Source organism: Gnatocerus cornutus, chromosome 6 (genome assembly GCF_029298725.1).
Source record: "Gnatocerus cornutus isolate USDA-ARS CGAHR chromosome 6, icGnaCorn1.1, whole genome shotgun sequence".
NCBI lineage: Eukaryota > Metazoa > Arthropoda > Insecta > Coleoptera > Tenebrionidae > Gnatocerus > Gnatocerus cornutus.
Genome location: NC_142238.1, coordinates 10784607 through 10855975, shown reverse-complemented (window position 1 = coordinate 10855975; position 71369 = coordinate 10784607). Strand labels below are relative to the sequence as shown.

The 71369-nt window shown below is 37.0% G+C and overlaps 1 protein-coding gene across 1 annotated transcript; it reads right to left on the bottom strand.

Annotated features, from left to right (window-relative positions):
* Positions 1 to 12150: 12150 nt before the first annotated feature.
* heca (hdc homolog, cell cycle regulator) lies at positions 12151 to 61290 on the bottom strand. The gene is made up of 5 exons (XM_088038368.1): positions 60599 to 61290; positions 46234 to 46330; positions 13452 to 13640; positions 13213 to 13398; positions 12151 to 12957 (listed from the first exon to the last, which is right to left on the bottom strand). Exons 1-5 carry the CDS (start codon positions 61288 to 61290, stop codon positions 12784 to 12786), a joined length of 1338 nt encoding a protein of 445 aa, XP_087894494.1. The 3' UTR covers positions 12151 to 12783.
* Positions 61291 to 71369: the final 10079 nt, after the last annotated feature.

Genomic DNA, 71369 nt, shown 5'->3' with positions numbered 1-71369 from the left:
TTGACACCGGAGTGCGAGCTTTTAATATTCATACCCTACCTAATTGACTCGGTCGGTAATAGCGTTATTCTGATTACGTCCTGGCTTTAAAAATTTCAAGACCGAATAAAACTTTTAATCAAATCGGGACAGATGAGTTGAGTGTGCAGGTTGTATTCATCTTACAGCGAGGACTATTAAAGGCGGAATTAAGAAAAGGGTCCTTAACAATGTTATCCTTCTACTGAAAGTAAACAAGTAAAGAATCTTATTCAATTAGGTTCGACACAAGCTCCTGAAAAAAACTTGGGAATACAACGGAAAGTACCTAAATATGTCGTCTGGTGAAAGAGTTTGCGCTGCACACATGCTGTTACACACGAATCTCTTGTAATCTTTATGGAATAAGAATGTAACCTGAGGCCAATCCCCATACGACTCGGAACTTTTAAGAAGCTTCCCTTCTCCCTCGCCAAGTTTCTCTTAGTAGACAAAATGATAAACTGGATCCTTAGAAAGAGTAAAACTTTATCTTCGTCTAATAAATTAAACAAACGTTACTTTAATTCTCGTAACAGAGTTTCAATATCTTTTGTAAAAAACTTAATAAAAGACTCGTTCCAATATGGTCAAAGCGAGGTAAACTATGTAGACACAAGAACCCTTCAGACCAAACTCGGACATTTGTTTTGTTTTATCACGTCCTAGCATTTGAAGAAGAAATATTTTCCGGCGTCCCAATACGAATCTCTTTGTTAGTGACGTCCGCTGTTGAGAATTCAAATATCTTTGTTTTAAATTTCGAAGACGACTTTTCGAATATGTGGCCATGTTCCACTTTACGCATGAAGGGACCAGTGAGGGTGACGTCTAAATACGCTGAATACCAAGTGGCTCCACGATAAACCTTTTTCAGATTCACACACACGTCCTCGAGTTTGAGAGACAGAAAGAAGTTCGTTGAAAGAAGTGTTTTTTTTAAGAAACCAAACTTCTTAAATTGTATTATGTGTCTTTTTATTTTTGTCCAACGCTGTACGGAACTCACAATTAACCGAAGAGCGGTATTAATAAACGCAAAATTTTCGTAGGAAATCAGATGGAAATGAGGTACAAATTAAATTAATTCTGTTTGTGAGAGCGTTTTTCGAGATTCGCTGGGAAACGATATTTCAAACATGTCGGGCGTCGTCAGCACTACAAACGGCGGAGTTTATCCCGGCCTTATTAAGCACTGTTTGCTTTTACTCAAGATTAAAAATGATTTGCATTATGATTTACTTTGTCCCACTTCGCCACCCCTAAAAAACACAAAGAAACTGGTGAAATATAAGAGTCTTATTCGAATTAGAATTAAAATTAATTCATCCTCGCTCCCCGTATTGGAGGAAACAACGAAATTTTCCTGTGTGTGTGTGTTTTTAATTTAGTCTTCCAGTAGAGGTATAATCATTTAAATTAAAAGCTACGTCAAAAGAATTTTTATAATGCCGGGTTTAATAACGCCGCTCGGCTAATCTCAGATGTGTATATTCAAATATTTGCTCGGCTATTCATGGCAACTTTTTCTGGTTTTGACAAAGAAAAAAATAATTATATTCGTATTTCTCCAATTAAGAAGTTGGAATTATTATGAGTTTAGAACAAAGCTTTACCAGGATATCATTCTGTGGCAGCTGTGATAGCACAATTGGGGTTGATATTAAACGATGTCCACTATCTACACCCCAAGGCACTTGTTCTTTATACGTGGTTGAGGTTTATGTTAGCAATATGGCTCGTTATATGAATACTAACAGCGCACTAAAATGATTACATTCAGTGCGGAGACTGCAGCAAAATTCAACCATTATCGTATCTACACATTTTGACGCTGAAATTACACTTTTTCATAAGATCCGTCTGGAAGCATGAAAATAAATCGACATGGAAATGATTTTACGAGCACAAACTATCTATTGTGATGAACTGAAATGGTCAAACTTTGTCGGTTATTCGAGTGACCAGAGCGACGACCACCCATTGCGTTCATATTCAAAGTTCCAGTTGATACGACGGGAGAGTGGAAGCTAAAAGATTACCTTTGTGTATGAATAGTAGTTGTTGTGTAACGATAACAGTTGTTGGAACCCCTAAGGAGAGGCCGGCCAATTTCCGTCTGGTTTCTAACAGTACTGATAGCTCGAAACGCTTATGTTTGTGCATCCCGTAAAATTGATACAAAGATATATGATTAGTTTCAGATTCCGTCCGAAGATTCCGTTTGAAAGGGTACAAACTCACTAAATATAAATCGTTTTTATTGCCGATAAAATCAAAATAATCTAGGTGGAACGGTCAAAAATAACGAATAGTCCATTTCTTTTTATCGTTAAGAAGTCTCCAATTTTTAAATTTACGGATGTTATTTTTCCGAACGCGTTATTAAAATCAAGTTTTCACAGTTTACAGTTCTGTAGCAGCACCGGAGGAAATGAGCGGTCTCCAGAAACTGCGTCAGACGTTCCGGATGCATTTCGGCGTTGTTTCCGGGTTGCAGATCCTTAGGGTCATCCCTGCATAATCCTTAAAATTCAAAATGAAAGTTCTCTTTATAGAGTGATTCAAATGAGGAAGCGAGACCAGGTAATTAGATTTCAAGCGTCCACACGGACTTTGATCCATAATCGAGTGAACGTCGTGTGGACCAGAGTCACTTCCCTTCACCAATTGAATTTGTCACTTCCGTTCACCATTTTCTGTTTTCAGTGTCTACTCTAGACTAACATCTAAAAACGATCTTGTTTTTCAAAAGTTCGAATGTTTCCTTAAATATTTTCAACAGGAAGTGACATCTAGGAGCAACCAGCTTCCGTCAGCTCTGCTTTGTTGGCTTCCGGTGTAGACACCAACTTTGTTTCAGGCCCAAAAAGGGTGAAATACTGAGTTTTTGACAAGGGTGCTTAATTTATTCTCTTTCATTTAAAAACATATCGTCTCGATTCCTTTTTAAAAATTTATAGCCGCTTTTAAATCTTCGGTAAAAATCTTTTTTAACTCCGTGCATATTTTATGTTTAATCTGCAAACAGAGCTTTGTCGCTATTCGAAATTCCCTATTTTGATAGGGGACGCGACTCATTTAAAAGTTGATCAAGAGAATATTTGCACAAAGGGTCGCTAACATTTTTTACCTCCGGAATGTTAATTTCGGCGATATTTTTAAAGAGACTTTTTTATTGTATCATGTATTGGATGGTGTAAATTTGGCGACCGCGAGGAGCTCCCTTGTTTATGAGGGCTTAAGTATGTATGACGTCGTTAGAGGGGGTTCAGTGTGATAGCAACTATTTCGTTTTACAGTTATGGCTGACCACCACTGGACTCGCAAACATTTCCAACCCCTCCGCTTCAAAGCTTTATAGTCGCTTTAATTGTTATAGGATGCTACAGGTTGTCCCGGAGGACTTTAGGGGTTTCTTCTGACCCCTGTTTCTTAATTAAAGCACCCAATGTTGTCAAGGCTACTTCTGATTAGTTGACTTCGCTATCAGGTTACCTCTATTTTTCGGATTAGGATCTGGAAGAAGAGGCAACATTCGATGTTTAGAGACAAAAGTTAAACCAAAAATTTCCGATATTATTCTTAGCAAAATTATAATTAGCAAGAAATTCTAGAAAATGATAAATAAATCATATTTATGAAAAAAGAATTTTATTTCCTGTAATGCTTCCAATTTAAAGTTATTCAATTTAAAGCATTCTTTCTTCCCCTTTCTCTACACAACTCGTAAATTTTCTCCAATGGTTTTTAAGATACAGAAAATGCCATCAATATTTCTAAACTATTTGCTCATATCTCTCCTTGTCGACCGACGGCGCAAATGAATTATTTTAAAGGCTTAAAGACAGATGTTCCTCGTTTGAGCGCCTTGCCATCTGGTCTTCGTTCCAATCTCAACAAATTAAAAAAATAAAAACACGTATCTTGTACTAAATCAGCACCTAATGAACAGTCAAAATTAGTGCAAATTGTTATCTCAGAAAATCCACCTTTGCTTCCATAGCCAATCGAAAATCCGATTGTCGGAGCATAGCCATTGGGGTAATTGGAGATGTACAAAGGGTGTGGTCCCTTTAGTGTTAAGTGAGGGTGAATGTTTTCTCCACTCCAGCTGTTAGTGTTTCAAACTCGTTTATTTAAAGGACTCAATTTAGTTTTCCGAATTCGGAGCCTTGACGTAGTATAACGAATATTTATGTCTGGAGTTGGTGGTCACACTATCGTATGTATCTTCTATAAGCTAACTGGGCTTCTGATTTCGATGAATTCGTTGTACCTAATTGAAATCCGGTGGGTTCCGTTGTCAAGTTAGTTTACACGAGCTAGTGATATATCGTCAATGGGTCGGAATTACTCTAATACGTCTGCTTGATGAAAATATGTGGTGTTGTTAGCACGTCCTGTCTAATTTACTGTATGCATCAGATATGGTGAGTGCTAATTGAAAACTGGTGGCAGAACGACATGATAAAACCTGTGTTGAAATTTGAAATTAATATTGAAATCACGTGCTGGTAAATATTCCGCTATAAAAACGAAGAGACTTTTGCTGAAAACCTAACATTGTTTAATAAAGACAAAGTTCTCATCCCGTTTTGAGTACATTCTTGGGTCACGAATTATGTATTTGTGCTTTCCATTTTGAATATGAAACTTCAAGGAATGTCTGACACGTCCGCTGGCCATTGCGTTTCACGTAAATTATGTTTATTGTGTTTAAGTTAATTGGATCTCGACCGCCTCCGCCCACATTGTTTATTATTCATAAAGCAAGAGATATGGAAAGACGATCTCTTAATGTCGCGGTCAGCGCCGAGCCCCAATGCTAATAAGCGTGGTATCGGGTGACAACCTCTTTCCCCATTATCTAAACAAGACAGCATCCTCTAGGGTAATCACGTCAAAACCACATCTCTATGCCCAATCTTTTAATTCCGCGCAAAAGGGTTGACAACATCCACCCCTGCAATCCGCTTAAGGACCGAAAAATGAATCCTCATTTCGATTTTAAGTAGCTGCTATAATTCTGTCGGGGATGATCTCTGAAGATCTCAAAAGGCACGAGTTACGCTAGCTTGATTACACATGTCCGATGAATACCAACAAGACGAGGGACTGCGAGGCTTCATCAGTGCAACTCCCCGGCCTTCGGATTGGATTTCGAAGGCGGAGGCTTTATAATTGCAACGGAACTAAATACGATATTGGGGACACCAGGGCACATGTTCCGCTCTTCGTGCTTTCCGGCCTAAATTAACTTTTACTTCAAGGGATGCGCATTTGATTAAAATCATTTCTTGATGCATTATTCCGTTTACCTATATCAAAAAGTTCCGAGACGTCGAGGCGCTCTACATAAGAAGAACAACTTTGAATCGGATTATGGTGCACTAAACTCGATGATATGATGTGAGTTATTGGGGAAGTACGTGAGTGCCAATATGATTTCGCCGAACTTCTTTGTTCTGAATGACAATTTCGCCCAACTTATGGCATATTTCATTTTTAAGTTTATGGACATGAAATATTTATTTTTACCGCCAAACAGAAAACATTAAAAGAATGAACAAAAGACGATACAGTACAATTACAATAACCAATCTTACAATTTTATAAAAAATAAAACACATTTTAATAAATTATTCTTGCGCGTTCAAAATGGTGGAGGCGCCGGGACAAAATTACATTTTATTTTTAAATAAACAAAGCTTAAATAAAATAAAAATAATATTTTTATAATAACCATTTCGGTAAAATAATAACAATAATAATAATAATAAAAGTGACGATAATGGCTGTTTGAAAAATAAAATAACAATAGTCTCTGCAATGTTTGGTGTTAGAACGCTCCCGCAGGCTAAAGTTAATAAATTTCAAATAATTTGTTCGATCGTTAGTAATACCATCAAACAGCTCCAATATAACGTGCAGTTTTTGGTTCTTTGTGGCAGAAATAAATGTAATGTGTCAGTTTACAATTCAAGCCATCGAAACAAATCGAAAACAGCAATCATTCGCGTTGTATCTCATCGGTTTTAAATTTAATCCAAACACAAATATTCATAAATTTGAAATTGTTAACGGATGTGGGGATTAAAACCCAGACGAACCAATCCAGACAAAAATTAATTAAAACACGTAGAAATGAGAGTCGTCTGACGAGTCTGTGTGCGGAATACAAAATATTTGTTAACCTTAGGTGGTGTTCGTCGTATACATTTCACTAACTTTATGAATCCATTTTTGCTCAAAGGAAGCAATGCAACGACGCCAAGTATTGAATTTTATTTTTACTTTGCGCCACGACTACCGTGCACAAGAGTTAATTTAACTTATAATGTAGTGCTAGAAATTTTAAAATATTAAAAATAAATATGAACGTCGCTTCGTCTACGTGAAACTTGCAAAAAATACGTGATGTACATATTTTAAATACTTCTGCAGTTTCGTTTTAATTAAATAAATATGAAAAAAACAAAAAAGTTTCTAGGCGCAGCGCCTTCCCCCGGAATTGTTGTGTAATGAAATTGTAGACCGATTTAATTAAAACTAGTAGAGAACCACGTAATTTTGGCCAAAGTTACCCGCTTCAGAATCGTTTCAGCGAGCTGATGTCATGTGAACCAAATCGAGTTATTCGAAAGTAACTTATGCATTGTTTAGTAATTTAGCTCGACACCGCAGCTTTACAACCAGGCGTTAAGGCTTGCCCATCCAAACCGCAGACTTGAACTTGGGAATGCCGGACTGCCTGTTATATTAGCTATCCACAATAAGAAGCTTCAAACAGATAACCGAGCGACCAACCAGAGAATATCTAATATTGTTTGATTCAATGGTTGGCAAGTTGATTTTAGCTCTGCACGTTCAATTTAAAATATTTATGTATGGAGAGGAGACGGAGTCACTTTACTTTTTAATGGAAAAGATAATATTAGTTCAACTAAATTCAACAAGCTGCTTACGTACTGAAAATCCCATCTAAAAATATGTATGTATGTAGACGAGTTGTGTTACACGTTTCGAAAATCTTTATCGTCATCAATCTTCAAGACTTATATTGCACACATCATGTTATAGCGAATTTGGCCTTTCGTGTGTCCAGAATGGCGATAAGAATCTGTTAAGTTATTCAAAGATGGGGAGCGCTCCTGACAGATTGGAAACCCTGTCGTGTCCTGCATACGAAAATTGGCAATACTAACAAGCTTGACGGACATACCTTTGGCATACGAGATTTACAAGATTCACAGATTTAAAGAACTTCTGCTGTTAAAAGTTTAAATTGTGTGGTCGGTACTTGAATGTAAGAGTTGGTTTTCTAAAATATCCAGTTCAAAAAATGCATAACGCCTTTACATACTTGAGCTGGAGATTTACATTCAATGGTAACTGCCTACGGAAAATTAGAACACTCAGACGGTACGTGCGCTTCTTGAAACTACTTTAAATGGATTTCGATGTTAGAACAATGAAGTGCTATTACATTATTATGACTCAGAACGGTTACAATTTGTCTCCAAATGAACTAGAAATGTAATTTGCTGACATTTCGATGAGTTTACATACAATGAATATCAAATAGACCTGGAATTAAGACATAAAATTAGAATTATGTAGACAAGATATCAATAAAACCACTCCCCCACAAACTAATCACAATTCGGTTCTGCTCGGGATTTGCTACTTTTTTTTTCGATTCCATCTGGTTTACACCTAATCGTACACTTTCACATTCAGACGTTGCAATTTGCCTTTAGGAACGAAATTATTACCCTGAATGAAATTTACAACTTTCGAATATCCTGCGTGTGCAATTCTGATAACGAACCGTTCCCCCTTTATCGAATTACAAACGCTCTGTTAAACATTCGATAATTATAAGCGTTGCAATTTCACAATACGCACAATAAATCCGGACAAGGTGTGCACGTCTGGATTTCTGAATTGATCACATTGAATAGAATTAATTTCACGACTCGTGGCACTAAGAAAGTGAATATGCCAGCGGCGCTTTGATTTAACCAAGTTAATTAGTTGACCACAGAACAGAAGTTGTCGAGCTTCGCTTCGAGTCAAAACTGAATGCTTAACTAACACTTGACGGTCTTCGAAAACCGATTTACACTTTTTGGACGGTGGAAACTGTTTATCCCTGCTGTCCTGCTTGATCATTTAAATTGTCGTCTGTTTTTAGATCTTTCCTGAATTTCTTAAAGGAAGCTTGGGGATTGTGATCTCGTGACTTGACGTTTAAGTGGAGGTCGATAGGAACCTTGATGACAAATGAGGACGGTCCTATATGCAGAGTGGCCACAAGAAACACGAAGAGCATAATAAATAGTGCCATCACTGGTTTTATCGCAAGCGTCCAACTTCCAGTACAGACAGAGCACGAAATTGCTGATAAGTTAAAGACGTTTCATACATCAACGTTGATAGAAACATTGCAAGTAACGGGGTTTTAAAAAGAGGTCATGGATATTTAACGCCTCCAAGACTGGCTTCTAGTATGTTAAATCTCTGATATTGTCTCTGACATGAAAAGAGACTTTAAGGTGAAAATGCGAGGAATGTGCTTTCCCAGGAAAACACTGAGATTTAAGAATATAAAAAAGAACAAATGAAAATAAAATATATTGTCCACAGTTTACGATAATGCCAGGCATCTCGACCTTTCAAGAATACTTCTACGAGAAAAATTATCTAAAAAATACACATTTAAAAAACTTTGGAAAATGGGAGGCACTTAAATAATCTGACAGATTATTTAAAAAATCTAATGTAATCCAACTGAACCCCAGTTCCTGAGAAAGGATCTGGAAAACCCAACAAAAAGGATTTAACGGATTTCAAGAATCTTGAATATCTGAATAAAGTAAAGAAGCCGAAATACGTACAAAAAAAAAACATTCAAGAAATATACAAAAAAATCCAAAGAATTAGGATAAGAATTAAAAATAGAAATTTGTAAAATAAGATAAAAAAAAAAGAAATTCTTTATACCGGCTATGTAATATTCTAAAAGATTGTAGAATCGAAAAAAAAACAACGTGAATTTTTTCTTTTTCTGATTATTTCCAACAAATTAAAAAAATGTTGGCCCAGCGCATCCACCATTTTTACAAGGTTTTTTTTTTTTTTTTTAAAATATGGTCTCTTGTTTTAAATTAGAAGGTAAATAAAAAGCATTCTTAGACAATGGTTATATTTATTACGTCTTAAAAATTTGTAATCCCATTGTATTACATATAAAAAGCCGTCAAAAGCTCGATCATTTTTATGTCATATATTATATTGATATCAAATTTTTCACGCATATAAAAAACATCTCGATTCATGCTCGGAAATTCAAAGTCAGTCTTGCGAACAAAATTTTGCGTTTCCAAAAAACAAACTTAACTAAATTTTATGAACGTAAAGGTTCACTCTAAAGCTTGAAACATCCGCCAACCTCACAATGACTCTCCGAGCAACAATTTGTTGTTAGCCTAATGTTACAAATAGATAATTTACAATATACTGAAAGATCCTGACAATTTGCATGCTTCTCCAGCGACATAGGTACTCTAGTAGTGTGAATAAATACATACTCATTTTTATTGTGTGTAATTTAGTGATATAGACGTGACGTTGGCGTTTACGCAACGTTCTTTATTTGGCATTGAATTCCTCTCAGGTATGGCACATTTTGCTATTTCTATCCGTAAACGTTTCGTAAACGCTGCACATGACATCCACAAAACGTAACCTTTCCCTTGCGCCGAAGGCCGAATCCCGAGAGACTCGAAATCCGACCGCGGCTTAAAAAATTATATAATAAAACCTCTGCTGATATTGCTCATGCTAAACTCTGAAGAATACATCATTAATAATAATAATAATAATAATAAAACGGTGTGGGCGGAGGCAGCAGCATTTGTACTCATTCAGTAATCACCGGTTGATTTGTAACTGTCTCGGGCTCTTAAACCCTTCGATAACAATTGGCTGGCGTCGCGCTCTGCTAAAGTAGTGCCGGCCCTATCTAAAGCACAAGAGGCGGCAATGCAGAGCGCTCGCGTTACCCTGCCGCCCCCACCTGCCCCTACTACAGTACGCTATAAACATACATAAACTACCTTCTCAACTCTCAACACTTCCCAATAGTAATAATATGTGTAATTGAAAACAGCGAGGGAGCATCCTAGCGGCTACTCTATACCGACCGCCACCGGAGGAGGCGGCCCTCACACAACTACAACACCGAAACATGGTTACCATTTGTTAATATGTTGTGTGGATTACCAAATTTGTACTTTAATAGGAGAAAGGAGGCCACTCCATAAACGAGCACGTTTTTCTGACTGTCTTGATCCTGCTGATAACTGTCTAAATGGTACTATTAACTTGTGGTAAAAATCTGACTTTGGGAGAAGTTCAGACGGATAATCCTTCATGGAGAGGCCCAAAACGCAAAAGCAAGGAAAGACCACTCAACCATGAAAAACAATAGTTAAAACTACAATCTAACCTTAATCCTCTACCACAAGATGCAAAATGTACGTATAAAACATAGAATGTTTCGTTTATTTTTTTTTAGAAATTTTTGTCGTTTTTATATACAAATTTTATCACTTCGAATCGATTGTTACATCGTTCGTAATCACACGGAACCGGTTACATTTCTAGTGCCGACATCTCAAAAAATAATATACTTTCGGTTCCACTTATTTCTAAAACAGCCGATCGTATAAAAATATATCATCACAAAATATTCAGTTTTGTGTAGAAAATCACAAACTTACGATTATTAGTACGCCAATTGGTGAAATAACCGAGTCATCCGTCAAGGAGTAACTTTCGGTTGTAAAGATGCGCTTGAAACCCAAAAAAGTCAGTTCGAAAGCGCAAAAAATTGTTTGTTCATGGTTGGTGGATTATGGATTAAAGACAGCTAGCTAAAGCAGCGAAAACACACACGGATACATGTCATTATCTACTTGCAGCCAAGCTACGCTAAAATACACTATATAGTGGTGCTCTACGGTACGACCCTTACCCTGATTGCGCCTTCGTGTTATATTGTGCATGGACAGCCTTATCGGAGTGAAACGCACGGCTCGGCGGATCTTAACACTTGACACGAGAGGGCGCTAAAACGATCTTGAGGGTGCCGAGCCGCGCGAGATAGAGGACGCCGGACCGCCACCGACTTAGTGTCAAGATTAGGAGAAACAAAGGACGAATGGTCGAGCTCTGGCAGCCACCGATTGGTCCTCGCACCAGCTGGGGGTGCCCGCGCCTCTTCAACGACTACACCTACTTATTAATTCGTATTTTATTGTAAAAAACGACTACGAACTAGACTTACGATTAATCGACATATAATACCAATTTGAAAAACTTAATGGATTTTCGAATTCGAACACGTTATTTACAGTTTTTTTTTAATCCAAAAAACGACAACATTTAAGGTTCTCACACGTAGAAATTAGACCGTTTGTTAGGCCTCGATAACAACAAGCGGGTGACGTTTTCCAGGTGCTACTTCATGACGGTGGACCTTTTGATTCTGCACGGTCATGCTGTGATCGATATTGCAACACCACATGAAGCACTATTTGGAAAACTGGGAAATCTTAAGGGCTAGCTTAGAGTTAGGGGGCATGCAGTTTTACCACTACGCTAAGGGACTACTGCTACGCTCGCTACGGTACAAAAGCTCGCTCGCACTCGCGCAACATATCTAGTCGGTCGATGTGTAGTTTCAAAACAACATAAGCTTTGGCTAAACGGAGATAGGAATTATTTTTACCCTCAACAATCGATTATATTGTAATCATTTATATAAAATTTGCAAAAGTAACGAACGGTTTGTACTTGAAGCAATTTCCTAGATTCCGCCATCTTCATCATAATCACCATCATCAAGTTTAAGAGGTATTTGCGGATAATCTGAGCGGCTGAGTTCTTTGTACGTCCGTTTCTGGAAGGCTACGGGTGCAGCAGCGGGATGAAGTGGCAGTGTGCTACTCGCAGGGAGACCGACTGTCCCTGAACCCATCACAACAACGACGATAACGGGACACGCGAGCGAGACCCATTGGTCCCGCACCTTTCACACCTATCACTAATTATTGGGACACAGCAATTATATCATTTTTATTACTATAGTATTATGTATTACAGTTATTAAGTAATAAAGCAATCGTTATGATCCGTAAACGCAATCAACACAGTTGCCTTACAAAACGCTAACCTATGCTTCAATTGAATAAAAAAAACAAACAAACAAAATTAGCAATAATAACCAAAAAGAAAAACTTAAATGGGATTACATCCGAAACTCACTCAGTTCAACAAGACCTGCTTTAGCGTCAACTGAATTCGAGCTAGAAAATTAAGATAACTATCATCACAATGTCATTCCTTTGATAAAGAGACTTAAGTTGAATAGAAATTCACTAAAACCTAACAAACATATAATTAATAATAAACTAATAACATAACGGTTTTATATGCGACATATGTCTGGGGGCTGTTTCCAGTAGCCCGTCTTCTAAAAACGTCCCCCAAAAATAAATGCAATATAAAATGCAACAACATAACAAAGAAAACTAAGGCCGTCTACCGCGCTCTGGTGAGCTGCAGACGGCAAAACTCGTCAAGACGCAAACCGGCCAGTTCACGCCACAACAACCCTAAGTCCAAATCCATAAGATCCGGTGGAGGTGTCGGCGGAGTCGGTGGCGCCTTCGCGAGCGAGGCGGGGGCCGTGGGCTATGGCCACAGTTGCAGCGATCGTATAGGCTGACGGGTGTAGCAATACGCCAAAGGTTTCACAAAGTGTGTGTCGAATGTATGGCAATGAGGACACGGCACTATGTGGCTATAGTCGCTGAAGAAGTTGAGACGTTGGGCGGGGTGTAGGACCGGCTTGTAACACGCGTTGCACTGTAACAATTTAATTTTCATTACACGACGTTACAAGCACATTTGTTAACGATCAGCGTGTATAGCGGTCATACATGATGACATCGATTCATCTTCTTTATAAGTGCAGTTCTTCAGATTATCTCAAAACTAATATAAACACCGAGTCATTGCAACAAATCTTCATTCGAATAGTAAATGTAATTTATTTAATCTGAAGAGCTTATCTCACGAGGCTCAAACAATTGTTGGATGACTTTCTAAAAATGAAATTACCTTGATGCGTTCGGTGCAGCACGGCATGGCAGCGAATATGTCGTAAGAGTACATAGTACCCAAAACCAGAGAAGATCCGTCCCATCTCTGGTTGCAGAACCTGCAGATTATCGCACGTCCACTGACGCCTTCGAGGCAGGCCATGCACACAACAGTCAAGAATTGGGTGCGTCCTTCTACTTTCACCTGCAACGGCCGATTTAATATTTGTTCATAAATATGGTTAGAAGAGATCTTACTTCAATGCAGCCTTTGGCGTGTTGTCGTGGACTTAGGAAGAACGTACCATCCACTAGAGGATACCTATCGAAAACGGGCATCCTCTCTTCGCAGAGGACACAGTGCACTTTGGAACGACCCTGAGATGCAAGAGTTGATAAGATGAAACAGCGAGTGTCATCATTTCCGTGGTTGCCCTCGTCTTCCGTCTGAAAGAAAACACTGAGTTTAGATATAGAAACGCAAATTGGGGCTTTTGATCATATTCAGTTCGAGAACGTGGTAGGATAATATCCGGACGAGGGTTTATTAAGGTGGTGAGACCGGACGCAATAACCGCAGTCGACAAACAGCGTAGTCCTCGGGCGTCCTGCAAAGTACAAGCGGGACGGTTTTGCTTGTACAAGATTTTAATAAGACCAACAGTTGGAGCGTATATAAGCTGCGACTCTGATATTTCAGCTAAGCAACATTTTTAATTAAAGAAAAGTCAGAAATAAGACAAGATGTTATTGTAACATGGATAAGCAAAGAAGACGTTTAACCTTAATGTAACTTTAATATTTTGCGTCATATTTCAGCTTTATCCAAGCACAGGTTTTTCATTCGAGCCAAAGTGGATTCCTGAGAAGCTTCTAAAGACAATCTACAGCAGTCATCTTAGATGAGGGTAATACCGTTTTAAAGCTGCAGCGGACACTCTAATCTGACAATAAAAAAATTGAAAGCAAGATCTCTCCGCAACGAAAGTACAAGCTATTTTAAACATCCCGGTTTTGGATTTTTAGGGAACCGGGATCTACAAATGAGATTAATGTTCGTCGTTGGCGTGAGCAGTGAGGACTTTTCCAAAACCATTAAATCTTTCTACATGAGGAAGTTCCGTTTTGTCACACACGTTATTCAGTCAATTTCCTAGTGTTCCACTATGGTCATCGCGGTTCTTGCTGTGCAAATGTAATGAAGTTTGTCGTCGAGTTGGGAGTTTATAACGAGCTTCACGGTCGCATAAACCGCACTTTCACAACTTTATACACTGGACAGTCAAAAACAGGGAGCGGTTGGTCCCTTGAAAATTCGCGCGACGGCTAAATTGTTCCAATAAACTTTATCGACGACGCAAATTGGACTGCAAAAAATCGCACGAATAGATTTCAATTTATTTACCAAGGAAGCAACTAGCTGTTCATTTTATTCCACATTCTCTCTCGATCAGACCTGACTTGTTTTTGAAACATTCCAACATCCTTAGGCTATTAGTAGATGGTTACCACTGCTTGGTTTTTGAATCGACGCTATAGAGCTCTCAATCAAATTAATTGTTTGACCCATGTAAAACGGTCATTATTGAATCCCCTGCCATTCGAAGGTATGCCTAATATGTCCTTGTTATTATCTTGTCCTAATTGAGCAAATCCAGTCCGTGTATTACGGTACATAATTGAAACTGTCCACCAAGATATATCGCACACGTTCATCGTAAAAAACGCAATATGTTAAATCAAATTTATCTGCCACAATAAATCTAGTCACGGAAGCCATCGTCTTGGCACAAATCAAACGAATCGAGTCGCTAAAGCCAGTTCTTTATGCAGTTGCGATCCAGAAACACTGGTCGCAATTATAGAAACTTTAATTTACAACTAGCTACGAATATGGCAAGTGAAATCTGTGCAGTTTGTTCCAGATAAGACATCTGCGATCATTGCGTCTTTAAATAGATGTCCATCAATATGAGATTCCGGAGCGCTGCTTAATGATTCGCTTCACGATGTTAAAATTGGGGCGTTTTGATCAAACGGGTAACTTTCTTTTTGCAACAAGATCTTCTTGTGTGGGTAGCCATCTCTCAACTTTTGTCATAACATTTCATTACCAACCTATTTTGAAATCAAGTTGTTTCGATGACAAAGTCCTAAATCAACGTCGTCTCTTCCAAACTACAAGATCCGTCGAAATTAATCGTGGACAGTCAATTTATTACAGTACTGCTTGGTTGTCTTTTTCCCCGATTCTTCCTTGGAATTTTCTTAACAAATACCGGTTTATAAAAGATGGAATGTCGTCAAACATGTGATGTTTTATCGGAAAAACACTTAAAACGGAAGTTTGTCTATGCAGGAAACTGATAATTGCAAGCATTAGGGTTAAATAATCACAACATTTTTCAAGTGATTAGGTAGTCACAGGTTCGTTAACCGCCGGAGTTTATGGGGATGTATTGTTCTTCTGACGACGTGATATGGTCGTCGCATTGACGTCGAGGTGATTAATTATATACTTTGAGCGCATGCAACGCCATGACCTGCCATGAACTGCAATAGGACAACGACTGTACTCTGATGCTAATAACAAACACAAGGACATCTAATTTTAAATGCATTGGACGCCTACTTTTATGCACCAGCAAATGCAGCAGCCACAGTTTTAAATGTTAAGCGGTGCTTCAGCCACGTAATGACTCTCCGCCGCGGTTTAAATGTTATCAAATTACCGCTGTACCTTTCCTGAAGTTTCGGGCTGTACGTACACTCAATTTATTAAGGCCCGGAACAGCATTAAAGCATTCTGTACTGTACTTGAGTTTCAACAGAGGTGTCAATAGTTTTAACGGTTCTTCTTGCAACATGCAATTGAGAAAAACGTACTTGGATCAGTTTGTTCGGTGGTTTAATCTCTGACAAATAATGCAGCATGCTTCCAAAAACATTTAGTAATTTCCACTTTCCACACACCGCTGATTGACGTGAATCAATACTGTGATTACGATTGTCAAGAGAGGGAAACAGATGGGGTCAAACTATCGAAAAAAGTGGAGTTAGGGGCATTAAAAGCGAAGTTTTGTTGACATCAACCACTTCCATCAAGGAAACATATAACAGTCGTGTCGTCCAGACCGAGCTGATGAAAGAAAAAGTGTTCAACAACAGGAAACCAGTGAACGGAAGAATGATTGACAATGGCGACTCTTTTCTTTCACATTTCACGATTTGTCATTTGCCACCAAATTGAATCGAAAAGGGAAACAATTCCTTCACAATCAATAACCAAATAGATGATGATCGCAAAAAACAATCAATCGACCAATTAAGCAACTTTTTCCCGAAGAGCACTTTGCCATTCATTAGGAAACTTTTAGATATTAATTGGACGTCGATTTTATCAAACGGGAGTTCGCCGATTTACAAATCTCTCCTTAACTTTTTTAGTTGTAATTAATTTCAATCTAAAAGTTCCTGACGGTTGGGAGGTGGGCGACTGCTATGTTAATCTCCGACGGGGTAATTTCGCACGAAGCTCTCAGAACGAAACCGTGAAATTATGAAAAACTACACGATCAAAGCTTCCGTGAAATAAAATACATTATAACAAAAATAATTTTCCGTGTCGGCGATAAGAAGAGAAAATCCGAAAATCTAAAGCGGAAAGATCTGATTTCGGCTTAATTTCGAGAGGTGGTGACTTGCGAACAACTAGATTAAACTAAGCTGCTTAAAAAATAATGCAGGGAGGACCTTGTAGAAAAGATTTGCTCTAGAAAATTCCGTTTTTCATCATGCTGCTTGTTAATCTATAAATTAAACAGACGGGATGTCGACTTCGAGCTTTGTGACGAAGAATTGAATAGCGTGAGTTGCTTGCAGTGTCAGACGACCTAATCGATTTAGGATCGTGGATTGCCAATTACCTGTACTGTCACTGAGCAGACAGAACCAGAGACTACACTCTTCATCGTGACACCAACTGACTGTTGCACTCAACCCTTTTGTCTCGACGCAAACCACGAACCAAATCCATCAAGTTCGTCAACATGGTGCGAAGCAAATGCGTCTATTCTTAACCAAACATTAGCATGCGAAATTTGAAGGAGAATCGAACAGTTTATGCTTTTGGTAATAAAAATGGCAATAAATTTTAATTAATTTGTTCGAATCGCCCATTGGAACAAGCTAGACGTAAAGTTGCGTGGATCTAAATTTAAAATCACCAGCACAACAATGGAGGAAACAAACAGAATAAAGTGGAGTGGCCGCATAAAACTTAGACTCTCAGTTTTATGCGAATGTTTAACATTTCACCGGTAGTTTGGTCGAGAATTACTTTTTGAAACTGCCACACTAGAAGGGATATATTGAAATTCGGTCGTTTCAAGGCTTATGTCGTAAAGCATGCGATATAAGCGTTCCCGTCGTTATAAGGCTGTTTCGATTCGGCACCGTAAACTTTTCTCACACCAAACTCACTTTTTACCCGATTAATTCCCATGTTGGGTGTTCTTTGCTCGTAAAGGAGACACGGATGGGCGTAAATTGTCGTCGGCGCCGAGAAGTGCTCTCAGTGTAAGGACCAGGTGTAACGGAAATAAAACACCGCGAAGACCATGAAAAATGTATTTGGACAGAGCGTCTTTATAGGCAAAACGGAGCTGCGAATAAAATCCGATAATAAAGCTCGAGAGAATTGCGAAAGATGATTGTGAAGTTTCACGAGTTCCGAGATGAACAATTTGGATGCTCATTAAAAACAAGAGATGATCAATGCTGCCAATTAACAAATCTTATGTAACCAAACAAAACCAAGAAAGTCCATTAGTGCGTTATTTACTTATTCGCTCGTTTTTCTTTGAGATCAAAACGTGTCAGAATGATTGGTTGATGTTTGTCTAGTGGTTCATTTTTTTGGAGGAAAGTAGCTACGGTCGAAGTCCTCTTGAATTTTCCTGAATAGACGTACATTTCATTTCTTGCCATTAACCCCTAGATGTAGGAATTTCCAATGTCTGTATTTCTATATCCGGACTCAATTCCTCCCTTATCCTTCGATAACGCCCGATATTTCTAGAGGTGTAATTTACTCAATATCAGACAAAATTAGGAAGCAGATTTTACGAGTTTTTCAATCAGAAAAGTTTTACGTTCTGTAATATCCGACAGAAGATGAGTTTTACTTTGCATGTTTTATTTATATTTATCTTTGATGTTGACTTTGATATAGCGGAAAACTACTCACGTCTTCAATTATGGTCATAATTATAAACGTTTTGTTTTTCTCAATAAAAGTTTACGAGGGAAACGCAGGTATTGAAACTCTGAAAAATAACCATCAGACTGTCGTTAAGTTCCGTGATATTAAGAAAGTGGATGGAGCTTCGAGTGTAATTATAATTTAAATGCATTCACAGTATAACGTGCCAAAGTTACATCCAGATTATGTCTACTTTGGAGATCGGCCAAAATTCCTTGTGTTGACAATGCAATTGGTGCTGCTTCAATGACCTTCGCGTGCACAGAATAGTTAAACATTATGACGATGCTGGAAGGAGCTGTTAAGATTTGATTAAAAGAAATGATAGTTTCATCGAATGAATCCTGTAAATCTGACAGTAGAAATGAGATAATTATTCAAAAGAACACACAATTCGCATTTTCACCTGCAAGCTTATTCAGTGAAAGCGAAATATTTAATTAGTACTGATATTTATATTCATTCATTTGTTATTTTTGCCACAACTCTGTATACCTTTGATCTCGAATCCGATAACTGCTTCTGAAAACTGCTGAAAGCAGTAGACATAACAATTGTGAACAGTGCACAAATAATGTGCCAACCCCATACATCACACGACGCTCTTTTAGATAAAAAGCGTCTGCTTGCAAGCCCGAAGCTATAAGCTTTCGCCTTCCCCTGTAATAGGAGCAAATCGTGTCTATTTCCCTGGAATCTTTGGTATTAATTTTTCGATTTGCAATCGTTCCGGAGACCGCAAGCCCCGTCTATTGTTCCGGCCCGCAGCAATAAGCAAACAAACGTCGCGGGTTGGTTTTTTACATCTGTAAAAAACCAACAAAAAGTTTAATATCGCGAAATGAAATAACGCTTGCGTGGACACGCAATGAACGAGATCACGTTTTGACGGATGAACAGTTTCGATTAAAAGAGGTCTGGATTTATAAGAACGTCGCCAAATATTGTAGCACTGGTCTTCCGTAAGCTGGATTGATGTCCGCATTTCGGTTCAGGGTTAGGTCGAAGTTTAAACAAAGTGTGATATACGATTTCTTTACAGAAAAGCTAAGAAGGACACAGGTGACTTCGCAGAAAATCTCATGAGATATTGAACTTGAAGTTGAAAACTTAATCATATCTCAAAGGAAATTGCTTCGATTCGCTCTTCTCTAAAACTCGCTTTATTATAAATGCATATCGATTTGAAAGACTCGTTTATCCGGACTCGTGGTAAAGATTAAATTCATTCTGCAGTCACGTTGCAAGGTTTTTATGCATTTTGTTCATTAATCATGTTGGAACTTTTGGAAAGTGGTCCATCTTGATTGATGGCGTGTCTGTCATCGAGTTGCAACAAAACTTTTGTTATTTTTGACCTGTAATTTAGGTTTCTCTCAAGATAGTTGGGTTAAACTTAACCTGGGTGTGCAATGCCGTTGCCAACTACACCGTCAAAAGAGACAAATTGGGAAGATTACATCTAAGTCTATTACATAAGAGACACTAAGAGCAATTTGTCGCAACTGTGTGGTTCATTAACTCTAGTTCTTTGTAGCTAGTGATAGCTAGTCCTTTTATTTCAGAGATACGCAATTGTTGAGGAATTGGGCAACATGACTACACCAGTTTCAAATCGATCTCTTCCTGTAAAGAAATCAATAAACTAATAAGAAGCTCTCAGGTCATTAAATTTGATACGACTTTATCTACAGCTCAATAAATATCATCAGATAATTTCGAATTTAGAAATCTTTGCTTTAACAGAAAGACTATTGACTGTTTTCGTGGTAAAAATTGTAATTAGATGTAACAAAGCGCCTCGTTCCTCACTCAGTATTTACTTTCAACGTCCGCCGTTGAAATTATAGAAACAGTGCATTACTCGTTAAGACTGTTCTATTGATTTAAGAACAATCATTTCCATTTCTTGTCCTGTGCATTTCTAAGAATAATTAGTGTGTTTCAAGTGATATTTCACAGCTTTCGGTGGTTATGAATAAAATTAGTGCCCGCAAAGACTGTAATTGTGGTATGGTGAACGAACTCCGAATAATTCTTGTAGGAAGGGAACAACGTTGGAAGTTATTATTATCTTGTACACGCCATTTCACTCATTTAAATAATCACACTTCCTGAAAAACTTACGTGGGATAGAGAGGGCGTGTCTGTAATTTGGTTTTAAGACGACAGTAAAAGTGCCGAATCATGAATATTATTTATTGTTAATTTAAGACACTTAAGCAACTGCCTTCACCATCAATTTAACGATCAATGAAATTCGATTACGATATTCCCGGAATTGGTGTCGGTTTGTTTGAAAAGCTCCAATGCATATACAATTTTGGCAACACCCAATATAATTTCAGTATTTCATCACAGCTGCAGTATTGCATCGGCACATAACCGCGGTCGTCGAACCTTGTTCCATTGCCAACTTCACGCAGTTTCGAGGAGTATGTTACAATGGGATGATCCCACAGGAGAACGCTCATTTCTTGACCCATTTTTTACGCACATCTGTGCCCGCCAACAGATGTTCTCGCGCCGCAACATAAATTCAGAGTATTTTTTTCAAATTCCGATTTGCAACGTTGCTGTTGAATCCCGATGGGTTCGATTGAACTTGATTAGTTAATAAAGCAAGAACAGAAGTGCGAACCGCCTTATCGCAGGACAACAAGCTGGACCTGAGCTAATCTCAATTGTGTTTGGCCACTGAGCAGTCCGAGGATTTGCGATTTGAATCCCGGACCGAGAAAAGGGTCTCTTTGCTGCATAGATATCAAGCTTGGTTGCACACAACGGTTCAGTCTCTCAAATATTTGCATGTTTGTTGCGGGAACGAAGCGAACGTTCCTTCCTCTTTAAATTTATCGAACGGGCCCTGTGCGCCGAGAGGACACCTAACACAAATAAATTTACACCTGAGCTTTTTTAGACCTTTCAGACAACATCATCAATTGGTTCCTGTTTAAATATTTCCAGTTCTGTTTGGAAGATCGTTCTTCACTTCTTGTAAAGTGGAAGTTTCCATGCAATTTATCAAAATAGAAATGGCATGCCAACAATACTTGCATAATTGGAATTATCAGGTCAAAAAACACAGATACACTTCTTTATCGGAATCAAAATATTATGGATTTGTGATGTAAATTATTACACAGCAAAATGATAACGGAACGAAACTATGTATTTTACTTCAAAGAATGTAATCTCTCGATGGCTTTCTAAAAATACTCCTTGTCTGTTGGAAGTCAAATAAAACAAGTCGTATTTTTACTTGGGTTAGTATTGCAACTGCATGTTATATCAAAGTGACTTCAAGTTTTCCATTACATATAAAAACATATAAAACATAAATCCCAAAAGCTAAACATAAATACACAAGCGGATATCTGTCGACAGACATTAAAACGAGAAAAGCAAAAGAAAAAAAAGAGCCAGATGTGTAAATCAAATATTACAACGGCTTTGTTTAAAAGTTCGACGAACCAAAAGAATACTCCAGACGTGGCAAAGGAAAAAAAGGTACAGATCCTGCATGCACGTATATCTAATTATTCCCAATAATTATCACAAGAGGGTAATTCTAAAATAGAGAAGTACCATCTTGTTTATAAGTAACTTTGCCTTTGATGTAATTAAGTCTGCACATAGCTACGCATAGAGGAAATTGAGTTAATTTATTTGATACATACATAATTAAAGTTACGACGCTGAATTATTAATAGACATCTTTCTAAAATGAGCGAGCGTTTCAATTTGCGAAAAATAGGTACATAATTTATTCCCAGAAAACAATTAAAAGGACAACTAATCACAATCCGCTTCGCTAGACAAACAAGCTCTAAAAAAGAAAAGCTAGACTTTGGGTCGTTGGCGTTTAGGAAAAAAATCCGGAGCCCCTAATCGCCTAAGTGTCTTATTTGCCGCTTTGTGAATAATGAACCATTTCCTCCGAGCCATCGCTTGAGCTTTGAGTTAAGTAAATCAGGACGAATTTGTCACAATCCGACTAAAAGCGAAGTTTCGGACAGGGAACGGCCATCATCAATCATGATGTTGGTGGCATCTTCGGAATATATTCATACCACTGTACGCTAATTTATACACTGCGTGTGATGGAAAAGTATACCATTAAATTCCCACTTTTATTTGTTCATTTTTTGACAATTTCGTGGACGCTTTTAGAGCGACGTGAATAAAAAAGATTGATACTGTTTTCGGTAAGGAACACCCACCATCATTGTGGCGACTATAATTCATTTCCTTCATTTTTTTTTCAAGAGTCGGCATCCCACCATTCATTGTAAATTCACAATTTGGTGATTACGCCACCGCGCCTCTTCCTCATTCTTCTCCTTCACACTTCATTTGAAGATGGGGCCACGTCTAAAATTCAAACATAGAAGTAATGGCGCGTGTTTGGCGGCAACATCTTCTTTCATCGCTACGTTGTCTGCGACATATTGCGTTATTAAATGTGCACCGTTGACGTTGATGGCCTCGTACATCTCGTCATTCAGATGTCTCTCGCAGCCTTTTCTCGACAGAATTCAACCCCCGATGAATTAGTGGTTAGCTTTTAATTTAAAAATGACGAATAGTGGGTAGTGTACCCTCTTGCCGCAGCTGTCATTAGTATTCTTTTTATTAACGGGGAACTGTTATTTAATAATTCAAAATGTAGTTAATTTACAAATAATTGGACGAATTATAGTGCTTTGTGCAGTCTGGACATATCGATTACAGCCACATTGTTTGAATAGAATAATAAATTTTTCAGGAGTGCGGCTGACGTCGTGTGACTGTTTTATTTTCGTCACTCGCTAAACTCCTGAAAAATTAACAGGATCCTGTCTGCTTATTTGCGCCGAATAGCAAACAACTCTCATAAAAATTTTCGGGAAGCGTTAATGTCCGCATCTTCCGAAAAAAATTGGCATTGCATAATTTTTTCATCTGGCACCATTGCATGTCGCTGAAAATCCCACGGACAATGATCGTATTCATTAAATCTGGCGCACCTTTTCATGTTACATCTGTGTAACAATAAGACAGAATTTCAAAGTAGGACGCAGACGGTGGAAAGTAGACGCAATGCATAATTGATGCAGAACCGACTGCATTATTGTTTGTATCGTGAATAGTACATTATCGAATCAATTTTCTCATTTATAACTGTTGTAACGATGTCGTACGACAAATCTGTAATAATTTGAGGCTTTGGTGGTGCGAATGACTTGGATGATGAATTTTTTTAGTCTTACCGGAAAAAAAGAAAACAAATCTGGTAAATTAAATGAAGTTAATGTTGGACGGTGTGCTAGCTTAATATGTAGGTACGCAGGTGGGTTATTACACCGGTGGCTCGTAAAGTTATTTAAAGGTACTTTGTACAACAGTCGGGCTAAAAGATTGCAGAAGACTGCTAGCAAATTAAAAGGTGTTTGTCGTTATTTAGGTTTTATTTTACGGGGGAAAGAATTCATAAGCATAATAAAGCAAGTCTGAAGTTTGTAAACCGTTTAACATGAACTGATACGAAATCGTTAAATATTCACATTTATGGCAAATTCTCCGGATAACTTTGACGTTGCTTGAACAATACATAATTAAACTTTTCACAAATTTCAGATAAAACACTAGCAATAAACAACAATTATCGAAACCGGAAAATTCTTAAGTATCGAGTTAAATACATAACACATAATTGTTCAGGTGTTATTGTTCAGTTCAAATCCCTGACCTACTTTTATTTCAGCCTCTCGTTCGTACCTTTGGAACTTAAAAATGCGAAAAAAACATGGTACCTGAACTGAGATAAATAAGTTATTTTGGTGAATCAGTTCCTAAAAACGTTTGTGACGTCTAAAAATAATTTTGAATATCTCTTTGACGTTAGTGGAGCAGACACCGCTAGGTGTTCACTTTTTAAAAAGAGACCTAGTCAAAACACAACAATAATTTAAATACTACACTAACAACACTTTCATAGATTTTTCCTTTAACCAAATTTACTGACGAAATAAAAACTTGTTTACCACAGCCAAACACAAAAATATAGCGATCAGAAAACAATAAAACTGGGACCAAAAATAAATATTTTCAGAAGCCATCGTCTCCAACTGAACAAAACAACTATTGCATGTGAAAATCGTGTCTGCACACTTCTTTTATTCTATGGATAATTAGATGATTGTAATGATAACCTTAACAGAAGAAGCAATAAGCACGTCTACGTTGCTATGAGTTCATTTTAGACTTATCACGTTATCAGATTATAAAATAGACGTGTTATTTGATGACGGCGAGACGAGCTTATTAGGACTCATATTACATTACATTTACCTGAGAGTGCTTCCATATTCGAGAAGCTCAGTAAAGCGAATCATTTTTTACAATAAAATACTGAATTAATATTTGATCAAACAGACAGAAATACGTCGGATGTGAGCGTCGGTACGAATTGTTTCTTCAACGTGTCTGGAGAGTGTTATGAAAGTCAGGCGAGTAAATTAGTAAACGCTTCATGCCTTACTACTGATTATACTGCCAATCACCGAGCATAATCGGGGGATGTTATCTATTAATAAACTTGTTAGACACTCTGCATATTAAAACGTCTACGTGGAATGTTAAATACTTGGCTACAATAGACGTTATAATTCTTTCCTCTTATAGCTCCACATCAATTCTCAGGCCCAAATTTACGAACAGAAATGAGTCGTGCTCTAAACCTGAACGTCGCTCTTTAAGTTCTCTCTACCTGTGCTATTTACCGGTGAAATAAAATCCCTTCATTACATTTACTTTTCCAATAAACTGACATGTAAAACACTGGAAATACAGAGCTTATAGCACTCGGATTGCTACATTGTGCTTTTATCATACAATAGTCTGACAGACACAAAGGTTATATTTCATCGAAAAGCTCTACATAATATGCTTTTACATTTCTCTTTCAAAAATCCTCCAGAGATGCAACAACGATGCGTGTTTAAATTATGCGTGAACCTGAGCTCGTATTTTGGCGTCGGGATGCCTGCTATCTTGTCACGGTCTGGCGGATACAATGTGACGCCAGCGGCGTCAGCGTCGCCGCAAACCTGACCCGTCTTATCGCAGGTATTGTTGTTCTAAACGTCAGTTGCGACAGCTCTGCCAGCAAATCCAGCGTTAGCGAATGCAAACACTTAAAATAGACTATTAACAAGGCAAAATTAATGCTCTGATTACAAAAATAGCACAATTTTATAATTTTAGCTCCGTTTATTTACTAGTTTTAGATCTATATTCACGGGAGTCTTGGCAACGTGGCTACGTAAACATTTTAATCATTTCTTCTCCGGTTTTACAACAGGAGCATTGAAAGTTGTGCAGTTTTGAACTTGGTTCCTTGAAACATTGTTTCATGACAAAATTTTGGGAAAAACGGAAGTTCCTCCCCCACCCCCCAAGTGACTAAGTACTTGTTTTAATTGGTACGTTTTCCTTTGGCGGCGCACCCGTGCGCCGCCACCATACACGCCACAATTCGCAGTAAGCAGACATTCACAACTCCGTGAAAGCCGCCGCACTATTGTTGGTTTGTTGACGCGCACATTTCCGGCGGCAGACAACGCGTAAATTGAAAAGAACGTTCGTTCATGTTACAAGAAAATTGGTGCATTTTCGCTGATATGTATTTATCTTATTATTCGGTGCAAGAAGCTATTGTCCGCCTAGAAGGAACGTCATGCAGTATAAAAGTATAATTGAACAGTCGCCTCTATGTAAATTAAATCGAATCGAACTTCAACCACCTCCATTTAGCATGTAAAGCCCGTAATTGGAAACTGCCAAGATACTAAATATGTGGAGGATAAGTTGCAAACATCGGTCGCTGGATAACGCGCCTGGGGGCGGCGCAACTTCTCAAACTAATTAACAAACTGATTGATACTTACCCACGTTCAAGGATCGCCATAGGATAAGCAAGACTAAACAAGCTACAATAACCAAAAGTTATTTATTTAACTGTGTGCACGTTTCGTTTTACGAACTGTTTCAGTAATTAAGACACTTGTATTACAGAATGAATTTATCTTGCCTCACAACTTTCCTCTAGAAGGATCCTTGCATGAAGTAATTCAATAAATTCTACCTCAAGAGCTTTGTAACAAAGTTTTGAACAACAAATCACAATGCATGCGAGCATACTGAATCCGTGATAATTAAAAAGTAAAGACACGGGTCCCTTGACTCAGCTCCTTGGACCCACAAGTTCCTTTTCGAGTGGTTCATTTTAATAACAGTGACAGACTTATCTGATCGACTTGCATTGTTGATGAAGTACGAAACGTAAACTAGAACCATACAATGCACACCAGTTCATTCAACCAGACAGTTTGATGGTAGATAAAGTTACAATTACAGCGTCTAGAATCGCCAAGAAAAAAATTAAAACACAAACCCATAATGTCATCAAACAATGGAAACTCCTTTTGTTCGTTTTTCTGTAATAATTTTCTAATCATAAAGCAATTTTAGTACATCAATAAAGTCTAACTTGACGCAAATGAGCCGGAAAGTTTCAACAACATTAACCAAAAGCTTTGAAAATGTTGTAATGCGTAATTAATCGGAGAGCTGCTTTTTTACCGGTGTTAACCTGTTATTAGAATAAATCACCTTTGAAATACTCTAAATTTATGAATAAAATGGTATTTGATTGGCTTTTAGCGACTCAACAAATTTATCCTGGTATTTCGTCGAATTTAACATTATAAATGCAGTGGAATTCATTGCGCAATGACGCTAACAGAGCTAATCCACTGGAACTACAAATGCGTTTACCTTTCACTGAGGTTTGGCTTTGGGCATCCATTTAAAAGACAAACAAAAGTTCTCCGATTTGGGAACGAGCCGAAAGAAGTGACCATTTCGCAACCTGTTAAGATCCGACATTAGTAGTACGCACCTCAATAGATAATTGCTTATCAAATAGAAAATTAAACAATTAAAGGCGTCGGTTTGTCGACTTGTAAGCTTAAATATCAATTTTCCTATCAAGAATTACTCATTGTTTTGTTTTAAATTTAATCTCAGGTAATTTGTGCCTTTTCAAACACTGTAATTAGCCAGTCCATTTTCCTGATTGTGTTTATGCCGCGAAAATTGCAGTCTACGTAATGGTAAACATGCTACTGTAGTCCTGCAGTCAATTAATAGAATTAAAATTAATTTACGACGAGTTTATTTTCTTGTATTGCTAGTAAAAATAGTTTAAAGTGAGTTTAGTAGTTACGACCGTCCTGGCAGACACAGATGCTCCGGTTAGATTGTGGTTCTAATAGAGATATTAAAACCTTAATTACAATTTAATAGTCTCCCAGATCTCCACGGTATGGCTCCAGGGAAGCGAGTTTAGGAGGCATATTTCATTACATTATACGCTCGAATAAATAGCAACTTTTCAGATAAGAGCTGCAGTTTTTATTTTCTCCAACGAGCAAAGACGGAGAAAAACGCGAGTTTACTGCTGTGAAAAGTTTATTTTATAGAGAGCCGGCGTCTTTTAACTATGCAAGTTTTATTAAAAGATGTTTTCAAGAGAATGTTTATGTGGATTTATTTAATTATGTCTCGACGGATGAATGTTAATTAGTACCTCATAAATAAATATTATGTGCACTACGGACACTAGTGTATAATTTATACCTCTTTTCTTCCTTTTAGAAATGTTAAATCAACGTCTGTTCAGAATGTGCGAAATAAAATGAACATTATCGAGTTTAGTGACATTAAATCCGTATCTTCTTAATTAACGTGAAGTGTTTCGGTGGTGTAAAGTTTCATTCCTCCTGTGCCGGAGGCATTCATCACCAGAATAGGCTCGCGCACCGTAACATGTACGACGTCTCGAAGGTATCATGAAACAAGGCTCAATCCTTCAAGACTAAATCGTAGACCTTTGTTGAAAAGTCGGACTGATGGGTTGTTTGTGTGCAGCAAGGGAAAGCCACCGGCTGTAGAACATATCTCACTACATTGTAGACAAATACATTGTGGTGTTTGGAGTAATGCCGGCACCGCCAAGTCTATGTTGGTTTCGCACCAAGTCTGGACTTTTTCAGGTCTTCGCAAATACTGTTTGAACAAGCCAAGACACCTCCTTGCCATAATTTAAGACCATTCAATCTCCATCAATTTCTTTGGTGTCAAAGTATTTTTATCGCGGTTTTATTATGGACCACCTACAAGTCTTTATAATGCAGTTGACCATAAAGTTTGAGAACTGTCTCCACTTCACACGAATATATTCGCACTATAAAAACTCCAGCAATTTCAGAGGATGTGCAAGCACAGCATAGCATCAGTCAAAATTATTTGTAGAGCTAGTCCCAGAGCCAAGTCCTCGTTCCTCCGTGAGTTGACAAATTATGATCTTCTATTTCTATGCAGGACAAGGCAGTCATTTGAACCAGAGGGAGTGAATTTCTCCTTTTTTTTTAATTCGAACTGTTCCGTACTGTCTGCGAAGTCGTAAAAGTAAGAATTTAGTCTCGTGGTGCTTCCCAGCAGTCTGAGGAGGTCATCTCATTAACACAACATCTCGTAAAAATGTCCCATCACGCAGTTAAGACTCGCAGCAGCTATGCAAATGACCGAGATTCAGTTCTTACGACTTCTAATTAGGCACCTTTTTGCAGTTGCGTCAATCTTCCGGTTGCAAGATCTTGCCAGACTACCATCTTATTAACTCGGAAGTTTACGATTCATTTGCCGCTTTGTAAAATAAATACGATTGTGAAAACGTTGCCAGACGATATATTATATCGTTTTGTTTGAGTTGTAGTGTCGCGTTTACCAACCCTTTAGTGTCTACAATATAATCGAGTTAACACAGGCATAATGGCAACGGTAAACGGTTTTTCGCAAATTAACGTTTCCTTGCCGTTACCGGGCTTACACCAGACACGGCCCCGAAAAATCACCCCGTTGGTATTAAATGAGGACAGTAAAACAGCAAACGACTTCCCCACTAGGAAAGGGTTGTGTCATCGAGAAGGCTTAAGGGACTTGAATTTTAATGAACGACCAGAAATGTGTCACGTGATGCTGCAATATCTATTCATTATAGCCGTGTTGTCGGACCTGACGGACAGTTTTGCTGGGTGACGGCTCTGGACATGACATAGATTGATACTGTTTCATCCAACAACCTAATGGAAAATATTGACCTTCCATGCAACATTAATTAACTGACGGATTATGCAATAAAATTGTTACATAAAACTGAAATACTGTGGTCGGTAATTTTAAAACCATTAAGTTTACTGTTGCAAGAAACCCAAGACGATTTTCGTTTAAAATTATATGCACGTATGGTCGAACGGTTATAGTTATTGCATCTTCCGAAAATATTCTTGATATTGTGTTTCAGACCGGCTGAATGAAACAGTGCATAAAATTGTTACATCAGCCACAACATTTCATGCATCGTTTCTAACAAACTAAAAATAAAATGTGTTTGACGCCGACTGAAAAAGACTCTCTGTTATTCTTTATGAGATGTTCGTTCCCAATTAAATGACGGAATAATAACAACTCGCTGATTTCACCCTTCTGCCCAAGCCACTTCCCCTTTCACCCTTTCAATCTAGAAGCAGATTACGCTTAACATCTTAGCATTTTACAATTTAAAGTACCTCACAACCGGCATTCGAGCGAACGAGATTGGATTTGAATTTATTTATCTGCGTGCCTCAAATATTCGTGTTTGGAATTCAGAACTCCATTAGATAAACTCAGGTACACTCGGCGTTGGTCTTTTTAGTTTTACATCGTCTGATTGTTGGGTTTACTCGCCCACTTGGCAAAATCTGTGGCATAAATAAGACTTACGTTCCGCGCTTATCCCTCGTCTGATCTGTTTGCCATAGAGATTACAAGTTTTATAATTTGCCTAAGTATGTTCCCGATCTCGGTGGATTACGATTCGCAATTTGCTCATTTTACTCTTACACACCTGGTAAAAAGGAACAGGAATTCGACTTGTCATCACTAATTAACCAGGGAACGTTGTGACGTAACGTTTGAACATGATCTCACGTTAGTTCTAACGTTAACTGTCTATATTATCCTCCCTCAGGTAATTACATGCCGAGATTTGCATATCGTGGAGGTTTTGCCGGAATGAACAGTGTTTACTCCACTGGGGTTTGCGAACTCAAGTGGCACCCCATAAAGGAAACTGTCGCTATGTTTACATAAGCCGGGAAAAATTTCATCATTACACTGCGAACGATTTAATGATTCATTTCTTCACTGCTTTTTCCTTCCTTTCTGGTGCAGGCGCCATTAAATTATACCATAAGATCGAAGCATTAATTTGCTATAAAAACCAAACTGATATGTCATGATGTCCCAGTGTAAATTATCCAAGACTTGATCGTCAAAGAACTCGCTTCTAAACACTTCCCGTCCAAACAAGTCGGCAAATATGCAATGTTTGTTGCATTTTAATAATACCAGAGTCGTTCCCACGTACAGCATGAGACGTTTTGACACCAAAAGAAGCTGAAAGTCCACTACAGACTACTAATTATTCATTCATCTACAGTCGATACCTTTAAAAACACAAAGAGATACGAGGAATATGTCGAATTGAGACACGTACTCGTAGTTAATGGATGCAAGAAAGGTGTTTTGGCTGTTGCTTTATGTTTACTTGAACTTTGTTAAGTAAGCGGTCATTGACTGTGTATTTATAGCAGCCGATTGGGCAAGGCAAAAATTAGAATAGTCTTGTTTGTTATTCGAATACTGAAAGCGCCGTGGGTAAAGCAGGTGAATAATTTAAAGGTAACGAATGTGACATACTGGGAGTTGTCTGCGAACTGTCCTAGTTAATTGAATGATTTTATAAACTCCCTCTATACACGGAAACCAGCCGAACCAAAAAACTAGTAGCCGTTTAAAAACCGACAAGTAATGTAATTACACCCATCATAATGAGAGCGATTCTACTGATAACTACGTGTTTCTAACGGCGTTTGTCATTTTAAAGTGGATTTATTTCTTGCCGACTATTTCCTTCTATGGACACGACTTTAAATGGAGGAAATTTGCATACTATGGATAATTAACACCCTTTGATCAAAAGGTCAGATCTAACAATGTGACCACTCGGAATCGCAATCCTGTTGCAGTAAAAAACAGAGGAACTTCTCGACTTCTGAAAACTTTAAAGCCTTTGATATTCGCCCATCAACAAGATAAACAATTCGCGATTTCTCGATTCGAAAGAATCACGTCCCAACAAGTTTTTACGTCCACTTCCATATTAAACGACATCCAAGAAAATAGTTTTCTTTTGAAACGGATTGGACCGTTACAAGATAGACCAAAGAAACAAAAACCGACGCGCCCGGAAAAAGCAGGCATGTCTCGACTAAGAACAAGAGTTTGTACTTCAAGAGACGAGTTAGGATTGTTACATTATACACACACTCCATGAAAAACGAATAAAAATCACTAGAATATTCATTTAATTTATGCCGGGATTGATGGCGTTCAGAAAGTGCCGTCGGGAGCAACAGTATCATGATTTATAAGTTTATAACTTTCCGAACGTAAAAGTGATGTTTATCATTAGCTTTACGTAACAAATATCGTATTTGGAGATGCAATCGAGGAAAAAATCGTACTCCGGCAAACAACATCATTATAAATATTTAAAAGTCCAGAATGGGTCGGTCAATAGCCTTACGTTTGCTTGCAACACATACAGCTGTCCACTAAACATGTCTGAACAACTGGAATACGAGTCTAAATCATCTGATATGATCGAACACGCTCAATTACCTCATTTATTTATTGTACGATACCTGGGAACGGCGTTTAAGTATTATTGTCCGCCACGACAAGAACAATTTTAGCAGTTTCGAGAAGCAGACGAGACGAACTCGTTTCTATTGCAATCCCATCTTCATCTAATGGAAACCGTTACTTGTCAACAAGAGAAGTTACATTTTTATGCGACGATGAACGGTCTGCATTGACGAGCATTCGATCTAGAACTAGACTTGTTTTAATAGGGTTAGACGAACATGCTGTGTGTAATAATTTCCGAGCTGAACAGGAAGAAGGCGAGCTCGTAGAAAAAGCCACTGAATTCAAAATATTTTTTCGCTGCGCACACGTTTCAATGCAATTAGTTATCTTACCACTCCCAATCAGTCAATCAATCAAACGCGTGAGTATGTCATCATAAATCATACTCCAAAAATCTTGTCACCACAGAATATGGGTGGTCATTTGTACAATACGCACAATGCCGTTCTGCGCAGGTGATTCCTTACCTGCAACAAAAGACTATAATTAGAATATTTAAATAGGGACAAAATGTGGGTCGCTATAGTAAACAAAAATTCGTGCATTTAATCAAATCATGAATATTCATCTCGGTGGAGCGGAAGTTTTGCACCGATAAGTTGCATAAGGTCATGGAGACAAACCGTACTCCGGTATGCAGCTGGTTCCAATGCAATTAATTTTGGGATGATACGAACAGCAGGTGGTTTAGCCTTAGGGTTCTTTTTTTGACACCTGTCCTAGTCCTCGCTATTTAAATGCATTTTTTCTCAACGAATTACAACAGGAAGCTGATAAGATCAAACGCTGCGAAAAAGCTCCTGCATATAATCACACTAATGTACACTTGGTGCATGGCAGCATTCCAAACAAAGCATTGTTAACATCCTTCTAATGCAACTGAGACTAAAAATACCTCAAGAATTAAGCGCAGAAATCGATCAAGAAGAGACTGTGTGCGTTCATTAATGTGCCGCAAGTTTAAAGTTTGTTAATAACGCCAGAGAGACGACTGTTAGTTTAGTTCCAAATAAGCGAACTTGAAGAGTTGGTTCATGCTCAGGTGCAAACAACACTCTCGGAAAGCCCATCTCGAGTAAACGGTTTCGAGGATGCAAAGAAAAAAAAGTCGTGTAACTATTCTCGGGTTATGGATTTTCTTTAAAAAGAATGTCTGACGCCGGAACGACTCTCTTGCGGCTAGTACCATGACGTCAGAAGAAAATGATAGATGACACTAAACTCATCGTGAACTTAATATTAGCCTTATGTTAAGATCAAGTTACATTGTCGTCTGACAGAAGGAAAAAAACTGAATGTTTTTGAAACTTTAGAACCCTTCTCTTTTAATTACATCAACAATACATGCTCGTTAACAAGCTTTTCCTTCGTAAAATCCGAGCATTACGGATAGGTACGTGCTCGAGTCTCCTTGATGTGCAATAAAAATGGAAGTATTTTCCACTTTGAGGGATTTTAATTGCACTAACTGCACGGAACAGAAAGAAAATGATACTTCCAGACTAGAACACTGCGTCATATTTCTAACAAGTGCTGTAATAAATTCGTTAGGTTTGTCTGAGCTCCGTAATACGGAAATTAAATAAAAAGCTTTTACGTTATTAAATAGAGGCACATCATTCTGTAAATTTACGTGGCCAATAACTGGGGTACAGCAGACGCTCATAATCATAACAGCACAGGTTGCGATAATGCCACTTCGTTGCAGAGTGAACCCGACGGAATTACAGACTCTCATTTTAAGGGAAATTGCTTTCCTTAAAAATATTTATGCGATCACTGGGATTTGTGAACTAATTTAATTGCTTCGAGTTTTTTGAATGTGATTCGTTAATTTTTATTCAAGAAATGCTCCGAATACGAATGCGGAAAAGGTTGTTATATTGTAACTTATTCTCGAATGGGAATGGTTTTACCAACAGATAATTAATAATGATAATAGATTTTAGAGAATTTCAGTCACAGCTGACCTACCGCCAAGTATTCCGGTTTGCAATTATAACGAATATCAATTGGTTAATATCGTTAACATGACAATCACGGCTTTGTTCGAAATTACGACTCGTAAACACGGTTCTGCTTTTATAATATCAGTACTTGGTCCCATCGGACTGCGAACTAACGAGAAAATTAGCTTCCGTTTCATTATATCGTTTCAACTTTCCTATATCTGCAGCAGACGAGATGTCTATGCAAATATCTAATACAATAAGATAGTTCCGCTATATTCTCCAACAGTTATTATTATGCGAGGTTTCACAAAGAGAATTGTTTCAACTGACACCAGAAGGATTTGTTAAATCAAACACAAACGTGCTGTTAAATGCATACATCCCTGCAAAGAGCGCCCCAGTGACAAATTAAAAATAAACGGACCACCCTTGAGAGGAAGATCTAATCCCAAACGAGAAACTATTTTCAGCATCAAATAGGCACGTCGGCGTCGTGGCGCTACTCTCTAGCACGAGACCAACGTTATGTCGAGCGCAATGTGGAGCATTGTGTCGGTGGTTAGGGTTCTAGGATGCTAGGGGAGACCTGCGAATCAATAACTCGGTTTCCCGGTGCGTCATGCTGGTCGTTTTCCTGGTTTAGAAGTGACTCATTCCTGCAATACGCACGTGGGTACAAGAAAATACCGATGATATAAAACCCCCTGAGTAATACTAGGGTTAAAATGTGAGGCACGATTTCTAAGCTATCAATTCGAGGAAGTTGCTGGCTTCTTTATGTTTCATTGATTCACGAGACGAGTAAAGAGTCGAGTTTGGTAAATCATTTAAATGGTCTTGCAATATTGCAACATGTTGGCAATATTATAAAGTTGATGAAAATTGTTCCAATGATTCAAATTGTTTATATAGATAGAAAAAAAAACATCAGTTTTGTTTTGTGGTCACCACATAAATAAAAAAAAGCGCAAACATTATCCATTGTGGCGTTTATATTTTCAAACAATGAAAGTTCATGTTGACTCGTAAAATCAATAACATAAAACAAAGAGCAAACTTGTTAAGCCTATTAGCAATTTATGCCATCAAAATAACCAAAATTATAAAATATCCACTATACTGTTAAAATGTAAAAGGTATAAACAGCTTTTTCATGCACATCATTTATCTTGTCAAAACTATAATTAGCATTATTTATGCAAATTGGGTATCTGCAACTGTCATTTGCAATTTCAAAACTCAAAGGAAAATTAATAATTCCTCTAATCTTGCAATTAAAGTTTAATTTTTTTTTTCACTACTAGCTTGAAAACGTTGCCGTGTCGCTACGAAATGTGAAATTAAATTTCGATCCTACAATAAAAGCATATTTTAGATTGTCTATATTAAGCTAAATATTTAGTAGAAATAGAAACAAACGTCATGTAATACATCAAAAATAAAGATGATTGGTTTTAGGTCACAAATTTTTATTCTCGCCATTGCATTGGTATATAATTACTATTCTGGTCCATCTCTTATGGTCCATATATAACCACTGAACATGAAGATCCAATGTAATCGAATTGAGAACAAATTTATTAATTTTTAAATTATTATAATTATTACAGATCAGTTTTGTGGTATCTGTAGCAGTTTCCACCGATTATTTTGACGACGGTAGCAATTTTTAAAAGTTCCCACTGATTAAGGCCAGCCGCAGACGAGCGACTTTTGTGGTCCGACAGTCGTGACGCCCAAAATGAAACGCATTGTTTTAAATGCTACCATGCAGACGAGCGACTTTCTGACGCGGCGACCGTCGACTACCAGCGACCGGTCGCTCTAGATGCAACATGTTCCATTTTTCCGCGTTCAAATAGTCGCCGAGCGACTGTCGCCCAATATCGGACACAAGCATTGTAACATGTTTATGCAGACGGGCGCCAAAAAATCGCACGTCGGAAAAGACTACTCAGAATTTCACCTTTCTTTATAATCATTGGGCCAACTAACTTTAGCAAATTACCAAATGAGTCACTGACATTCAAAAATAATTTAAAAATTTGTCAGGATGTTCACGTAAATCTTCGTATAAAGTGTGAAATTGGCCTTTTAATAGTCGTTGGCTTACAATGAGATGGACCCAATATCGCCTATGCCGTTGATTTTTCTTTCTACGTCGCACAATAATACGAGCAATAGCTGCTAACTCAAAAAATCCATTTTGAAACTAGGAAAACGCACCACAAAACTGTGGTTCATATGCGCAGTGCCTCGGCTACTCCTGAGCGACACGATTGTCGATCTACAAAAAAGTCGCTCGTCTGCGGCTGGCCTAAATCCTTGAGTCAGGATGTTCTAAGTTTCATCGATAAACACAATCAATAAACATTAACTAACGGGTCGATTTCAAGTCACTGCGTTAACGCAAATTTGCAACCGTTGCCAAGGTATGAGCAATGTGATTGGCGTTGCTATGTTGCAAATGGGATTTGCAGTAACGCAAGTCACACTTGAAATCGAGTAAAAAATTGCAATACTTCAAAACCACCAATATGTATATGTATGTAGTTTTTTGGATTCTAAAAGCCATAGATCCTTTGTATTTCTGACAATTTACTTACTTTTGGAATTCTATTGAAAGGATCTTCCAATATTTCCCTCTTAATTTTTATTTGTTTAATTTATACTCTTCGTCTTTAAATTATTTTATTTAATTTTTTATTCTTTGTCGAAGTCTGTATAGTTTTCCAAATGTTTTAACATTTTTATGCCACGCAGTCTTCATTACCGCAAAGATTGCCTGTTTTCATTGAATTTTTTGATGTAAATTTTTTTAGACTCCTATACTGAAAGAAAAACAATTAATAATATCCATCAGAGCTTGAGGCAATCAAACGTATTATGTACATATACCTGTTTATAAAAAGCTCGATTCAACATAATTCGCAAAATTCTCGATTTGTAATAAACGGGTTGAAAGCTTCGAAGTTTTTTGCGGCAGATTTCGCTTGTAAGCATCTCGAAAATTCCTTCGTAGCAATTTGTATTACGATCCCTCGCTTTGTTAGTTAATTTAATCGACAACAGAATTAATTCGGGAGCACCGCAACGAATCTCATAGGCGAAGAAAGCGGAGATTCAAGAAAGGAAATTGATTTAGCTTGTCTGAAAATCGGCTCTTTTTATAGTAACGAAAAAACCTTGACCCTGTATTCATTAACCTCTTTTGGAATTTGAAAGTTAAAAAATAGCAATATTCATTAAACAGAGCATTCTGTTGAACATCCTTATCTTGTAATCCTGGTGGTCTCCGGGATATTCAGCCTCCAATCGGGCGTCTGAAGCTCATTTACATAGCCGATTAAACGGCTTACATAGCGATATAAAACAGATGCAGAGTGGGCTTAACGTTGCTGCTTATTACCGCAATTTACGAGGGTTTCTGAATGAGCCACGAACAGGACGTGTCCCAGCTTCTGAACGACCTCCTTATCCGAGCATTTTTATCCTGTTATACCCTGCACCAGGAGTTGGTGATGTTACTAACGATTTATGCGCTGAATTGCCACTAATTTGCTAGTTTGAGTGCAGTTAACGGTCTGAACGCGTTGCTTAATATTTAAATTAAGACTGAAAATTATGGTCGAGTGCTCTCATGTCTTAATAACAATGTTAATTATCCTGGATAGCTGTGACACGTAAAAACGTCCCCGGTGACTCACCTTTAATGAATTATCAGAGCTTTTCATGAGGATTTTACTGAATTATCGAAGCTGAGACTACATTAACTCCATTTGCAAGGTCCTATTAGTCTCCGACATTAAAAACGGCAAAAGTACTCTCACAGTCAAGATTTTTTTCTTGTTTTTGTAAGACCCGTCTTCGCAAGCGCTCGCGGAACAGTGTTTATCTGTGAATGAAGCTTATAATGTATAGTTTTTTCCTGTGTTGCGAGTTTCTGCCAAGTTCTCTTTGAAATCCGCCAAACCTGATGTTTCATTAAAACTTTTACGTTGGATTTTAATTACAGCACAAAATTATTTTCCCTTTATACCTTTAATTAGTTGATATTAATTAACATTAAAATTTATAGAAAGCATTAACGCGCGATAACAAGAAACTTCTTCGATTAGACAATGGCAGCGTCGAGACGTGAAAAAAAAATACCAGCTTTGCACGAATTTACGAGGTCTTCCTCGCCGCAAGACAATCAGAGCATGACAAAACCGTCTTCCGTTGCATGGTCTGGCTGCTTGCACCATGTTTACGACTTCTTCATGCAAAAAGGAGGGTAGGACGAACGTGCCGAGATAAAACAGGAGCAACTTATTTTAAAGAAAAATTTGATGGAATGTACGAGGGAGGAATACGAAAAATAGCGATTGGATAATTGTTAATTGGGATGATTCGTCTTTCTTAGAGGGCCCACCATGCCAACACTATTATTTCATTAAGAATACATTGATCTCAAACATCTTGATTAGGAATAATTGCATTAAATTGCCGGAGCAATTTTTTTTTTCAATTTTGAAATTAAATTTGATAAATATTATAAATCAAGGAAAGGGTTAAAACAGCTTGAGAAGCAGAAACTAATTTACTCCCTGAATTTCAGCCCGTGGCAAATCCGCCCCAAATCCTCATCAAATTGAATGGTAAATCGAATTGGGTCGAATTAAAGGCAATTTCCAATTTCCACGCGAAATTTCGCTAGTTATCCTCTTAATCTCTCTGACCATCTTTGTTAAGCACAAACACAACTGCTGAAAGCGAACAATATTCTAAACTAACTTTACTTTGATATTACATTTCTGTTTCGTTATTAATTAAATCTCCACAATGTTGATGATGCAGCTATTGGCCGTCGTCAGGGCTTTTAATTTAATTGCGTGCAATACCGACGGCGCTTTCTCCGTTAACCTTCATAAAGGTAATATTTGGGAAACATAAGGTCTGCAGAGGGCGATGTTCTGAGAGGGAGATTGCTCTGATATCGATAATCATCTATAGGAAATGAGATCTGAGAAAGACGGCGCGGCGCTTCCAGTTTTCTATTAAAGCGTAAAAGCTCAACAGGAGCTGTTTTTCCAGAAATTAAGTACAATTGTAAGTAAAATTCGCCAGAGGTAATTCTGTGGCGGCGCTAAAGAAAACAGATTAGAAGTTGTAACGCGAATGGAGTGCGCTAACGAGTTCGCATTTATCAACGCCAGAAAAAGTGTCATGAGGAAATTTCGCTGTAAGAAGATTGAATTGAGAACAATTGCTCTGGCCTTCACAGTGGATAAACTTTTCAATACGCTTGAAGAGCTTTAATGACAATAGCAATAACTTAGTCAAGTATGTAATCTGTTTATTTGCAAAATAATAACATCATTATTCATGCCAATTAACTGTTAAAAGTGACTTAATAATGGGTGACCTTGCTAATCTAGGATACTATTTTTAGATTTTTATTTACCGTGGAGTTGTTAAAAACAACGATAAAAATTAATTTATTCGTGCCATTATATTCACTCCTACCTCTAACCCGAGTTGGAATTTTCTTACTTTAAATTGTAATTACATTCCTTTCCCGCGGAAAAACAACCCGAAATTATCTGGAAATGGCACGAATGATGTGGAAATAAGTCATAATTTCGAGATTTATAGACAGATAAAATACCCTTGCCCTTTGCCGGAATCAATTCAACATAAAATAGAGGAAGTTTTTGTTAGATGAAGTCAGCTTGCAAAAATTGCTTTATTAGGGGCTATTAGCAGAACAAAAAGTCGGTTTATCTACTCGGAAATATCGGGAGAGCAATAAAAATACGGGAAGTGGAATTTCAAAACACTCCTTTTGAGTAGACTTTACCACTAATAAAATCTGCAATAAAATTATACTAAAAGTTAGCCCTTGATCAACAAAGCTGACACTTCTTAAGAATTCCAGGGAATTCTATTCTAAAAATGCATACGAAATTCTCAACGGATGTCGTAATTTATTGTAAAACGCAACATAACTCTCCGTAAGAGTATTAAACTCATAAAAATAAGAATCAAAGTGAGTTGAATACTTTTTTACGGTTTCCGGTTATTAATAGGAATTTGAACTGCGTCTTGTACAAGATAATTTATGGATAATTTCTTCGAACAAGACAGCAATAAAATCTGATCTGACTTTTTCTTTACGTCTGACCTCTCCTCAAAACGTTTGGTATCATTGCAGTTCCAGCAATAAATTTGTACAGAAATTAGCAAAATTTCGCCATTACTAACCGAAGTAGCCACCATTTGCATATGAGACATATAAATTAATTACAAACAATGTAACGCGGGCACACCTTTGGCTTTTAGTGAGCGAACGCTTTAAATCATAAACAAAAAGAGCAACAAAACCATGCAATATTATTGTCCGTCATCTGAAACGCATTGAGATTAACACGTATACATATTTATTAATAGTGATATACGTGACATGTTCACGAGTGGGTTAACATGGCCTTTTAAGGGAACCCGAACCCAGACTAAACTTCAATTTTATTGCGATCGTACTTCATTAATTAGTCCGTGGCGCGCAATGTGGTCGCCATTGATGATGATGGGTCATGAACATTGTTATGCAACAAAGTGTCCGACGTTTGCAAGAACTGGTCGTACGAAAGCAGGTTCTATATTTTAAAAAAATCTTAACGGAATCCTGATAGCCTACACAGAGGTTCGAATACAGTTCTTTAACTCATCCTCAATTAAGCACCCCTCCAAAGCAAACTCAAACGGAATAAATTAACAAACCAAAATCGGACACCCTATGACAGAGCATTGTCACTCAAATTACACTCCATCACAAAGCATCGTATTAAAAGAATTATTAATTGATGAGCTTCTCCCTAAAAGAATCCATAATTGCGTCCCCAATCTCGCTCAATAATTCAATATGATAATGACACGGCAGACAACAATAACGAGCACTTCATTATACCATCGTCGAAGGAAAAAGGCGTGACGCCTCCACCAAAATTATTTGTCAATTATATCAGTATGGAAAGAATTATTCAACATTGAATCTCTTTCGCATTGTCAAGAGAAAAAATATGTGTCCGCGACACTGGAAACTCCCCTTGCTTTTACGATTTAAGGGAAACATTACGAACCGAAAACAATAATAAAATGGGCAAAAACGAGACTTGGATGAGACGGACCGATGATTTAGGAAGTGCGTCTGCGAAATTTACGTCACGGATAAAGAAATTTCGCTCATAAATCCGTGTTTGACCATTTACAAGTTTTATTAAACGCATTCATCATCGGCTCATGCAAATTGCGTGTTTTGATAGAAATGGAGAATTTTTCCGATAAAAACGGTAAATATTCACAGCTTTAGCACCGTGAAATTGAAAATAAATCGTGGTGATGACTTTATGCAAACCATTCCAAACAAAAAGGAGGGAGAAAAATGACAACATTCAGATGAAAGCAGTGGATTTATGCTATTTATGATTTATTTTTTCGTACAATTAATAAGTCAATCACTGTTGTATCTTTAAAACTACTAGAATTAGATTTTTAAAGTTAAGTCAAGTTTTCTATTTTTTTTCCTATTCTGCCCTTATGGTTTTGTAATTTCGTAGTTTTACGCAAATTACTGTTAGTAACTCGACCAAATTTCCTCGTTATATCATTAAAACTACCAGAATTACAGATTTCAATTTAAAATTTGAAATAATACGTCTCGTCAAAATTGTCGTTTTCTAATTTTTATCTCTTTTGAGCTATAATTTTGTAATTTTTAATTAATAAGCCTATCATTTTAGTAACTAGACTAAATTTCATTGATGTACCCTTAAAACTACGAGAATTACAGATTTTAATTTAAAATTTTGAGAGAAAGTATCTCTACTTCTTTTCTAATTCTACATCTTCTTCTGTTTATCTTTAACAAATTGAAAATGAGAAATTTATGTCAGTGTTTTGTATCTCACGGTTAGTTACAACTTATGACCCATTCGGTCCTCCATTTTCGGTAGTTAACTGCAGAATGCACGTAAAAGTGTTATGCTTGAATGTCAGACGGCAAAACTTTTGTGCTTTCCTTTTCAAATTACCATCCATTCTGCAGCTATCTGTATTGGTTTTAATATAAAAGCCAGGGTTACTGCTTGAATTTACCAATGTAGAAGCAGCGATAGCGTTTATAAAAATATTGCAGTTTCAACTACTCAGAAAATTACTCTGCGTTGTATCCAATCTTAAATCGCTGTCCGAAAGCGCTGAACAATGCAACTTCTCCAATTTTACACGGTGTCATGAATTGCCGCCGAGTAATTAGCTAGACGAATGTAGCAAACGATCAGACGACGTTGGAAATGAAACAGACCTCAGACGAAATAAAAAAAAGTGCCGAGATACTACATATACGCGCAAGAATCGACATTAACGGTACGAGAACGCCTGCCAGTCGTAATTTCTTCAATTGTAGACATGTTCTGGCCATATAAGAAGTGAAAATGGTTATAACGAGCCCGGACAACTCGCGACTTGCTTGTCCGGTGACTATACAGTTTACCTATGTTGTAGGAGAGCAAAGTATAACGATACCGAAGAAACTGCCGCGGTGTGAATGTTGAAGTAGAACTTTTCCATTCAAAGAAAATCTACCCGACTGTTGTGTGTCTTCTTGATTGTATTTATTTCGACAACAATGGTCTCCAGGGAAACTTCTGTCCTGTCTCTGGTATTTTATTTCTGTATGAATACAAACTTCCTTGTTATTTTATTAGCTTGGCAGAAATGCTCCAAGACTTTGATAGTCTTTCCTGGAGAGTTATGCGACGACGTTTCAGTGATAAACTTAGACGTGGAAATTGACCAAACCCAGGTAGATCCACGGACTTGGAACTGAAGAAAATAATTTCTTACATCCTCGCTTGGAATTTATTTATATTTATCACGTACTTTTTTTTAGAAATTGTTTATGTAAACAAGTGTTTCAGTGCGTCATTTCAATCAAAGTTAATTTCTTATGAGGAGGTATAGTCACGCACTATCACCTCTTAAAATAAATTATGTACATCTGCATCAAATTTTATTTCTGCAATACGATCCAAGCATAGCATCGAATGACATCATCGTGACCACTTTGTTTTCACAAATTAATGCTTAATTGAATTCAATTAAGCAAACATAGTCAAAATGAGGATTATTCCCCCTCAATCTTTATTTATGTCCGGCGTGGTCAACTGTAATTTCATCTAATCTCCAATCAATATGTCCACAGTTTAATTAATAAAAACTGGTTAGAAAAAGCGAGCATTTTTATCTAGATTTCCAACTAGTGTGCACGTAACCCTTCATGTTTGTAATGTGAAAAATGATTGAACATTCCCTAAAACATGGCCAATATGCAACCAACCAAAATTCCAGGGCTTATATTGATTGCAATGGGGATGTGCGAACGTTCCCTACAAAGGTAGGGTTGCGTAACTGCATTCTACGCCCCCAACGCAACAGCTCAATACGTTTCTGATCAAGACCATATATGGAGGGAATCAAAATCAATAAATCATTGTATTTCGCTTCCGCCACATGCACATTTTACTTCGAAGTTGGAATATTTTTAAAACGTGGAGATCACAAAAATTGTTTTCACAGATCTCTCCTCATTAGCTCAATTCGAGTAATTTGGTTGTTTTTAACATTCTGACGGCGTGCATTTTCACGCAGTCCATGCGGAGAGGGTGCGCGAAATCCATATCCTACCTCATCCTCTTCGGCATTGAGGAGCATTCCCCCTAACGCAGTGCTATTCCCCACTGCGTTTCCGGTCCTTTTGCACAAGCACTGCAATGCGTCCGAGGGGATGAATCAAAATTGTGAAAAAACAGCTGAAATTGCCTTAAACTTGTTACCTCAGCTATGAAACTACTCTTTATATAAAAAAATTATAAACAGGGGTTGCGAGTAAAACTGCATTTCGTGCTCAAACAGCTTTGACGTCGTGGCAAACAACCTCTGGAGTCTTTCACACGAAAACTCCTTTCTGATTTGCCACGAAGTAAATATTTTCATTACTTAATCGCTAAAACAAGAATTACTTTGACAATTATGTTCGTGTTGTTTACAACTTCCTCGAAGGTTAACTGTGCATATGAGTTTGGTTGTGTTATTATTTTGCTCGATTACGTAAACGCACTGTAGGTTTACCAATAACCGCAATAATGCATCCCAGAATCTCAGCTGCGGAGTAACGGTATCAATTACTTCCCACTCCCTCCTGAAAGTGTACAAATGAGCTAACATTCAATCTTCTTGAATCAATTAAAGTAATCCCTGAACAAACAAAGTTCTGCTGTTGACAAACCGTAATTATCAATCTAACTCGTTTGATTTTTACTAGAAATAGTAGCTTTCGCCGCGTTTGTCAGTGACAGGAAGTCATTTGCGACTACATTTTCCGTTTCAACTGTGATTTATTACAATTTGCTGCAATACTAGACTATGCAAGAGGTAAATCAGAATGTCAACATTTTATAAATTAAATGCGAACCAGCAACAGACTTAATTAAGTGTCCGAGCGAAAAATTATTCTACAGGTGTTACGAAAATAAGCTTGGAGTTAAAACGTAAACAGAGATCTATTGTTGAAACTCATACTTTTATTTTGTTAAACTCATAATCTACAGATCGAACTAAACGTGCACTTCGACATCAAAAACAGCTTTACAGTCATCATCGATCGATAGATAATTCCACTGCCTTAAAAAATTGATTTTTCATGTTTTAGAAAGAGGAAACTCGTCTTTTTGCCATTCCCAATAATATTTATGAGAGAAGAGGATTACATTTGGTACCTTCCTCCGTTTAGATTATTAATTAAATTACACAACTGCGCTTTACTTCCCGTGTAATTTAAAACAAACATTTGTTTTGAAAATAGAACCAACACATAAATGGGATCAGTGAATCACGCATATAGTTTTACGTAATTTACGATTACATCTATCGAAAATGTAAATTTTGACGCGGGCAAGACAATATGAAATAAATTTTTCATCAATTACCCAAACTAACTACGATACAAATGCAATTCCTTGCACGTTCCATACACGATTGTCGCAGTATCCGAGAGCTTTCGCTTTCTTTTCATGATTCCAGCATCAAATTTTTTCTATCGAAGTGGCACATCCAGCATACAAAAAATCACGTTGTGTGTCGATCTGTTTCTGCACAAAGGAATTGTGTTTGCTGAATAAAATTGGTGACATTTCCCTCTCCAAGTAAAATTTGTTAAGAGTTGGCGCCGTCAATTACACGGTCCAAGACGACTGTTTCATTGTCATTAAGCTTTTATGAATATGTAGTTCTGTCTCGTAATTGTGACTAATGTCGGTTTTAATATCCTCGCAGTCTGATTGCTTTATTGTTCTTAGTTTGCACTCGTCTACATTATTCATTATTTTTATTTACAGAATGTTCTATGCAAAACTGCAGACGTTACTCTCTCAGCCTATTAATACGTTCATGAAGTTGAAGGTTTCAGAGTGTTGTATTTGACCGAGATCTACTGGATAAAAATAATCTCAATGAGCACTGTTCCAGTATTTTGCACGATTATTCGTGATTTTAGCGACCTGCAAAGGGAAAAAAGCTAAACCAGTTCCAGCTACATTCACTGATTCAATGCATTGCCATACTGAATGCTGTAAAATCGCATCAAATAATAGAGCAAACTGCATTCGTGTACAAACAAGATCAATAAAGTGCATTTATATGTTAATTGATTCATATGTCGTGTACCTACGTTCTCTGAATACCAAATGGTAACACACAATGTTGAAATTACAGAATAAAAAGATCTCACTAGCACCAACCAAATTTGGTCTCTAATGACGAAATCATTCCTCAGATTAAGAGCACCGATCGATCAAGATGAAAATCTGTTTCGTCACAGCGCTCAATTTTACTAATTACAACAGACCTGTAATAAAACTCTTACCTTAATTTGATAAGAATTGAGTTTGTTCTTCGGCAACGCGTTGAACGAGCTGAAATCCAATCGACGAGTGAAAATTCCATTGGCACCGCCTCCGACTCTGCAATTAAACATTAAGCGTAATTAAGACATTGTCTCAAGGCACCAATTTCACGTTGAAAAGATACTTTTTAGGACTATTCTAGGTCTAGATTTCGATACATATTACAGACAAACCGAAGCCGAATAAATCTATTTCCGCTCTTGAACTTTAATGGATTCAATGCGACCAAACAAAAATCGAAAATGTCATCGTCTACGGGAAAAGGAAACGTCAGCAAGACGAGAGGATATTGCAAGGGTAATAACATCTCTCATTTTCCTTTCTAGTTGCAAGAGTTACATTTTGGTTATGTTCCACTGTTGAACATCGCTCCGCCAAACACTCTCGCGGATTGAATTTCCATTGAGCCTTGTCAAATGTCAAAATATAATCTGAATTTCCACGTCGCATTCCTTCGTAAATTGAATACGAAATTGCGTATGCAAAGATCGTAAAATTGCTCTGCAGACGAAGCAAGCTGTTTTTCCACGATGGGGCAGATTAAGTTAAAAAACATTTATTGATTGCGATTACCAATAAAACTTACTAAAAAACTATTAAAAGGTTTTTACTGTCCAGCGGTCTGGCAGCTGAGCGAACCCACGTTATTGAAGAGAACAGATTTCGAACTATTGGACTTTATTCCCGACGCTGACTGATCATAATTTGCACCCCAACCACATCATGTTGACAACTTTTGTGAAAAATGTCGAATCGACAAAGTTGTATGGTAATTTTCCCAATACAGTCAAAGCTATAAGAATGCCGTCCCATCGTGTCTCAAGCGGACCGCCAACAGGTTATTTTAACAACCTCATACTATAGGTAGGTAAGTTGCAACATAAATTTATCCGGTAGAATGAACATCTTTAGAGTCTTCTCCATATGAATGGGAACTTATTTATATTCTTATAGAAAAACTATAGGTGAAAAGGTCAATTTACTGATTAAAAAAAATCGACGAAACTTGCTTGGCTTTACAAGTTCTGAAACTAAAATCACGCACTGAACTTTCCTCCCACGTTTTTCGTCTTTTCATGACGGTGCTTGCGACCTTCACATTGTTTTGTAGCATCTTTAAATGAAGGCAGTAGAGCATTCGAGCAAGACTAGGCGGCCTTGGTTGCGCTTAACATCCTCACCGTCGCGAAGAGTTTTAATGATGTGGACGTTTAGTAATGGACTAACTCTCTTATCTCCGAACAGAGTTCTTTCTTTCAAAATGGTTTAAATGTCGAAGAATCAGAATGCACAGACGGTATTGTGGAGATTTTATAGTCGCCTAGCCATCGTTAATGTCGAAAAAACGATTTCTCCGTGCTGTCATTAACGGAAACAGAGAGCGAAGGGGCTTTTGGTTAATAAGCATTAAATGCCCGCGAGCATTTAATTTCTTAATTAGAACAAACCGCGATTTTTGTTTAGGGAAAAACTGTTGTTTTCTCAAAAATGCATTAATATCCCAATTTGCTTTTGATGTCTAAATTTTCTATACAAATTATTCTATACTTTCCAGGATAATAAATGGCAGTTCCGAATGTAACACTTGCGCCGCTTTATTATACAATAAATTACAAAGACTGTCATTCCGTGCATTAATTGGTTTATATTTAACTTTAACATCAGTGTAATTTTGCTTTGTACAACGTAAATACATCGACATGGCCTTGATCGTGACCGTCATTCGATTGTTTTCCAGTGTCGCCAATTTCCCGGGCTGAGGATTTCATTGGAACTGTGTTCTTGCTCAGTGTCAATGTCAAGGGTACCAAATTAATTCCCATGCCAGCATGTTTAAACCGCCTAAAAATAGGTCCTGTGCATGCCTCCTGTTTAAAAGCAGGGGTGGTCCGCGATAAATCAGGCAAAGGGTGTTGGTTATTGAATTTATAATGACATTGTGTGACCTTGCGTAAGGGTCGAAGGGACTTGTCCGAACCCAATATCGACTGCATTGCGTACGCCGCTGGCCACTCATTGATTTTATATCTCCATGCAGTTTGAACTTTTCTGTGCAATTGCTCTTCGAAAACGATTATTATTACATAAATTGGTTGCGTTACTTTCACCCAACGCAAAATTGAGTAATAAAGGTCAAGAGTAAGTATCCTCTTCCTTAAAAACGATGTTTACCAATTACTTGAAAGCACTGACCCTCATCACGTACTGAATAACACACCTATTAATCAACGTCTCTTCCTGTTACAATAAATAAACTTATATCTTGAACAAACGTCGTTTCGGGTAATAGCTGCCAGAAAACACCATCTTGTTTACAATGTGAAAATTCGATCATCTATTTATAGAGAATCGCCGTTGCGCCCAACTGAAATAAACATGGGAGTAAGTTCGTTAGTATTTTGGGAGTAACGGAACGAGATATTTTGTTTATGTTTTGCAGACTCCTGCTGGTTCAACGTGGGACCGTGCCAACAATTCTCTATTATCGCTGGTTTTATTATATAACAGTTGTTTGGATTGACCAAAATAATTCCAAAAGATGGGGGCGAACCAACCATTCGTGTCTCTTCAGCAGAAAGTCGTTGGACTACAGTTTGGTGATGGTTTCGTATCGTAAAAAAAAGTGTTCTCTACTTGTCTATCTCCAGCTACTAAAGCTAAAGATCTAGGTGCAGCTTTGTCACAAGTAAAAACTAGCAATAAAACATGAGCAAATTCCAATACATCTAGATCAATACTGACAGGAAGCCAAAGTGGTTTAACGTGCATAATAGCACATTGAAATCATTAATAAAACCACCGTTATTACTGCACTCCTTAACTACAGCTTTCAACAGTTGATATTAAATGTTAAATGGATTTTAGAATTGTAAATTCATGATGGAAAGTAGTTCCCAAGCACACATACAAATTAGTAATGAGTAATGAGTAACGGGAGGGTCCCACTAAAAATTGATAGAATTATGATTTAATTGAATTCAAAAGAATTGATCTGCAAATCAAATTTCAACTGTTGAAAGAGATGTTAAAAGCGCAATAAAAAAATCTGTAACTAATCGCACGAAGCATGGCGTTAAAAATAAAGCCTGATTATGTTTGCTTACACTTTGAATATTCATGTTCAATTAAATTACAACTTACTACTGCATATTTCACAAGCAGCAAAACAACGTGCACAAAGCAGCAAATTTATTTATAGAGCCAGCCATAAATAATAATTACACTCTCGGTTATTACTAAAATTACGAGTAACGGTAAGAAACAATGACACGGAGTAGGTACAATATAAATGTTCATACTGTTCATTTCCAATTGCCTTTCAACTTTCCTAGATATATTAACACCCACGACGAGTGTTTCTAAATTATTCTTATTACCTGTGTGATTACAACAATTAACTGCGTTAAACTCCATGTTACGTTTAACGAGTTCCCGCAACTCTCGACACATTTAAAATAACAAAATTGCTACAAGTCGGTTTCATTAACGCGCCAAGCCATGCGGAAAAAACGTTATTAACGAAAACGTGAATCCACACCCTTGAAAGGGTTAAAAATTTTAGGATTTAAACGAACCGACCCTTTAATACGTTAACCATCACATAGTCGCTGCTCCGTGAAATTGCAGGTAATTTTCGCTGAATTCAGGCGAGGAAAAACTGAATTGCGTTTGTGGGCTTGTGCAAGCGCTCGTATTGAAAAATTAAAAGCTTGACCATTTGTGTTAACACGAACGTAATGTTAATGCACTCAGACAAAATGCTCAAGATTTATCTACTTTGTTACGATTTTCCCTTTCGTGATTTATTGTAACTGTTATCGAATTACACGCTCGTTCCCACCGATGAGTAGTCAACTTTTCAACGAATTTCATTTTTCCGAACTATTTAAGTCTTGGGAGTTTGAAGTCAAATTAAATTAGAAATTAACGGGGCGCAACTAAAATGTTTAGAAAACTTTCGCGACTTAATCATTTATTAATCCGGTTGTTCTCTGGGGTGTTTACACGAATTCCGCGTTTCTTGGTAAAAAATCGACGCGCAAAATGATTTGATAATTACAAATCCAATTTAAATTTAAACCTCCCAACTCGTATGTGGTTTGCTCCAACATCCCATTTTTAAATTTATTGAACCTGTAAACTTCATTAGCTGTTTAATTGAAAATTAATTTTGTTGGTAGGAGTATCACAGCTCATTTAATCTTCGGCATCAACACTAATCCTTATAATGGTGAGAGATTTTCCGTGAAATATACAGGTTGGAGAGATCAGACAAAAAATTAAAATCGTTAAAAATGTCGAGATTCTTCCTTTGTTCATTGTCCGAATAACAACCTTTGTTGGAGTATTTCTCTTTTGAATGTTCGTCCATAAAAACACCAATCGAAAATCAAATTTCGTTAACAATCTGAAATTCGTTATTTCCAGTTTATGTCTAACAAAATATTTGAAGTCTAACACCGACGGGTTATTGGTCTCGAGTTCCGTGGAAAACAAATAACTTGTAATTGATGGTAATTACAACGATGTAGCATTTATTCTGTAAATATTGAACCGCTGCAGAAGTGACTTTTCCGAAGGAAAATTTAGCTCGTAGATTTAATTATGAAGATTTGCCATATTCTTTCTAGGTTACACCACTTTCTTCGGTCTGACCTGACAGTTCTATTAGTTTTCTCCGCAGAAATGGGATTTCATTTAGGAAAACGTACCGTGTAGGAACTGCACATTATGACTGATCAAATCAGTTCCAATTTCTTGGTTGTGAAATCTCGCAACCATTACAAAATTTCCTGATTTGTTATAGTGCTTGTGCATTCTGGAATTATCATTAGTGGTCTTTCAATTATCTAGAAACCACCCTGTGGTCACGTTTCACTAACCCACTCAATTATGAATTCTTCAAACGAACTGCCTCATAAATCTCTCGGTTAGACCACTACGTCCTCGTAGGAAGTGACCTTATAAACGCCTCCTACCATCTAATAACTATCATAAACAATTCATTTAGTCACGACGTTGGCGTCCCTTTTGTATTCCGTTCCCAGTCGGACCTAAAAATTGACCCACAAGATAAATTGCTTTACCTCATTGTGGGCTACTGCATCAGTGAAATGAGTGTACAAATTGCAGTATAAATATGTCCTTGCTTACAGTGGTGTACATTTTTTTTCGAACCTTAGTTCCAATATTAGTTTAAAGTATTAGCCACAAACCTTTACAGCTTCAGCATGAATACTTAAATACACACGGCCTTTACCATTGGTCTTGCACAACAAGTTTACAAAACCTTGAACGATTCAATGAAGTTTATTAACCACTTGACATGTGAACATCCTTCAATGTTTAAAAAGTCTATTATCGCGCTCAACTAACTGCTTGTTGAGGCAGGTCTGTGGTTATCAACACGCATTGACACGAGGCTGGTTTGGTCCAGTGCGTACAGAAGAAGCAGACTAGTCAGTGATGAAAAAAAATTACACCTGCGGTTTTATAAAAAACGAGCTTTGTACCGAACCGAAACCAAGTAAAGTCGTATAAACTTTTCTTGCGATACCCACAAACTGAAATAGTCTAATTGGCTGCAGATTCAGTATAAACAGAAAAGTTAGCAAGTTCTGATTAATGAGCCAAGAGGTCTCAAAGCACCCGAAGAAAAATACAAACCGTGGAAGTTTACGATATCCTACGAAAAAATCATCGACTGCGATACGGACAAAATACGCTTCAATGATCACTTCGCAAAGAACTCATCGATCATTAAATATCAGCTTTTAAGCTAGACGATATCTAATTTTGATTAAGCTGTACGGCGTGAATGGTGGGTGAAAGGAAGGGTACACTAAATTAAATTCTCACCTTCGAAGGTTTTTTATCAGCTTCGTGAAACCAACTAATAATATAATCTGCCGGTATAAAGCTTCGCTCGGTATTTATGTTTTCACAATAAAGCTGGGATTAGCGTTATTAAATTATTATGTAAAGAAAAGGTGAATCACCCCAAATTAGAAACCGACAGAATAAAAAAAATCAAACACATGTTAAGATTAATTAAGTAATATTCATAATCTTGCGGCTTTATCTCAAAAATATGACGCTGGCAACGTTGGGAAAAAAACGTGAAAAGCTTTGTAAATTGACGGTGCTTCAAGTTTCCCTGAGATTTTCCAGCAATATTCAACGTCAGAGGACCGGAGCTATCAGCTGCAAATACTCTAGACTCCCGAAGGTGGCATAAAAAACAAAGGGGTTCCCACCAGGGATCACATTAAATGAAGTTCTAGACGCCATGCCATCATTGTTCCTGAATTCTCGGTTCTTTAAAGGAGTGGTTATCCCAGACTAATAATTTCCTGATACACATCACACTGAGATCAAGTAATCCCGTTGTATTGACATGTGATGCAAGAAACGTGCTCACAACTTGATTCCTTGGATTCTAGTAAAGTGAACGATCACCAAATTTTATCAATCCAATTTCTATAGCAATCATCGGCGTCTCACGTAAGGTGTTCTTGCCGATACTATTTCAGTAATGAACAATCACAAGTCTATCGTGCGCAATTTCAGACAAACAACTGGAATTCGTTCCGACACTTAGTTTTAATACGCAAATTGCGAAGTAGGTCATTCTGTTTTTGCAACTGAATCAAGCTATTTTGGAGCGTGTCCATGCACACAATAAAAGTGTTATGTGCTCGAAATATTGTTAGTTAATCTCACGCATTTGCAAAATAGCAAGGAAAACAGTAATTTTTGCAGAAGCATGCCCACATGTGGCGAAATCGTCTTGTTTTCTACTCAAACACTGACTAATTTATGGCCAATCAGCTCGAGTTTGTTGCCATTCACAGCGCTAATTGGTGTCTTCGGGTTACGTCACAACTAATTTACATAAAAATTGTTTTGAACTTTGATAATTCATTTTCCATGGCGCATAGTGCTCCTCCATTTTTTGCCCAACATGAAACGCACCTCTTCGCAGAATGTTTTCCTGAGAGAATTCACATTTGATCTACGAAGTCATCAAACGAAATTGCTTTGATTCTTTTTTGTCTTGAACTGCCCCCGAGTCACTTTAGAAAGTGTCCTAATTCTTCCACGGCCATGGCCAGCATTCAACTAAACGTCGAAAGCTGCAATTTAATCGATGTAAATCGAGAAATTGACGATTTAGAGTACACGAGGGTTGAAATCCCGAGAGTTCACAGTTTGGTTGATCATTTATTAAAAACCAATCTGTGACACGTTTGCGATTAATTCCGCGTTCGGAAAACAATAGTCCCGAATATTTTCCCCAAGTTGGAGAATATCACGTGCAAATTAACTACCCTCAACGTGTACAATTTTCAAGTTACGTGATTAACTCCACCGCCGCCACAAACACGTTTAACACGAATTGATAAGTCCTTGGATAAAGAGAAAACTCGTCCGAAATAAAAAAATTAAGTATTAGAGTATGCGTGTTATTTTCTAACTAGCAGTACGTTGCACTTTGACTTATTAATATGTGATAGTATTGGTTGAACCACGCCTTGTTAATGAGAGTCGACCAAATGTCGGTTCGATTTTCAACCAAGTTCGAACAAGAACTCGACGGATTTGAGTTGCAGCACTCACCGCTCCTCGACCTGCATGTGTGTTGTTATCTCACACCTAATTCAGTCTCCGGTGGCTAGTAGATTACTGCCAGACTTTGCTAAATTAAATTTGCGAAATCTAAAAGGACCAACCTCGAATAAAACACGAGAAAAGTAATTGTAATAAAGAGGAACGTGCTTTGACGACCATTGCAAACGAAAGGACATTGTGCAAAAAATACAAACAAAACCTGAGTAGAACGAGCAATGTTAAATAACACTTCCGCGGAATTTTTATTTAGAAACCACCTCTTTATATCTTACGGTAACTGTAATTTAAACCCGAACTTTCGTTCATTATTCTATTCAGAGGTCGCTGAACAGCTTAGTTTGATGCGTGATGGTTATAACTTCATAAATTACTAGGTGCTGCCTTAAGAAGTTACACCTTAGCACGGAAGTATTGTAAGATATGATGAGTATTTGCTTGGCGAAAGCCACAGGGGGATCGTTGTTAGAAAGGCCACGGACCAACACAGCCCCCACACGGAAGTATATTTCCCTGAAAGGATCGGTTTTGGTTAGGAATCCACAAACAACAAAAACTCCTCGTGTTTTTTAAACGTTTGAATCTTCTGTAACAGAATATGATTCATAAGATGATGATCAAACATTCACTATTTGTATTGCTAGTACATACGGTATAAGACACACACCTCTTGAACCGCCGAGAACAACAACTAGAAACCAGCATTTTTAAAAGAAATAAACCTTGATACTGTAGGATTTGCCTTTATAAATACAAACAAACGATTTGTTTACATAAACAATTCCATATCTCAAAGTGCTATAAATAGCACATGCGATAACTTTACGATTTTATTTGCTTACAACAATGATGCTTTTTATTAGTTTCCCGAAGAACAAAACAATGAAACTTGCGCGAAAATGAACTTTACATACTTTCCAATATTAGTAAATTCTTAAGCTTTCTTGGCAACTTAGGTCGGTCCATTATCGAAACTAATGACGGTGAAACTTTGGCATTGGGAGCATCTGCATTGTGTTAACGCCAATTTACTAAATCCTTGAACTTCATTGATTAATAACGAAGGATTTTTATTTACAGCATCATCAGAAGTGCTTGCAAATTCTGATGCAGTTCTGTATTCTCGTGGCTTTATCTGAAGTCGTTTGGGGTAAAATACAGCGCGCAAAGGAGTAAGGAGACAAACTGTATATGCTCCAACGTATGAGGATTCTAATTCAATTAGAAAGCGTGGATGTGGATTAGATTGTTTTCCAGACTTCCCAGACTTACATTATGTAGATTGCACTTAATTAGACTTAAGACTATAGTCCCTGAACTGTACCTTGAAGGGGCAAACTATCCGCTCCCAACACTTTTAATTCCCAACAGTCGACTGCCTCTTTGGGAAATTTACTGCATTTTCAACACAAATTTTGTAATTGACAGTATTAAGCAAGAACTGACGTATTTACAAAGCCATTATGAAGATAACACAACAAATTTACAGTGCAATGACACCAAGAGATAAAAGGTATTATTGTTTGCATGTGCAAGGCATGACACTCATGTTTTGCTGAGCTTGCTGATACGGGAAATCCATCAAAAACTATGCACGTCTATTATTACCTTCCAGAAATTCTGATAATAATTAGGAAGTCCATATCAGGCTCGACTTTAAATAGAAATGTTAATCAACAAGAGTTCCTTTCATTGATATGAAACCGATGTAATTAAAAAACTCGTTCCAGCTTTGGATGTGCGGCTGAAAAACTGAAACTTCTTACGGCCAAACCGCTTTTATGCCTCAAGTCAGATGTGAATATGGTGCGGTTTCTGTTGTTCCCATTATTATTCAGAAATGTGGAGACAAAAGTGCTTTCAAAGTCAACATTTTTTTGTTACGAAGGTTATGTATGCACCTATCAAACATTTCCTGTCTAGTTAAAAACACATTGTGCTGGAGTTGCCAGCAAATGGTAAACATTACGTTGACAAACATTAGTCAGCTTATTATTGTATAGAGTACGATGGAAAACAGGCGCGCTTCGGCAATCCATTACACAAAATGCAGGTGTTACATAATAGTCGTAGTACTATCAGTAGTGGAGTTGTAAATATTACACAATACCTAAATCTTTCTCGGTTTCGTCACAGAAAATTGTGTTAATTATGTTTACTTTTATTGTCCACAACTGATTAGTCTTCATTCATAGTGTTTACATCTTGAGTTGTTAACCTTATTCACAAGAAGGAAGCTTCATTTTTTCATTTCATCGTTCGGCAAATAAAGAAATAAGTCTGGACACCACGCCTTAATAAGATACAATCAACAAACAACGCATGACTGTGTTTATAAATGTGATAATTGACCACCGTGTTTATATGCATGTTATTCTTGGCAACTACACCTAATGCTTGTAATTAAAGTTAAAGCCCCAAAGGTACGAAGCAGCCAAATATGTAGCGTTTATCAGTTTTATAGAGAAGCCCCCCTCCTATAATATTCGCATGAGGCTCAAGTAAGGTACTGCAATTTTTCTACCGAGTTGAATGATAGAAGAGTGCAAAATTAAAGCGCGCTTCTAAAAATAAACTGCGTCGTACAGAGCCTATCAACACATAAATAATTACGTAATCCTAAGAAAAATAACAGGCACGACGTTTTAAATCACTCCCCCCGCAATTGCCGGGAACTGTATTAACACCACTTTTACATGCGATCGTTATAGTGCACTTGTTGACAGATTTCGAACAAGATTTGGTGGCTTCCAATGTATATATAACCATGACAAGCGGTTGTAAATTTTGGCAATAGCCACTAAATAGCGAATTATTTATTTATTTGTTTTTCGGCCTTGAACAGTTTTTGCATAATCTATTTATGTAAAGATGAGAATTTTCGGTGCTTTCCCAACTTCAGCGAGCAAAGATTTTTAAAGGTAAAAAAAACGAAGGATACAAATATTGTTATGGCAGTCTAATTTTACGCCAAGAGTGTAATGTTAATTTGGCACAAGAATTCGTTCAATGTAAATAAACATTTTCGGCAATTTTGGCGGAAGAGCGAGCGATAAACTCGAATTATCAAAGCCTGACCACTCCAACGCACGTAATATTGGCATAAAGCCGCACAAAATCGACCAACTTCGTCTTCCAAAGCGACACGACGGCGTAAAGGACCGACGTCGAATGCACCAGACCGTGGTAATGTAGTATTGTTCTGTTTTACAACCTCTACCAAGAATAGTACATAATACTCTTTTGTTCCACACATTAATTTGTAATAATTTCACTAGGAATACAGCGAACGTGTCGGACTATAGCAAAAATAGCAAACACTTTTTCTACAAGCTACAAGACGAAAACACAGTGAAATATTACAGCATTGTGAGGTCGAAAGAGTTGAAAAAGCTACGAAGGAATGTCTTCTACGAACTGGTAAATAACACAAAAACGACAATGGCAAGCATCCAGCTTGAGCTGATAAAACAATGCGAATTTTTCACACTAGTCTTGCCAAAATGATCCAATGAAGGTGGAAGAAATTAGGCCAGTCCCTCAGCACAAACTAAACTTCCAAGGTGGTTGGTGAAACATGGAGAACTGATATTTTGGTACATTTTGTAGCAAAAAGTTGAGAGTACGTGACTGTTCTTGTTTTAAAAGTGTTTACAAACGCTGAAACTGCGACACTCCCACATATTCTCCAATTCTATTTATGCATGAAACGTGAGATGGTGAAAAAACAAAGAGGAACATGAGTAGTGTGGGAAGATTTAAGTTTTATTAAAAAAAAACTTACACTGATACTGCTTGCTTCATCATCATTTAAATCATCAAGAACGACGGGATATTAGATTTCTGTTCTGCGAATTCGCAAGAAAGTGGCCGATCAAAGTGGGAGTTCTTCAAAATTTGATTTCCCCAAACAAATGGGAACGTGTAAATGGAAACTAAATAAAATTAAATTTCAAAATGTGCGAATGAGTTGTTTGTAAACAACTCAATGGTGTTATTGTGGCCTTTTTATGTGGGCAGAACAAACTGTCGTAAAGAAACCCATTGTTCATACTTAGCATTATTGAAATAACAATAAATAACTTTTATTGGAAAATAAGCCAAGTAAACAACAATTAATAAGCTATATTAACAAGGTTAACATGCGAGATGCGAGCAAATCGCGTACACACTAAAACAATTACCAGAATAAACAATTTCGCGTAGTATTTTTAGGTAGAACCTAAACAGAAACCGATCAGTTTGATTGAAAGAGGAGGAAACAAACATACTCAAGATATCGCATTGTGGTAAACAGTTTTAATATCAAAGTTGATCAATCAACAATCACGGATTGCAAGTATAAAACTGTAATCAAAATAAACCTTGACACATTAAAACTCCACAGTCTGGATATATTACGAAAAAACCAATTTGATAAGCTCATGCAGACATTTTAGATTTGCCCATCGATTCCCTCTAAAAAGCACCGTTTGGCTGTAAAACCGAATGCAAACAGACTTGGCACTAACACGGAAACGTGCTCTCCGGAAAACCAAACATAATAAGAACGCGTGAAAATAGTGACCACCGCTGGAGATGGATTCCCCTCAAGATGCTTTATTGTATTATACAAGCTAACACAGTAATTAGTAATTAGTCCCTTGGTTGTTTCTCAACGGCTCCATTTGTTAACGACGTCGAGTTGTTAGCGATACGTTACAGTGTCGTTAGAGAGCCGGATTTACGGGCCTAATCAGTGGATTCGGTTACTGGCTTGTTAGCAAATTGCTGATAGGATTTACCGTCTGTAATTACTCCACCAAAAGGTCAACAAAGAAATTACTGACAAAAAGGATGCCGGAAAATCGCCACACCTGTGATTAATAGCGATTATTGGATATTCGGGGCTCAAAAATAAAAAAATGGCAAAATGCAAAATATTTACTTAGGCCTGTTTGCACTGCAATATCGTAACTAATGATCTCGTCTTAAATAAATAGTATCAATGTAAAGAAGTAAACTAAATTTGTACACTTTGTGCTACACTCAAGGTCAAAGTTGATCCGTGAATAATTTTTTTATCTGAAACAAATTCAATAAAACAGGATTTTCAAATTCAAATTTTGTTATTTAGATGTTGTTAATGTCAGGCTTTGTGATCTGACTTCTAAAACGTTCACATGTTCATTATTTAGTAAGATAAGAACAGTTGAACAAAAAACTCCGGGGGTTCAGGCACTTGAAGTTCTAATTTTATTCAAAAGAAAATTGCAGAAAAATTGTGTCATTTAACGCCCGGAAATTGTCAACATTTGAGCACTTTAGCATCAAAATTTCCCAAAGCCAGTGGTATTAAGCATATAAAGTTTTAAACACATTCGTAGCCCACTCAGTTTTAATCCTTAAATTCCATTTGCATTTCTATACGGAAATAGTGCTTGTTGCTGTCTCTCGAACTTATCACAAACGAATGTTTGCTAATTCACTTTAAAGCTTCTCTAATAAGGTGCTGAATGTAAAGCGAGTTGTGGTCGGTGGCGTGACTCTTGCTTACTGTAAAGGTCGCATATATTTGACAACAAACAAGAACTTTTTAATTTGATTGAAGACGGGCGTATTTCGAAGTGTTTTCATTGTAAAAAAGTAAGTTCAAATTATCATTACCCTACATAATGACACCATTTTATGAAGAACATGTAACCACACAATGTACTCAGTCGTGGGTCTCGTGCCGTATTCACGCTCGTAATACACAAAGCCATGTTTCCGGTGCTTGTAACACGAATTCACCGTAGAATCCGTCTTCAATGAGAAATAAAATGCGCACTTGAAAACAAAATAATTTTGTGATTTTTAACATTTTTTTATTACATACAACATAATTTTTTTTTATTTCGCGATATTCCACAACTCCAAATATTTACATATTGCTGATACCTAAAACTCAAACTAAACATCACGTGAATCTTTATCTTTACTATTTATTTACCTATGCATAATATATTCCAGTCGGCTCCAAAACATTGAAAATCATCAATGACAAGGTCACATTTCCGCAAATTTTACGTCATTTTCCGCGACTCTACAACTTGAACCACATGCACGTGCACAGCATCCAAAGCGGCAACTTCAGGAAGGCCTGCTCAACGGTCGAGGTAGTGAGGGTGGCGAAGACGACGCATTTTTGCGTGGCCGCCGGGTGGAAATCGATAGACGCGTTTATCAAACGGCTTTTCACCTTGACCTAGCAGAGGCGTGGGTAGCTCGTTGCTTCCATTCATGAAAACGAGGAAGAGAATGGACTTTACTACAATTTTTTTAGTGCAGTATCCAATGATGCGGGGTTATGCAATGTTTTAATCGAGAAATGAGTGCTTGGAAAGATAACCAATGACGAAAGCTCCAATGTTAATCTTTGAAAAAACAAAACAAATACTTGAGAGAGCCTGCAAGGTCATCGTTAAAAAAGCCGGTGAAGACGCAAGCTTTTGTAAACATAAATCTGGTAAACTGTCTGATGATATTTATTGTGTTTGGACGGAAGAATTCCCGCAGACACGAAAGAAAATTTTGAGATTTCTTATTTATTTCATTATTTTCGCTTCCAGATTCGATTCGGAACTTCTTAAAAAATCGCCGTCGTGTTGGCGGTTTAGGTCATGGACGACAGCACGCAAAGCCGGTAAAGTGGAGATAAAATCAGAAACAACTTACCGGTTTCTCTCTGCATTTTCGATTTTGGTCTTCTTCTTGGAGTGTGCGTGGACTGGCGAAATGCTTGGTTCGCTTCCAGACGCCGGCGGTGAAGAAGAGCCCGTGCTGGAGGACAAACTACCGGCTCGACCTCTGCTCTCGTTGGGTCCAGCATGTGGCGTCGAAATCGCCAATGTTGGTCTTGAATTTCGATTACGACGTTTTTTCTTTTTGCCGACTGTTGTCGCTTCGGAAATGTCCTCAACGCGACCAAAAATATTGCTAGTCGGTGGAGGCGGCATCCAGTCCAGGTCTTTCTTTAAATGTCCACGTCCGCATTTGCAACCACATGCTTTGTAGGCTAAATCGTAGCCCTTCTTTGTCCATAAATTCTGATGACGCTGCCTCTCTGACCACGAGCGCGCACGGCCGCAGGTCTTGAGGTAGGCCAGCACCGTCTGCTCCCACTGCTCGAAGCACTCGCGGTGCATATATCTGCCGCTGGTGCAAATCTCATTGTTACAGGTGACGCGCACGGTGTCGCGAAGATCGTCCAGGGCGATCAACATGGGATCGTTGTTATTGGGGTTCATTTGCTGCTGCTGGACGCGCAGGCACTCGCCGGTGGGTACGCAGCACCGGGTCACGCCGGCGTCCTCGGGATCGATGCCCAGGAGGCCTTGAACTTGGCCGAGGTGGCGGCGCGGGGCCATGCTCGGGGGCGGCTAGTCAGGGGAAGGAGAATCGCGCGAAATGCGTTTGCGACTTCGAGGACGTCTTGCAACCGAGTCTCTCGGAAGCCTACTGCAACTGCACGCACCGCAAGCCGGGGAAAGTGCTCGGCGGGGACACCCGAAAGCGAAAGGTAGGGGAAGAAGTGGGGTTCTCTCCTTTTCGCTTTTCACTTTCGGTTTCCGACGCAAGCGCCGCCAAAGTTTCACTCTCCGTAGCCCTGACCGACGCCGGTGCCGTCACCACCACGTTGCACCCAACCAATGGTGAGCGATTTTGGCGATGGTGCACTAATTCATCAGCCTGCGCTGCATACTGCGGGATGTAAATCACCTTGCTGCTTCCATAAATCTACTATTTATTCCAAAATGCACAAAAGTACACTCCATTTTCCAAAAACTCATAGCTTTCAAAATAAACATATTTTCCAGAATTGGTTTTACGTGGAGATTTTCAACTAAATGAAGTGTAAATTTAGTTACAAACTCTCGCATTTAACGTTGTCTTTCTCATTATCAAAATTTCGGAATAAATTAGCATTCATGTCTTGCATGTTAAATAACTTAATTGAATAATCTGAATGTATCTTTTGAAGTCGCGTTACTTTTCTATGGAAGACGTCACATCCTCAAGCCAAATACAAGCGCGATTGTATCTGTCAAAACAAAACAATAAAAAAATAATAACACAAAGCGGTTTTTTGTAACCTGTTATGCAATACCAGAGCATTAAAACCTCGCCAAAAAGGTTTTTTTGTTCTAACTGTACCCACCATCCTGTTTTATACAACAAGATCAGGAAAACTGGTTCCATATAATTCTCAAGGTTAGTTTCTTTTCATAGTTGAAATTATGCAAACCGCAATGGGATAAAAGAATGGTGAAGAAGGAGAGCAGTACATGGGGCCAAGGGGTAAAATTTTATTCATCGAATCTAATAATTACATAATTCTATAATCGACTTTGTACCATTCAAAAGCTTCATTTCTTTGCAATGTCACCTGTGATGCTTTTGATTCTTTTTTATAGCAAAGAATCTGAATTTGAGTCGTATCTATCTGTTTACAATTTTCAGTTTGATGGATGCCAGTGAAAGAAAGTAATCTCTCCTCTGTATGCAGACAGCTGAGTTTGTCAAGTTCTGCTCTGTAATCTACAACAATGCTGTTAAGTTATTAAGGCAATTCGATAACACCGCCACGTATTTATCTTGGTAAACATGTCATGTACTGGCCAAAAATAGATGATGTGTACATTAGCGCTTATCTATTAATTTGCGAACGTTGTGAATACGTCAAACTGTAAGGTTGTTAAAGGGAACAATGTAAGTATGTAGATATTTATGCAAGCGCCTTTGTCCGCACTATTTATTAGATAGGGTGCGGCCATAATACTCGTAAATAGCGACTAATGCGTCTCATTGTACGGCTTTTTGTCTGCATCAAAGATTAAGACGAGGTGCTGTTATCTTGTAATTACTCGGCGTTGCTATCGCACCCATTTAGACGTCTCAACAGATTTTAAGACGGGCCATCGAGCGGACACCTTTTGTTGAAGAGGAGATGGCTATAGGAGGAAGAACGAGTGAATTTTCTCTTATGAACGGGACGGAGAAAGCGCAACAATTTTTTCCTTTGAAGTTTCAAGTGACCTTTTTCATAGATCCTTAATAAAATTAAATCTAAAATACGTTCTTAATTCAACCAAAATGTGCGAAATTAATAAATAAATCGCTCCCACTGGTAAGCAGTAAATTGGAATTCGATCTAAAATAAATAAAATATTAGAGATCCCAGTTACAAGAGATTGTGGTGTAAGGAAAACTTAAAATAAAACATTGACGTCAATTTGGTATTCCCGATGTTCAATGCGGCATATAAATTTGGCACAGCCTGAATTATCGAGAATATTGAAATCGCATTCTCTGTCCCACAATTTTTAGAGTTTTATGTCTGCCAAGTGCATCAACATCGTTTAATTACTCGTCTCGTTACTTCTAATTAATGGAAGGATGTATGTCGATCAACTGTTCTTCTACTGAAAAATCGTTTTAATTCGATAAAACATGATAAATTTATTGGGTGCTAATTAATTAAAGAGTAAATCGAAACTGCTTCAGAGCAGATGCCAGTGATTAATGCGAATCAAAATAGAAGACATTTTATGATGGACGCTTGCAGGTAACAGCTTTTTTCGTTTTGGCCCATCGGCAAATCTGTTCACTAGGAGACGCAAATTCAAATCGAAAAAATTCCTGCACTGCTACCGGGAATTTGCAATTTAATCAAACGTTTTAGACGTTAGTCTAGTTGCATTGCGACATTATAAACACCGCAATAGGATCTAAATGGCTATAAAAATAGAAAACTGGTTCTATGCAAGAAATTATACGAAATGTTTAAAATATTCGGAATGTTTAAGTATCGTCCAACCACATATTATGTAACCTTGTGGAGAAAAAAATATCCGAAGATTCTACTGTTTAAAAGTATGGTCAAATTAATAAATTTTTTTTAAACACATCTGTTTGGCTGTTTGATTTAGGTTCACCTCTTTTGTTGGCAGCAGTACGAAATCGATCATAAATTTTCTTTCGTAATAACATCTAATGAAAGCTACAAACTTCCAAATGTTTATACCAGAAATCCATCTGTTCTGTTTACAGTTTTTACGATTGATCAATAACCAATAACTATCCTAATCATTTTCTGAAAGAACCGCTCTGATGAACTCGAAGTAACCACACCTTTAGCTGAAATTAGGCACAAGCCGGCGCGACGTAACCTTGGATGATATAATTCAATTCTCAATTATGTATTGCGTAGTTTAGTAGGACAACGTCCTATTGCAAAACACCAGTTACGGCAGTCACCAAAACAAATTTTTTCCTTTCGCCAGCAAGTAATATTCTAAAATTAGAATAATTTCGGCAAAACAATCACGATCTATTTGTGGCCTTGGCCTTGACTAAATTCGCGGCAGCTGGTTTGTTTATGTTGTTAGTTGGCTTCGAAAAAAAGTAGGTACGATTTTGTTTCTGTTGTTCATTTTTCTGACTCGACTTGCATACCTGATTATGGTTGACGCCACCTGGCTTCCCTGGTTATGTAATGTTGTCTGATCTGCAGTGTTTTAAACGGTGTAATCGATGGTCAAAGCTTTTACTGGATTGTACTGGACGTGACAAATTGGATTTGAAACGACGAGAATGTGTGATGAATGGAGGATTTAACCTCAACACAACAATTAAAAAAATCACAATTTGTTTGAAATCTCACGAGGAAAATTCAGACTTTTGCAGGAATTCGCAGGATTTCGCACTTTTTGTCGGAAACGTTTAATGCCAACAACTGTTATACTTGTCTGGGCGTTGGCTCTTGCATGTAGGAATGCCTGTACTCATACATTCATAGAAATTGAAAGAAAGTTGCTGTGCTTTTTACTTACCTACAGTGGTATAAAATTTGCTGGATGCGTGCATGCTAGAAGGCCAAGACATTTTATTGGACTAGGACCAAATTTGAGAACCCCCGCCTGCTTAGAGGAGCCAACATTCTTTTTGTTTTTTTAATAGCATTGTCAGGCAAAAAAGTCGCACTGCAAAAAAAAAATTGTTACAGGCAAAAAAAAAGTTGCACTGTCCGAAAAAACTGGAAATGTTAAAAAAAAAAACGGATTTTAAATGCAACCAGTAATATTCATTTGTATCTTCATTAATAAATGTCAATTTTGTGTAGTTTCTACATTCCTTATCCTATCATTACACCTAAGTAACCTTAATAAAAAGTGTTGTAAATAATATCTAACCACCCTTATTCACATAATTAGTCACATCTCTTAACTCAATAGAGTGGGACTGCGAATAGTTGTCTTTTTGCAATTTCCATAGATTTAAGTTTTAAGAAGTCCTGATCCGGACTCCAACCTGGAATGTAAATAATAATTATTTATCAATAAACTACAATTTAAGGACTATCGCTTTTTTTTACTAATTAATCCCCGTAAGCACAACAGAGAAACACAACTGTAGTTACGCAACAAAACCTAAAAAATTGACTAGACGAGATTGTGTATTTAATTAATTTTAATTTATTTTTCCAAATTCAGTAAAAAATTACACCACTTTAAACAAGGTTTCATTTCCAAAATGGCGTTTTTTTTGTCACAAGTTTTATGACTTGTTGGTCGATAATACTTGTGTCCACCCCCAAAATCGTCTTTAATTTTAAAGATAAAATTTTGAAAATTTGCATACGCTCATAGTTGACAAAGCTCTAGAAGCTGACGATTCTAATTTGTTTTTTATCATTGATAGTTTTGGCGTCGCGACGCTTCAAAAATGTAATTTTTAGTTAATTGTGAGGGTTTGTGATATCAATCCCTAATTTAATTTTTTTTAAATATAAATTTGTTAAAAATATCTCAGTGGTTATTTTAGATTCAAGGCAAATTGTCTTCAAAATTTGTGAAAAAAATGCTGTTTTATCAAGTTAGTTTCCAATTTCATTACGTCAAAGTCAGTATCTTGTGTCACAAATGACATCTATCTTTTGGCTCACTTTAGATTGTAACAAAAGTCTTACTTGGTGAAATTGTCGCTTTGTCGATACTAAATAACGATTTCTGGTGTTCATAAAGTGCAACATGCCCGTGTTAATCAAAATAAATCTTTCTAAGAGTGAGTGTGACTTGTGAAATTTTGGTGTAAACGTAGTTTGCCGATGCGCTGCCATAATTTTTAAAAACTAACTTGATAAAACAACGTCTTTTTCGCAAATTTTAAACACAATTTGTATTTGATTTAAAATAAAAATTCAGATATTTGTATCACGAATTCGCGAATATTTCCGCAAAAACTCAAAAATTGCTAAACATTATACTTCTTAGGCGTCGCGACGCTAACCAAACCATGATGAAAAATAAATTTTTGCGTCAGCTTCTAAATCTTTGTCAACTAATGAGCGTATGCAAATTTTCAAAATTGTAACTTTAAAATTAAAAACGATTTTGGGGGTGGACACAAGTGTTGCCGGACCCTGTATAATGTCATTAGTTCATTAGATACAAAAAAGTTGGCAAAATGTGTCATAAAAAAATTGTCAAATCTTTATTTTAATGCATTATACAGGGTGATTTTTTTAAAACGGCAGGCGTTGTAGAATTTTTATTTATGAACCGATTTCAAAAATTTAAAAAACAAATTAAATGGTTTTTAATTTACTATAAACTGATGATTTTAAAAATTTTCTAAATGACTTAGTATCTTTTGGGCGATACTCAACTTTTTTATTTTAAATTGGAACCTATATTTTTTTTTCATAATTTGGAAGATATTAATTTTCTTGATTCAGAAATGTGCAATATGTTCTACTTCTACCAAAAATATTTTTTAAAAAATTATCGAAATTGAAAAAAAAAAATAAACAATAAAAGTTAATAAAATCTATTGCATGGTGTCAAATAAAAGAATGCCGTTATTGTAATGTCAAAAAGCAGCAAATAACAGAAAGGATCGGCATTTTTTTTTGAAATTATTAATAACAAAAGACAATAATAATTACAAATCAAAAAAAACAACTACCTAATTTAATTAAAATACTGTTGAAACGCCATCCCGTTTTTTTCATTGCACAATTGACACCTACGAGAAATGCATTGTGCATTGTAAGGTGTAGCCCCATCTTGTTGAAAGCAAACTTGTTCTTTCTGTTATTTGCTGCTTTTTGACATTACAATAACGATATTGTGTTATTTGACACCACGCACCTAGATTTTATCAACTTTTATTGCCTAAATTTTTTCATTTTTGATTTTTTTTCTTTAAATATTTTTTGTAAAAGTAGAACATATTACACATTTCTGAATCAAGAAAATTAATATCTTCTAAATTATGAAAAAAAAAATATGGGTGTCAATTTAAAATAAGAAAGTTGAGTATCGCCCAAATGATACTAAGACATTTAGAAAAATTTTAAAATCATCAGTTTATAGTAAATTAAAAACCATTTAATTTGTTTTTTAAATTTTTGAAATCGGTTCATAAATAAAAATTCTACAACGCCTGCCGTTTTAAAAAAATCACCCTGTATGTATTTACTGAGTAAGGAACAATCTAGTACAAAACACGAGGCAAAAGTGCTCGTCTAGTGATAAAATGCCTCTAAATTTATAAATGCTTAGCTATTTTTAGGAGTACATACTTTAAAACTTGACTCGACATACATAATAACAGAGGCGTTCAAATTCCATATAACAATAATATAAAATATAATAATAAATAAAACACAATGAAAATTGTGTATTGAGTTGCATTTAACGTTTGCCAGGGTCGTCAAATTTCATGGATGGTTGTGTATAACTACTAAATCATTTCCATACAATTATTCATTTCGAAAATATTAAATCTTTTGTTAATTTATTAATAAATGTGCGTACATTCAATGAGAATTTGTTGGGGTTTCCAAAATTGGAACTATTGGGCTAATTTCAAGTGAATTTGTTTTGTTGCAAATTTGAGTTCAAATCAATAAAGTTCTTCATTGAGATTATTTGAGTTTGACAAGGAATGTTCAAACTACATAATATAGAGCATTCTAAAACAAGTTGGAGAATGGCCTATATTCGAATATGAGCTGAATGAGCTAGAATTAATTGACTTGTGAAACGAGTTTAATTAGATAGGTACAGTTTTGGACTCGAATTCCGAGTTTTCTATAACTCGAATATTTTTTAGGAATTTTTGTCTGTCTAATAAGTCGAATTTCTATAATAGTATTATTATTCTTATAAACCGTCAAATTAAAACAGATTGTTTTGTTCTGTAGTATTCTTAAAAAAATGTCGAATTTTTGAATTAACTAAAATTTCTCTATAATTCGAACAAATTTGGAGACAATACAAACAGTTATGCATTTTAATGTTAACATGTTTAGTTAGAAATATAACTTTGAAAAATAAGAAGCATAGTTTGGGTACCAGTACTACCAGTGTGCTTATTATTTGTAAATGGCAAAACACCATTTAAAAAGTTTACAAGAAAAAAAAGATTTTCCAGAGAATTTAATATACAGGAAAGTCGCGTACCACAGACAATGCTATAGATCACCGGAAAAATCCATGTTTTTAATTTTTTGACATATGATGGATTAAAGAGTAAAAGTTAAATGCTAAAATTAACAATTTTTGTGCAATAATTTCACGTTGAAATGAATTTGTTACCTAAAAAACATTTTGCGCAAAGGCATGGTGCCAAAAATAATAGACAAATCTCATGAAAACTGGTTAAAAACTGTTAACAAGATTTTTAAATCAAGAATGTCAATCAGTGTGGCATCGTTCAGATGACACCATTCATAGTTACACTGCTAGTTCATGAGCCGACCTGACTAACGCCAACAATACAACAACAATGTTATGGCTTTGAATACTGGGAATAAATTATTGGGAAAACAGTTCAGCAATGTTGCCATTTTATTTTGGTAAGAGTGTGGAGTTTTTTAAACATTGCTTTGGTACTGTGGGGGACACCTGTATATAAATATAAAATTAGATTGACATGCTTCGTATATACCCAAAATTCAAATGAAAATGCAACATGTTAAAACAAAGCCTCGATAAAAATAAAGATTCTAATGTTTTATTTTTAACAAGGATTTATGTAAATTGATCAATGGCCATGTATGTTAAGTACATCTGCATGTACACGTTAAACAAATTGCTGAATAAATTTACCTATTTACCATTTAGCAATGAGCATTGTCAAAGCCTCAGTACTGTTTTGTTTAAATTTTGTCTATGATAATAACAGATAATAATCCGAATTTCATAATTTGTATCCACGGTTTATGGCTGGCAAGCCTAACTTTTTTTAAACATTGGTTCCTTTGTTTTAATAGATATATCTATGTAAATGTAAAAAAAAATGCGCGTATTTAAAATGTGACATTTTATCTACTCATAAATTTCGGAAGGCATCGGTGGAAACGCCAGAATGCGATATTCCAATTTATCATCACCTTGAATGTAAATAGAGAGATATTTCATAGCGATTTGTACACATGGCAGGCATAATTCATAGATCGAAGCCATATTTCCATAATATACAGCAGCAGCGTGTAAGAGACAAAATAAAAATGTATATTTTTATTAGGAGCTATATGACAATAAAAAAGAAAAATAACAACAATAAAATTTGACAGCATATTTATTTAAACTACCAGCACGTATGCATAGGAAATGCTTATTGAAAACGATACATCAGCTTTATAGGTACGAGGGTCGGATTGGAATCAGTATCTGTAAATTCCGTCATCACAATCCGTCCCAAATCCCCATTTTGTAAGAAAAACAACGGACTTTAAGACGAATGTCAGATTGTAAAAAAAGCACTCCACCATTTTTCATCACGCAGGAAACAATATTCTCCTTTGAGACTTCCTGCATTTAGTATAATTTAGGATCTTTAACTTACCCCATCCCAAATGAGTTAAAATTAATGGGATTTCCGATCATGCGAACTAACGGACCGAGTTTTTTAATTACCGGTATTTATAGCGTTAGCCACCCTTTCGAACTAAATTATTTAAAAAGGAATGACTCGTTCTTTCTTCAGTGATTTTTCATTTTCTTGAGACGGCCTGTAATGAAATTAGAAATCACGTCAACGGCTTTTGTGCAAAATCGGCCCTGGATTTAATTACTTTTTCAATAGACTTGAGGGGTGACAACGAGGAGTATTTTTATCCAATTTTAAGTATGCATCACCCCTTGAACTATAGAAACTACAACGCAGTAAATACTACATGCGCAGTCTTGAATGGAGAACACCTGGTGGATTAAAATGAATTCGCTTCAATGCTGATTCTTTTAGTGCTGAATTAGCAGTCACAATTGCGCCCTGTGGTTCTACTGGTTGCAAGGACACCGTCTTCATCTTGGAAATGTGGGTCGCACACGCATCATTAATTTTATTATGTGTACTGTGCTGCAGATGAGGGTCTTTTTTATTTCTAATAATAACCTTTGAAAGGCTGCTTTATATAAATTATCACAAAGAACTTGAGATTGCGCAAAAGCTGTTTTCCATGTAAAAAAAGATATTCAGAAAGAGTAAAGCCTGTTTCTTTAAAAATACATTATTTTACCTAACACTTAAAAATAAATCGAATTAAAGTTAGGTTTACTTGCATGAACGTGCCTTTGTAGTTCTTTTCTAGATTCTCCGCCGACCGAAAAGTTCAATAAGCAATTTCGTTTTATTTTCACAAACTTTAAGTCCTCATACGCAAACAAATCAGCTAGATATAGATTTTTGAAGCAACCACGTCTGAAGCAATATGAAAGCCCGAACAAGTTTGATAATTGAATGGCTATTTCATTCCAGAAAATGTTTTCAAGAAGACATTGTATCTACCGATTTAGTATAAAATTAAGAAGACACGTGGGTAATAGCAGAACATGAAAAGCCACTATATCAATATTAACATAAACACATGTACAATAGCGTCACGGTGGCATTAGAGTAATTGACGTGTTCACGTCGGAGCCTTGAATAATTAATATTTCAGACATAAGTAAAAATTGAGGAAGATTGTTAAATTAAGTTGTAAGTAAAAGAAAATTTCCCCAATACGAAAATTAGAAGTGGTTCTTCAAAAGGGCAAGATAAGAGTACGCAACGTCTATCACTGTATTGATGGAAAGGGCTGAAAATATGACAGTACACAGTTCACATTTCAAATATTTGACTTGTAATTTTAATCGTAAGACGTTGAAAACTTGAAATTTCTTGAGAGGAGGGTGAAGTTCGAAGCGCTGCTTCCGTCTAAAAACACTGCGGACGATAGGTGCTTTTAATGTTCTTCAAAATCCTGTAATTAGTAAATAAAGTGGAAAACAGTCCTTGAAAAACAAGCTCGGGGATCATCATTAAACTTTGGTTCGAATGAAAGTCCGACGACGTAGATAAAATTTCAGAAGAAACACGACCTGCTGTTATTCTGTCAGTGTTTCATGAAAAAATAAGTCAATGCTAAAATTAGAATAGGAAAACAATTAGGGAA

Excerpts from the sequence above, each read along its gene's own strand:
- heca (XM_088038368.1), bottom strand. The coding sequence starts at position 61,290 with ATGGCCCCGCGCCGCCACCTCGGCCAAGTTCAAGGCCTCCTGGGCATC. Across the intron at positions 13,641-46,233 it reads TCAATTCTTATCAAATTAAG|ACGGAAGACGAGGGCAACCA; the intron begins GTAAGAGTTTTA and ends GTTTTCTTTCAG. Across the intron at positions 13,399-13,451 it reads ACGCCAAAGGCTGCATTGAA|GTGAAAGTAGAAGGACGCAC; the intron begins GTAAGATCTCTT and ends CGGCCGTTGCAG.